At 37.9% G+C, this 72,089-nt stretch overlaps 3 protein-coding genes across 4 annotated transcripts; 1 reads left to right on the forward strand and 2 right to left on the reverse strand.

Annotated features, from left to right (window-relative positions):
* Positions 1–322: 322 nt before the first annotated feature.
* On the reverse strand, positions 323–25,771 carry tmem63c (transmembrane protein 63C). Its single transcript, XM_060879140.1, has 23 exons — positions 25,714–25,771; positions 17,667–17,934; positions 15,245–15,324; positions 13,431–13,518; positions 12,989–13,026; positions 12,329–12,471; positions 10,963–11,014; positions 10,742–10,850; positions 9,984–10,057; positions 9,777–9,857; positions 9,458–9,578; positions 9,076–9,209; positions 8,788–8,910; positions 6,811–6,964; positions 6,619–6,725; positions 5,603–5,689; positions 5,443–5,508; positions 5,169–5,331; positions 3,711–3,816; positions 2,809–2,976; positions 2,481–2,596; positions 2,219–2,293; positions 323–1,994 (listed from the first exon to the last, which is right to left on the reverse strand). The coding sequence occupies exons 2-23, from the start codon at positions 17,886–17,888 to the stop codon at positions 1,770–1,772; spliced, it is 2,532 nt and encodes an 843-aa protein (XP_060735123.1). The 5' UTR covers positions 17,889–17,934; positions 25,714–25,771; the 3' UTR covers positions 323–1,769.
* Positions 25,772–26,411: 640 nt separating this feature from the next.
* On the forward strand, positions 26,412–29,056 carry zdhhc22 (zinc finger DHHC-type palmitoyltransferase 22). The gene is made up of 3 exons (XM_060879623.1): positions 26,412–26,483; positions 27,219–27,776; positions 27,869–29,056. The coding sequence occupies exons 2-3, from the start codon at positions 27,221–27,223 to the stop codon at positions 28,153–28,155; spliced, it is 843 nt and encodes a 280-aa protein (XP_060735606.1). The 5' UTR covers positions 26,412–26,483; positions 27,219–27,220; the 3' UTR covers positions 28,156–29,056.
* Positions 29,057–35,584: 6,528 nt separating this feature from the next.
* pgfb (placental growth factor b) lies at positions 35,585–52,191 on the reverse strand. 2 transcript variants are annotated; one of them, XM_060880307.1, is made up of 7 exons: positions 51,679–52,191; positions 42,118–42,154; positions 38,757–38,953; positions 37,653–37,732; positions 37,447–37,476; positions 37,301–37,386; positions 35,585–37,169 (listed from the first exon to the last, which is right to left on the reverse strand). In XM_060880307.1, the coding sequence occupies exons 1-6, from the start codon at positions 51,742–51,744 to the stop codon at positions 37,314–37,316; spliced, it is 483 nt and encodes a 160-aa protein (XP_060736290.1). In that variant the 5' UTR covers positions 51,745–52,191; the 3' UTR covers positions 35,585–37,169; positions 37,301–37,313. The 2 variants fall into 2 exon arrangements, with proteins under 2 accessions (XP_060736290.1, XP_060736289.1); XM_060880306.1 differs by having other exon boundaries at positions 37,301–37,363; positions 51,679–52,182.
* Between the last annotated feature and the right edge of the window lie 19,898 nt (positions 52,192–72,089).

Here is a 72,089-nt window from a genome sequence, read left to right on the forward strand (position 1 = left end):
ATTAGAGAACTGAATGTGGATGTGAAGATGGATGTTGTGCTTTATGAGAGAATTTACAATTTTCTTCTTAAGTGCTAAGGCGATCATTGTGTATGCAACTGTGTAACTGAAGCACATACTGGACTTTTTGGCACTTTGTAATCTTCTTCTCTGTTGTCACCAGTCCATGCAGCATATCACAGGCCATGCTGGATTGTCAGACATTTACAAAAAGTTTTTTTTCTTCATATCTCTCTTCAAGGCACAAAAAGAGAGCACAAATCAAACATTCGTTTGCATTCAGTTTGGTAAGAAAGCCCTCCCACCCCTTACCCAACCAGTCATACAGTATAACCACTAACGGCCATAGTACAAAACTTACAAAGAGAATTTAAGTGTTATAGTAGGTGAGGCAACACTTCACCTGACTGAGAGTGCTGCAAACTGAACAAATCATGAGATTTTATGATGACATGCAGTGTTTAAGACCCAGGGCAATGATATGTGAATGCAATATTAATATCAATGTCTGTCTAATAATGTTTTTTTTTTTACTCTTTGATAAGTTAAAGTTCATGTCTAATTAAGTTTTTTTGTTAATAATAAGGGTTTTTAAAAAGGGATTTTTACTTTGCTTTGCTTGTTGTTCCTGGTGGTCCAATGGCAGGCGCCCATACTCTCACCACAATGGCCTGGGTTTGATTCCAACCCAGCTACTGAGAGATTTACTCCCAGTGCCAATCCCAAGCCTGGAGAAAATGGCCGGGTTGCATCAGGAAGGACATCTGGTGTAAAACTTATGCCAAAATCACATATGCGGATCAGATGATCCACTGTGGGGACCCCAAACAAGGAGCAGCCGAATGACAACCACTTCGATTTGCTTATCCTGTTATTTATACTCCTTTATCTTCCAACTGATTCTCTGAGTTTCTCTTGTCCGAGCTAAATAAATGAATTTGCTCTGCAAGGATAATTGGACTACAAACATGAGTATGCAGTGAACAAAACAATAGCTGTAGCAATCAGGGTAAAGATTGATGGAAATGACTTCTACACTCTTGATGGAGTACAATATAAAAAGGCTAAACAATAAATGCTTAAAGAACCCTCAAAATGTCACAGTTAATAATAATAATAATAATAATAATAATAATAATAATAATAATAATAATAATAATCACAATGAATAATAATCCTTCAATGAATAGTGATACTGTACATCTTTAGATAAAACCCTAATAGTAAGTAAAAACAGCCTCATATTATCATTTCAAGATTAGTAATAAGCAGCTAGCAACAAGTACAAATATATTCCTTCCCATGTCCAATTTCACTGACATCCTGCATTGGGTCAGGTTTTTGGAGCCACATCGAACAAGCAGAGAAAAACACTAAACTGTGGACATGACCTTAGAAATCAGCAGAGCCAAGGAAAAGCTCCTCCAAAGCACAGGGTCCAGTTTTCTATACTTCCGTCAGCAATGGTGCCAGACGCCATTAGCCTCAAATAAGGCCCAAGAAAAACAGGAGAGAACAGAAGAAGACAGACGAATATAGAGCAAGAAAGACTGTGAGAGACAGACTGTGTGTGTGAGAGAGAGAGAGGAAGAGAGAGAGAGAGAAAGCGAGAGAGAGAAAGAGAGAGATTGAGTGGCCACACACTGTGTCAGATCCACTCCTTAAATGGGCTTTGGAGGGAAAAAAAAATGCAGCATTGTGCCTCAGTACCAGCCTCGAGTTAAGGTGATGCAGGGGGCTTTTATTTTGCTGGTAAAGGTGAGTAGGTGTCACTGGTAGTCCACTGGACTGTCCATCAGAGAGCTAGAGCAGACACGTCCTGGTGTGTCTTCAATCTCTGTCTCCACTGTCTCCTCTGCATCTTTCCCAACCGCCCCCTCTTCCTCATGCACCGAGGCCTGACAGTTTCCCATGGTACCATAGCTCTGGTGGGCAGGAGAGGGCATGGGTGTCAGACCCAGCTCTGGTTCCAGTAACACTGATGCTATGAAGAGCTGAGCAAAGAGGATGAGAGGAACAGACTTGATGTTACAGTTTTCAGGATACTGAACATTTTAAACTTCTGTATCAGAATGATTTTGTTAGAATGAGTAAATCCTACACGGGTGGACACAAAATATAATGACTGCTTTATTAACTGGTCATTAATTGTTCTTTAGCTAGAATCAATGGTTTGCAGATAATGATTAAAGAAAGCAATGAAATGAAATGAATATACATTTGCAGTAGTTGTGGTGGATGCAGTGCTTCTCTCTATATCAGTGTAGACTCCTTCTGTGGTTGCGTCAGACATCTGAAAGATGAGTAATATATGCATTTCATGCAGCATGTAACCCAGAAAGTACTCATAGCTAAAAGACATTTATCTTTTACATCATAAGTTAATAACATTTCATCATAAGTTGTCACATGGAGATGTATTTATACTCTAAAATAATAAAAAGAATATATATCTATAATTGCACTAATCCATGGCTCACCTGATAGCTTGTTGTTCTGTCCGTCTGTAGTTTTTTCAGACAGATTCCGAAGACGGTAAAAATGATACATAAAAGTACAGAGATGAAGGTGAACAGAGTGATGGGTCGCATTGGACCTGAAAACACAAGATATACAACGAGGCTATTACAGAATTTACAGTTCCTCCTTTGTCATCAGATTCATTTTACCTGCAGAATGACAAACAACCTAGGAAAATATTATACAACACCACATATCTATAAAACAATGTCAGGGACATGCCACTTAATTATTAATGATTATTAGAAGGGACACTTATGAACTGTGCTTTCTTTATTGGCCTCTTACCAAGTCGTAGCACAGAGAAGAAGAGGAGCCAGAACATACAGAGTATCGGTGCCACAAGCACCTGCTTGATAGCAGCCGAATGGATGTGCTGACTCAGCTTGGTAGGGATGTAGGCGTAGTAGATGTTGTAGCGGTCAACCATGTGCTTCAGAATCAGATACAACAGTCCTAAAGGGGGAAGATCCCTCCTATTATTGATTCAGCAAGATTTATTTTACTGCACCACAGGAAGCATCAGACATAAAGATAATAGCTGCATGGATAAAGAAATCCCTTCATGAATATGATATTTCTCAGGTGTGCAGCTACAACCAAATCCCAGATGTAAAAATCAGATGCCAAATAACCTCAGTATTATAGGGGGAAAAGGCTGATTTTGGACAGCGGCGTAGTAAATAAACAGTCATAATGTGTGCTGGTGACAGAACAGGTGTGGAGTGGGCGTCTGGCTCTCGGCTAGACGGCTCGGAGAGCCTGGAAGACTAGAGTGGTGTTCACACCTCGCAGATCCCTCGCGTTACACCGAGATACTGTCAGTGATATGGCTCAGACGCCCACGCAGCACACACTCTGCTGAGGAGGAGAACCAGAGGACAGAAGTGGAGCGAGGCATCATGAACACACATATACAGCCAAAGCAGGAAATGGACCACAGTAGAAGGAAGAGGACTGAAGAAAAAAGACTGCAAGAGAAAGAGGGGATCAAAAAAATGTGGAAGGAAAGAAAAGCGGAACAAGAATGTCTTCAGAAAGCAGATGAAAAATAAAAGTAAAATAGGCAATGGAATGGAAAAGCTTTATAAGGAGGGTACCTGAAAAGTGGGATATGCCAAATAAGAACAATACAGCTACAAAAATCTCAGTATAAAGTGTACACTAGAAAACCTACACCGCACACTCACCAAAGGGTACGATGATGGGGCAGGTAATGCTATAGGTCATACTAACAGAGAATATGCACATGGTCCAGGCATACTCTAACCCAAACTGGAACTCATAAGCCTGACTCTGCAAGAGGACAAGAGGTTAAATGTTAAATAAATGTTGTAGAGTTCATTTCCTGTTGCTTATTTGTCATGCTGTTTTTGGTTTAAATCTATAGCATGTGGAATTAAATCTGTCTTAAATAAACTTTACTAAAGCTATATAGCTAAAAAAAACATACCACAACTACAGGTATACAGTAGCTCATAGAACAAACTGTGCCTGGGTATGCCTACTATACAGTATGTGACGCATATTTCTTTTAAAAACCACTACTGGTCATCCTTACAGCTATCAAAAACCTCAAGACGTATTACAAATAAAATAAATGACAAATAAAGCTCTTATTATATAAGACCAAGTCAGAACAAGTGACAATGTGGAGAAATAGCAATATGCCCTTTGATTACTAATAGTTTTTAATGAAAAGGCTATGGCGCGAGCCACCAGAATAGTAATAGTGCAAATGCCAGGATAACTTCCTGTCTTAGGCTGCATCTTCTATGCTGCATCTCCCTGTTTAATGTGTTGAAGTGACAGAGGTGTCCCACATGACAAGCAGTATTAAAAAGGTTATTTGTATTGTCTTTGTTTTTTAAAAACGGTCTTGTATTGTTAAACATAAAAATTCGAAAATATGTCTGAGAATGTATAAAAAAAATTGTGCTGACAGTTTAAACTAGTCCTGCAGGAAAACCGTGCACTTGGCAACACTACTGAGATTATTCACATCTAGTTTTGGTAGACATGAAAAAATCACATGCAAATCTGGCCGACACTAAGTTCCCAAACACATCAAACTAAGTACATAATCTGTCATAGATCCCATTTCTCCACCCTAGTTTGTATAACCCTCCTATAAATGCTTATGTATGAAATAGAGATGGGCTTAATGCGTTGCCAAATAGTGCTTAAATTACAAATTTATGCTTGTATGAAGGTTTCACACATAACACCTGAGGTTGTTCCCATACAAAACTTTTAGAAGAAAAAGCCTTTATTTTGTCACATATACATTACAACACAGTGAAATTCTTTCTTCACATATCCCCTCCTTTTTTTGGAGGTTGGGGTCAAAGCACAGGGTCAGTCATGATACAGCTTTGCTCAAGTGGTAGCTTGGCAGTGCTGGAGCTTGAACCCTGATCTACCGATGAACAACCCAGAGCCTTAACCACTTGAGCCACCGCTAAAAACAAGAGCAAAGGCTCAAACCTTCAGTGCCGTAGTGTCTACTAAGTAAACTTGTTTCAGTCGATGTCAAAAACACAATAATTCTCAGAATCAGCATCTTCCCTGACAGAGAGCATTACGTATCCTTACATGAGAATATTAAGTTCATCTGGGGTTGCTCTTACTTAGTTGCTCTTACTTACACGTTTAACATGGATGCGTTCTGCTTTGGATTTTGCAAAACAAAGACGCAGCGAGTAAACCAGTAAAGAGGGAATCCGCAGCAGCTCCATCGCTGTTCCAATCAGACTCGATGTGATGATGTAATTCACAAAAAACGCTCCGTTATCAGGCAAGAACACACATCTAAGAAATGATCCAAAATAAACAAATGGAGAAGTATGTACTCTAGTTTAAATCCTCGTAATTAAACAGTTAGATCAGACTTCAATGGAAAGCAGCTTTACAGTAACTCACTGGAACTTTACATCCTTCTGATCCAGGAAGTGAGTGTCAAAGAGCCATCTGAAGAAAAAATCCAAACTAGAGAGCAGATACAAATGGGTTATAACAATATATTTGTAAATATAGATATATTTTTGGTTATACAGTATGTCATCACTAATAATTAATATACCTGGACAGACCAAGAGAAGGCAGAATGATAACCATAAAGACCAGCAGTAGAAAGCACTTGTGCATGGTGATCTGATTCTCACTGGACCTGGAAAACGACAGATGTGATGATTTTGACTTATTTATTCTATTCACTAGCCATGTACAGTAGTTGCAATGAAGATGTCCTGCAATGAAAATAACGTGCACCGAATGGATTGATTGTGTAAATTTCACTCTTTATATTGCTCCCTTACTCAGGAAGGCTACTTTCTGGAAGAGAAGGAGGAGGACGATGAGGAGGATGTCCTGAGTCGGGAAAACTGTGCAGTTTTGATTTCCTACAGGAAACCATTTTTAGTACGTTCAACAAATTTAGTTTTGTTGTCCACCCTGACTAAACCCTGTCTTATAGTATAACCAAGTCTAAAGTCATTATTGGGTGTAAAAATGCACTTGAAGGATTCCTCATTTCATCGTCCAGTGCTGATGTAGATAAACCATATTGACTGAAATGTTTTATAGTATCCAGATCCAGAGAGGCCACAACTGCGCATTCTTTATTCTCTTATTGTCATCACTATGACAACAAGACTGAAGAGGTTAGCTAAGAGTGTGTCTGATTGACAGACACAGAGCTGGTGAGGAGGATGTGTGTGTATGTGTGTGTTGGGAGGTTGGGTGGGGGTTGCTCTGCTGTTATGTAATATGTTTGTGCACCACATTGAATATGTCACTGCAGTATTAAAACCCAGTGTACAGACATGCACTGGCACACAATAACAGCTACTCATCTAATGTGTTAATTGGTAATCCTAAAAGAGGGAAGTAGCATGCATTTAGCAGTAGTAAGTAGTAAGTAGTGGCTTGGGCTTTGTGGTTTTGTTTCTGTTTGATGTGCTACATGGTGCTGCATGGTTTTAGTCATCCTGACTCAGTTGTAATTATTGTATTTTGGAGCTAAGTCTGAACGCTTGTTAGTAGTGTTTTTAATGCTAGTGAACGCTAACAGTGAGGAGGAAAGAAGCTTTTCCATACCTGGTCCAGTGATGCTCAAAGAAGGCGGAGTAATACACAAGAAAGGGGAGCAGAACAGAGAAAGCCCATAGGAGCAAAGTTGGGAAGAACTGGGTGATAACTGGATTCTGTAGAAAAGAGCAGAGTTTAAAACCCCTTAGTGGCTGAGAAAAATCAGCTTTACAGGACAAAAGGGATGTGGTAAACACTGACCTGGAGGCTTTCAACAGGCTGAGTGACATTGAACTTGTCCATAGTGTTGACAATAATGGCCGGAGTGGTGAGGAAGAACAAGAGGAGGAAGAGCAGGATATTAAGCAAGACACATCGTAGCCACCAGCGAGAGCCACTCACTGACAGGTTCTCCCTGCAGAAACACAATGCAGACTTACTACAGCTGAATATTAATAGCACACTAAGCTAATTCTCTAACAGAAAAACAGACAAACGGACATAATCTAAAGGAAAGGATTTATGAGTAATGTTTTCTATTCTACTGTAGTGTCTAGTTAGCAAAGGCCCTTATAGCAAAAAGACTAGAAAATGCTTCCAGGGTAATTTTTATATTTACAGAACCAGCATTAGAAAACACTTACAATTCTATTTTTTTTAAATTATGTTGGCTTTGTAGAAGCCAACATTCTGTTTTCCTAGTTAAGCTTAGACAAAAAAGAGTAACTATCAAGAGTAACTCCTCCTAGGGCTTTCAAGCCACATGCACCAAATTTGGATATGTTGTAGACCCTGGTCTGAAGTTTTATGCTTTTTACTTTTCTAAGCGATCTGAGTACCGGTACTTCCAGTACCGGGTCTCAAAAATGGCCTTTTTTCCCCATAGACTCCCATTATACATTTTGGAGGTTTATAACTCGGCAAGCTTTCAAACTATCTACACCAAACTCGGCCAGCTCCTTTAGGGTGATACTCTGAACAAAGTTTTAATTTGGTGTACCGACTGGCCTTTCGGTTGTCCCGCAGTCCCGCCCCCAAAATATGCAAAATCAAAAAACTTTTTACAACATGGACATGTGACATACCAAAACACTCAGAACAATGAGGGAAACTTCCTCGTGGGTATTCTGATGATGTCACATGACGTCACATGATGTCACGGTCACGTGAAAACAAAAAATATTAGCACAACATGGACAAGTGGCATATCAAAACACTCAGGCCAAGGAGGGGAATTGCGTCACAGGATTTTGGATGATGTCACATGCTCATCTCCACTTGCCTACAAATGTTTTGGCACCCTAGCGCTCCATTAGATTTCACAAGTTTTATGTCCACTTGCCTCCAAAAGTAACACTGACCCTTATGTCCACTTGCCTCCAAAAAGCACCGCCTTTGCGAATACTTGCCTCGTCAAAGCCAACATCAAAGTTTGTCACGACAAACTTTACAAATCTAGTTTTTTTAATTATGTCTCTACCTGGAGGATTACTCTGATGATGCAGCAATTTCACTTAGCACAGAACAGGAATCAGAAAGACATCAGCAATATGAAGAATCTCTGTATTAATGCTTTGATATAAGTTAGAAACCACTCACACACAAACACTCAATATTCACAGACTTATTATATAAGAAGGACTGGAGCTGCCAGACAAACAGGCAGATCTGCATGAGGGGAGAATAAATGAATTCAATTAGATCTCTATAATCAAAATAATTGGGCTGGAATAATGTCTGTTTGGAAGAAAAGAAGCAAAGGTCTTATTATAACAGATCTCTTTGTCTACAGGAACTGGAACTGTTTCACTATATGAAAAATATCCACACATTCATCAACATCTTTTATTTCAAATCCTGCTATGCTGCATATTAAATGTATTGTGATCTTAGGAAATAATGTTACAGAACAAATTAATTGGAGCATCTATGTTGAAGTTCGTACACTCAAGAGAGCAAAATTAAGAAATAACACAACAACAACAACAACACAAAAAAACATGGACCAATGAACATTTTAAGGAACCCATTACAAAAATCACATGTTTCTGTTGGCAATCTCATGTTTTGTAGCCTGCGTGTTTTAGAGTAGCCTATGTGTTTTGGAGTCTAATACAGAAACACACTTGTTTGATATTTAAGTTCACACCAGCTAGCATCTTCCACCAATTTCAATAACTGCACCTTAAATTAAAAAGAAAAGAGCTGCCATGGACAATGTATTATCTGTATACATACCAAATGATGTCATTGGGGGCAGGGGCATAGCGGACATCCCACTGGTGCGAGTGCACGACTGTAGTGATGCTGGACTGCTGCGGTTTCCGACGGCAACGGGCCCTCCTGTAGTCTTTCACAATGCTACACAAATTCAACAGCAAAATTTTATGTCCTATGAGAGCTTTTTTTTCTGTACGGTATATCGGTGGGAATTTTAAAGCAACTCTCTTATGTTACTGAAGAGCAAGGGACACAAATATTGCTATACTATGACCAATCAGTAATGAAAATGCATTTATTGCTTACACTGCAGTCATCCTCTCATCTCTGAAAGTTACAAAGGCAATGCCCAATTTCTTCATGGTAATGCGATGCTTTTCAGCATTAAACTCATCTGTTAGCTTCTCTTCTAATTCACTATAATACTGCTCTGCATCGATCTGCAGAAGAGAAGAGAAGAGAAGAGAAGAGAAGAGAAGAGAAGAGAAGAGAAGAGAAGAGAAGAGAAGAGAAGAGAAGAGAAGAGAAGAGAAGAGAAGAGAAGAGAAGAGAACTTAGTGTGCAGTGGTCCCCAGTGGCCAACCTGAGGAGGTGCCATACCAGAGTAATGAAATTTGTCTGCAGTTTGCCATCATTATTATATTGTTTACTGTCATAAACACAATGCATGTTCTAATCACTACATTACCTGTTCAAAGCCACAAAAATCACAGCAGAAGATCTGTGCACAAGGATGTGTCTTTATCATTATCCTGCCTTCCTTCTGTGACTTGGTAGTGAAATACATCCTCCCTTTCATTGCTTTCCTCCTGCAAGAGAAGCAGACAAATAAGAATTTGAAAAGGAAAATAATTTTTGCGCCGAACACGACGAGTCGAAAGTCAATAGCATTCAAGTGGACTTTCATCAACTTCAAGTGTGTAAAACCTGATTTACAACACATTTAATAAAAAAGGGAATGTGAAATGATTTGCTGTTTGTGGAATGGGAATAAGGAAATTAAATACCTCTCAGAGTCCAGCTTCATTAGCTTTTGGACATCGAAACAAAAGCAGATGTCTGTGACTGTACAACTCGGATATGCTTCGCTGTTTGGGTTATAGAAAAGAAATCCAATATACTTAACCCTAATGATTTTCTTTTAATTAAGAATGCAAAAACATATGAAAGACTGGAGCTAGTAGGATAATAGTGTGACTCTTATCATTACTCACTGGAGATGTTTGGTAATCAGGCCGGGGTCAGAAATCTCTCTGGGAATGTTAGTGATCATTAAAGTTCTAGCCACCTGCAAGAACAACAAGTGAAAAGAAACAGACCTCTATATTCAGACCACTTTATTATCACACCTGTCCACCTGCTCATTCATGCAATTACCCAATTGGCAGCACGAACCATAATAATCACACAGATACAGCTTCGATCTTCATTTGATCTTCACATTGACCTTTGGTGTTGCGTTATTCTGGTACCAGGTGGGCTGCTTTGAGTATATCAGAAACTGATAATCTTCTGGGATTATCATGCACAAGAGAGTTTACATAAAATGATGTAAAACACAAAAAACATCCAGTGAGTGGTGACTTGTTGATGTGAGAAAAATGATCAGATTGGGTTAAGATAAAAATCAAGACTATTGTAACTCAAACAAGGGGAAATACAGTAATGGTTCAGTAGATCGGTTTATTTGTTCAAATCCCACAACTGCCAAGCTGCTATCCCTTTGTCTTTGGACAAAACCCTTAAACCTCAACTGCTTGGTTACTTATAAGATAAGAGATTTCTTAGTAGTAAATACAAACTTCTGGTAAATGCTGTAAATGTAAATGCAGAAATGCGGTGGGCAGAAATGTATGTCAGAATGCACAACACTTTTTTCTTGAACCTTGGCTACAACAGCAGAAGACCATATTAGGTTTTAAACACATGCACACACACACACACACACATACACACACAGGACCATACAAACCTTCTCATCCTCTTTGTATTCCAGCTGTGAGGAGTGGTGGACCATACAGAGTACAGTAATTACAAAGTACAGTAGTGCAAAGATGCTGTGTATCCACAGAAAACTGTTCCTGTGGTAGAGAGGGAAGATTAGTTATAACCAGTAACATGTATGCTCTGGTAAATTTTTCACATAATATGACAGTAATTCATGTGTTTATATAAAGACAGATGATAACTTACTGTGCTGCTACGTTAGCCACGGTTGTCCGACCAAAATTCTTAGGGCTGTTTTCTGAAAGAGCAAAGTACGTAATCACAAAAAAAGAATGTACACTATCCTTAAGTCTTAAATATAATGATATCTTCCCATTTAGAATAAAATGTCTCAGTTGAAAGCATCATGTAATGTGTACTGACACCATAAATATTTTACTATTTGGTTTTAACTGCACTATTTTATCTGGTCTTGAGCATTGTCTGGACCCAGGTCTAAAAAAAGCTTGTCTATGTGTAATTTACATGCAGATTTACTTTTACATTTATTTACTTGGCAGACACTTTAATGCAAAGAACATGAAGCAATCCAAGCTTTGAGGTTTGAGGCTTGGCTTCCTGATCTCTCATTCTTCCAATCAGTAGTTCAGACCCTTAACCACTAAGTAATCACAGTCCAGACTTATTGTATATGACTAAATTTTGAAATCTTTTCAGTCCAAAGGCAGTTTAGATGCCATCGGAAGGTCAGCATTTTACCCGCTCTAAGATGACGAACATTTAGATGTAAAATTGTTTAACTTTTTAAATTTCTGACTGCAATGGATCTAAATTTAAAAAAAAAAAAAAAAAAAAAAAAGAGGAGATGTTAGGTCATATCCAAACTCTGTGAAACGGTTTACATTATCAGCTCCTCTCTAAATTGCGACCTCAGATTCTAGTGTTATATTTTACTCTCCATTTACTTTTAACAAATCTGTGCTAAATGTATTCTAGTGCATTCTGATGATGGAAAGTTTGGCTATGGGATTGTGGGTGTGTGTGAATATGGGAGGCTGCTTTTCACAATGCTTTTCTTGGGGTGAGGACAGTCAAGGCCTTTCCCATGACATCCCATGTTTTCCTTGGCTTCTCTAACCCCCAGTTGCCACTCAAACCGTCTACAAACACTATGGGGTGGTCCTGACATGCCCTTTGGGCTCATCCACTAATGTCTGGGTATAAGCAAAACCTCCTAAAGCTTGCAGTACAACCCTGTGGGACTATTCAAAGAAACGCAATAGTAGGTTATGTTATGTAAGTCTTGTCTTTATATTTATATAACTGAAATGCATGCATGCTGTTTTTACGCGTGTATTAAATAATTTCATGGATGTACAATATATACTGTAAGTATGATGTCTGTTACATGTGCTGATAAAAGCAGTACAAATTTTCTCCACTGTGAAAGCATTGTATTGATTGTAGAAAGCTCTTTTATCGCAGTGTCTTGACATAAATATTGTGGACAGTAACGGTGTTATGTCTGCTGTCATGGGGTCTTTATGGTGTTGGGGTAAGAGTAAAACAAAAATTAAAACAGTAAGAGTGTTTCTAGGTGAGCTGACATTACCCAGGAGGCTCCCAGAGAGGTTGACAGGCAGGATAACACTCAGCGAGAGCAGACACACTACAGCCATGAGAAGGATGACATGGCGTTGAAATGCCAAGTATGTAACTGCATCAATGCCACACTTACTACGGATCTCATCGTCCCTGCAAGGGGGCAAAGAGAAGCCAACACCATTACAAGCAACAAATTTGAGAAAATCTCATTAAATACACTTCAAATTTATATGACTACACTTATAGCTTGTGCTTGTGTGTGTGTGTAGGTGGGTGGGAGTTTATTTTAATTGCATAAACCAAACAAGACACATGATTACATAAGGTAATAATAGATGTAAAGACATGCGTGTGCATGCAAGCACACATCCTGAGCCTCGCCCCACACACAGTATGGCCTCCCAGTCTCCTGCTGACAGGACCACCTTCTCGAAGCTCTAGATGTTTCTAATGCAGCTAAATATGGTGCTAGTGTGCCAACCTGACCACACAAATGACATCCTGGAAACCATGGGAACGGAGGAAGTGGCGGCTTTAAGGAGCACACCAAGCTCTGAGAGTGAGTGGCAGACCGTAGGCCTGCGTTTGTTTTTCCTGCTTAATGAGATATAACGCAAGCGAGCTGAACGCTGAGTGAAGTCATCACCAGCAGGCAGTGCACACTTACTTCATGTGGTAGAGAGATGTGAGCCAGGAGCAGAAGCCCTATAAAGACAAGGAAGAGAAGACAACGAGTGCATAAAAAGGTCTAGGACAAATAAAATGAGCATGTCTGACTAGCTCTGCATCTGTCAGAACCATTTGTGTTATAAGAGAACACAGAAAGAACTAAATAAAAACACCTAATGTTGACGAGTTTGCGATAATTAATCCAGGGGGCAGAATGTCCTCAGATATGGAAAAGGTGAGTCATAGTCATAAGGTGACAGATGTGTCACAGGCAAACACAAACAGCTTTAAAGTGTACTGTTATAGCAGTGGGCTATTCCACTACACTTCATTAAATACAAGCATGCTGTTAGGGATTTATTTTTATCTAGTTTATTAAAAAGAAATGGTTTAAAGTATGGTATGGAAGTGTGTGTGTCTGTGTGTGTCCATCCTCTCACCATGTCTTTGGTCTCAGAGTCTGAGGGACTGGTTTCAGATGGAGACTTCTCTTTCTCACTTTGTTCTCCATAGAAAAGTGATGTTAGACTAGAAAAACACAAAGGTATTGTCTCAAAATTTCAACAAATTGACATTTTTTGTTTTTATTTTATGTCATTTAAAGTAGAAGTGCAGTTTCATACATGAAACAGTACTATGAATGAACAGAGCATGGAAACTTTGACAAAACAAAGCTTTAATCATTAAACAAAGGGTTGTGGGGAGACGTTATAGTAAATTTACTGAGTAGAGGCATGATGATTAACCCAGCAGAGTCATGACAGAATCTAGGTAGCATAATCTCTGATACATAATCTCAGTGTATGCGAATGTATTCACTATTTTGTGAATATATAGTGAATGTTTATGTTTCCATAATCTCACATACTTTAATTGATTGAAACTCTAACATTGTCTTAGATATGCTCATGACCTGAAAATAGAATTTTTGGTAATGACATTTTTTTATGACCAAATAGTGTTTGCGTAATTACTGAGAGACTTTGTGGTACTGAAATAAAATATAAAGCCTTTTAAGATTTTCGGTTTAACAATAATTCAAATTAGTCCACAAACCAAAGAATATCCAGTCACCAGCTGTTCAGAAATTGCCATTAAGAACAGCTAGAAGACCTTTAACACAACTCATGCATACAGTAGGCAGAAGATGAACTGTAGACCTACGAGCTGCACCAACCAATTAAACTGGCCCACAACTCTGCACTACTTGTATTAGCACAACACTCACTGTCACACTAGTGTCAGTGCTGTGCTGAGAATTATTTTCTCATATCATTATCATCAAACTGTATGCTGAGGTCTCAGGTCCAGAGTGAACATTTCACTACACAGGGAAAGTGTAGTGATTTACTAGACTCCCCATTCCGATTACATAAACCATCTCCATGCAGTTTAAGCCTCTAATGTTGCCAGGTATTTCTAGAGTAGAATCGTTTAAGTTGGGATTTCTGGGCTGAGTGCACACCCCTGTCTTTACATAAAAAGCACTTGCAAGAAAAAATGTGGGATAGAAAATACAGACTGAAGGAGTGGGACATGCTTTTGTCCTGTCAAATGTAATGCAATGTAAAACAAAAGTAAGAGACAATTCAAAAACTCTAGTCCATTTGCTGCCTTGCTCTGTCCATTGTGCTCTGCACAATGGACCAGAGTAACCTGTATAGCAGGTTTAACTCGTTTAGTGGATGACATATATGAAAAGATAATATCTAAGATAATAAGATAATAAACTATCTGGGATAAAAGCAAATTTAATTGTAACTACTGTATGTAGACCTCTCTAGAAAGAGAGAAATGCTTGCAGTCTCAGTGGTAAGATGCACACTGACCACAAGATGGTGCTAGTGTCTCACCCATACTCACCAAAACAAAAGACGCACTGTGAGGGCCACAGGCATGCTATATTACTGTAAGCTTTTTTAAGGCTTTACATGTTTTTAAATCATGTAACATGTAGATCCTATAAAAATTAGTTAGGGATGCAGAGTCTGTCTTCAAAATGTTATTCTTACATAATAACATATTTTTTTTTCAGGACAACAGGATGCAACAGTGAGGTCAAATCTCATATTTTGCTGAGTGATTTACCTACTAAATGTTTTTCACTGGACATACCGGTTTGTCCGTCTACCTGCTTAGATGTGTATAAATCTGTAGGACAGCTGGCCAGACTGTGTTCCTCTGTAGATCATTATGAAAACACATGTCTTTTGTAGAGGATGTCACAGAGTGTTGTCAGTGGAGGTCGATGTACCTATCATTCTCCATCAGCAGAGCCAGACGCCCGTAATCCCACGCAGCCTTCCTCACGCAGGAGAACACAAGCAAGAGGAACTACAACAAACAGCATGAAAAGATCAGACAGGTCCGGTTTATACTGTTACCATGTGTTATATGTGCATGTGAAAAAAAAATCTGAACCACATCCTCAATTCAGTTCAATATTATAGCTCATTATTATTTATATAATATATTATTTATATTATTATTAGCACTAGAGAATCATGATCATAAAACAAACACAGTAACACATACTGTATAATACAATAACAGTACACTAATAATCCTGTACTAATACCTGTATTTTTATGTACTTAATAAACTAATGATGAGTTAAGGCAACTAATGAATAACTAACCTTAACTACGACATGAGTCTTATGAGTTCATGTGTGAATAATGACTGCCTTAAATTTGTTAATTAATGTAGTATGTAATTAATACACAGAGGTAAAATAAGCCAAACAAACAAATAGGAAACAATATAAATCAAATGTTTATCATATCAAATTGTTAACCTTAGAAGGAGCAGAGGTAAAGGAGCGGAGCCACGGCCTCGATTTAATATTAATTAATATGTAATATTATTAACATGTAATACTAGTATTACAATGTGATTGAAAGAATAATAGGCCGAGAGAAAACGTGCAAAACGCGTTTCATCTCAACATGCAAAACGTGTTGAGAAGAAACGACTGGTTTGTTATTAGAGTGTCATATACTCCTTATAGAGCATGTTTAGTTTGCCTCTACATGATGAATTAACAATCATGTAGTAACATACTTAAAGTAGACTCATGTCAAAGTTAAAATGAGCTCTTCATGATTCTATATGATTAGTACATTCCGTAGTTCATATTTAGGTAAACATTTATTCAGTGTAGTAGATTAAATTTAGTGCAGGATTTCTCATGTACTGTTACTGTAAAGTGTAACACAAAAACTAATACCACATTTGCGGATTTCAGTAAATGTAAATCCAGCATTACAAATCCATACATAGTTATATAAAAACTGTTAATATGACTATACTGTCTGAGTAAGAGTAGTAAGAGGTCATACAGGTCTGTACCCAGCTTTTTTGACAATAATACCTTACAGTACATATTGTGCATATACGATTGTGCTGATTCTATAGTCAAATGATGTCTAATAAATCTGAAATGTACTTATTCGTGTTTCACATCATACATATATTTATTTATATTTCACAATATTCAACTTTTCTTTACTTTACTTTACTAACTGTAAGCTCTGAGTCTATTATAACATTTAGTTACTGCTTCAAGTTTCTCTCTTTGCACAAACACTTCATTTATAAAAACAAACTGGCAATTGTAAACTTATATATAAATGCACATTGTTTGAAGAAGATTTTATAAAGTGTTTCTTGTATAAAGGCCTGTGCTCTAGGCAGAAATTAGCCATTTCTTCAGGAAGAAAGAGAGGAGGTCGTGGTTGTCAAGGAAACTGACAGGGAGTAAGGTCAGTATGCACTGTTCATGTAATGACTCCAACAGCAATGCACTCAATGACTAGACAACAAGAACACAGCTACATACCTCACTCTTCTGTAACCAAGCCTGCAATTTAAAGCTGCCTAAAATATTTCCAGTGACACTGACCAGATATGTTCTGCCTTCATTTGGAATCAATCTGCTTTGTTAGAAAAATAACAGATGGTGTTATAGCTGGAATAATTCAGGATTATTTTAGATATATAGTAAACTACTTTTGCAATAATGGCTAAGGTTTGTATAAATTGCTTTAAATTGTTAAGAATGATAAAAGATGTCTACTTTAGGCCTACTACATTAGTGTTGCCTATATACGCAGTAAAAAGAACATGGAGATATGGTATAGTAAAGAGCCTAACTATATAAAGCATCATACTAACTGCATGAGACAGTAATGTAACAGATCTTGGTTAGGGAATGGAAATACACTGATAAATGTATTAATGTATAATAACATTGTATTATGTTCCATTATTATCCACACACTGAAGGCCTGATTTTCCCAATCCATTCCTCTAAGCAGTTTATTTTTGGTTCTGTTCCAGTTCCTCAGTGCGTATAATGTATACTCATGTGTGTATGTTCTTCAGGGTCTTCCCCAGCCTCTCTAGGGCTGATATTAAGAATTTTTAGAAAGGGTTCTCTCTCTTCTACAGAGACTTTTGATCTCTAATCAGGTAACAGCCTTTTGTAGATTTCTGCATAGAATCTGATGAACTGATTAATAATTTGATGATTTAATGATTTTTTAAAAAAAAAAAAAACACACACAAAACAAAACAAAACAAAACTTAAAAACACTAGGCATATGTATGTCTCTGAAACCAATATGGCACATGTTGATTGTTTCTACACTGGATCAGTGAGAGAAATACTATACCAGCCAAAGGACGAGGTTGATAGCGAGGACAGTGGGCACTCCACCAAAGGGCAGCCCCTGAAGCACACTGCTGCGAGAATGTGAGAGGTAACATCTCTCTGAAGTGCTATTCTGTTCAGTCACAGATCCTAGCAAATGCAGGAGATCCTGATCCACTGACGCCGTGGACCACGGCTCAAACACAGGATTTGCTGTTCCCAAGGAGTTGGAATACGCCGCCATGGCAATGGCATGTGTCTCAGTAAGCCTGCAGACTGTCAGAGCATCACTAGGGAAGGAAATCCAGACCAGACTGAAGTCAATGGAATGATTCTGATGTGCACAATAATTCTCAAAACAGCTGACCAATGAAAGCTAGGGATTAAGCCATTAATGGCTTTATTAAACAAACAAACAAACAAACAAATAAATAAATATGAGTGTTTTAAACAAAAAAAGGGTAAAGTTGTTCAATGAATGCTAATGAAAACATTGATATTCCTGACAAAACATGACCACTTCTGATAAAAAAATACATATTCCATTTTCCATGATTCACAATATTCTGTTTTTGAAATTATATTAATTTTATGTTATTGAATTCACCATATAGATATTATACTATACTATATTATATGTCTAGAAACACTGCAAATAAAAATAAATGACATGGTTTACAAGTCTTCACAGAAAACAAACAAACAAAGAAAACATCCCCAATATTTCACATAAATCATTCATTCTTTTATGTTAAATGGCACTTATTATACACGGGGTCACCGGGACCCTGGAGTCTATCCCAGAGGACTTGGCAGAAAAGGTTCCAACCTATTACAGGGCTCAATCTTGTACACACTACAGAGAATTTAAAGATGCCAATCAGCCTACAACACATGTCTTTTAACAGGGGAAGAAACGGAGTACCCAGATGAAGCCCATGGGAAGAACATACAAACTCACGGGGCAAAGTATTATTTTTCTGACACATTGGGTGGAGGTGAGATGCAAAACAACAGGAGGTACGATGCAAAACGAATGCTAAACACTGAACCACCATGTCCCCTTCAAATTATGCCTACATCATTTATATACTATACAACTATTTCATAATGTCAAACAGACATAAGCATATACTGTAATGTTTTGCTCCCCTAAGGTAGTATTTGTATGAGATTATTTCACCTGCAGAGATGATTAAAGTACAAACCTTTTAAGCATGAGTAATAATATCTGCAGCAAACAAGAGGCAGCTAAATAACACCTAAGCCTTGAGCCATGCACTATTCAGGGATGCTTAAGGTGAACATTTGTACTAACCTCAGAAAAAAGGTGAGAGAGAGGAAGCAAGAAAGAGAGAGAGAGAGAGAGAGAGAGAGAGAGAGAGAGAGAGAGAGAGAGAGTGGGAGAGAGACTTGGGGAGGAGGTGTTGGGCGTGTTGGGATCACATGCACATACACATTATAACACACAGGATTCTCTTAGTCACTGCAATGATGCTGTCATTTGTGTTTGAAATGTCAGTCAGATGGCTCTTATGGGACATCCATGGTAACACAAATCAAGCAGCTTTTATAAACACATTCATCAGCTCACTCATGCCACCAAACAAGGCGACATGAGATAATTATAGACAGCTCACAAATTCAGGGAAAAGAAAGTGGCTCTTTTATGTCGGATGAAGCACTTTTCTGGCATGTTTTGGGTCCACTTGTCCGCTTAGAGGGAAGAATCAATGCAAATCAATGCAAAGCACTTTTGACTGATCACATTTGTGCTCAGATGGGACACTTCTTTCCTGATTGGAGTGCTCTCTTTCTAGATGATAAAACAGATAGAACCACAGCATAAGGGCTCACTGGATAGTTGATACTATGAAAATTATGTAAATCATATTGTATGGCCACTATATCTCAACCCAGCTGAACAGCTGAGGGATAATTAGGACTGATGTGTTAGACAGCGCTCTCTATCACCATCGTCAAAACACCATGCGGTGTCCCAGCATATCACTAAAACACTATGTTATCATTTTCCTTTAATTTACCCCTTGTATGTATGTTCAATAGCTGTGTGAAAGCCCTTGAAAGAATTGACAACAGAGCCCCGACTCTAAAACTTTAGGCTTTGGGTGAAATGATACATGAAGGGAATTAAGAAAATGAGATGATGGGAAAAAAAATCTCAGAATTTGGGCTATAAGGTCACAGAGCGCAAAAATTTACAACATAAATACGATTACAATCAGATTTGTGTCCTGTTAAAATCTACAAGCTAGACAACCAACACAAATCTGCCACAGACAACCATGAGTCAGCAATTCTGTGAGTAGACTCTACCCTTTTCCCTAACACACACACACACACACACACACGCGCATACACACACACACACACACACACACACACACACACACACACACACACACACACACACACACACACACACAAATAACCATATTGTACCAGTTGTGTTAATTATCTGCATAGCTTTGTTAAGTAATAGGCTCTTATTAGTTAACATTTTATTTAATAAGTAATAATTTGCTATTTGTACAACAGCACTAGTGAACATATTACACATATGTATGTGCTTGTTAACATCAGACTGAACTAACTGAAACAGGAAACTAGGGAAGTCTTCATTTTGACTTGGATACAGAACAGAACAAAGTATAATGCTCCAGGGCTGTGATGAGGAGCTGTACAGGCTTAGTGATGTTTGCACCTGGGGTTCTGAGGAGAAACAAGAAAAACAAATGGAATTTTAAATAAATTAAAGAACAGCAGCTGAGCTCGAGCCCCAAGCAGAGATCATTTCACAGCTGTTCACTTGTGGAACAACATTGCTGTTCTCAAATGAGACCAGACGAAATACATTGTTTTAAATATTTGATCGGTTGCTTTACTAGTTAAATAGGGACACATATCCTGTCAGCTACAGTAAATACACACTGTATGCTGGAGCAGTCAGAGAAATAGATAAAAAAGCAACTAGAAAAGACTACATGGACTTGTAAGGTTGGGTGTCTAAATTAAAACTTGTTCTTTTCCTTGGAGGTTTGTGTATTGTTTTGTCCTCAATGAATTTGTGAGGGTCAGAAAGGGCTGTCAAGTTGCGTAGAGTTCACAGTGTTATTTGTGACTAATTGTTGATGCTTTATTTTTTTTGTTAGGTTTGTGCAAACCTGTAATATAGATTTTTTGTGACTGCCCAGAAAAGTGGGTTACATTTGTTTCTAATACAAACAATTATATTAAATATACAAACAATTTTATATATAATTATGAGGGTTTTGCATTTAAGCAACGTGATATGCAGAACTAGTGACATGATTAAAATGCAAAGTAAACATATCGTAGCTTTGAATATACAGTATATTAAAATGGCCGTAAGTGTCAGAGTCTCTTTCCTAATGCAACATAAGCAGCAGGTTAAAAAGATGTGGCAGCTGCCGCATGGTCGCTAACAACCAGAGAGACTGTAAGCTGTCTTATGACTTATGATAAATGAGAACTGGCTGGACGCTGAGAACTGTCATTGACTAAATTAGAGGAACAAAAATGAAAAGGATTCACTTTCAGCTTGCTTTGCTTTGCAACATTGCCGGTGAAGCGCCAAAATATTTACTGAAAGAATCCGAAAAATGACCATTACACCATTAGGCTAATTAGCAAGATGACTGGATTGAAATCCTTCACTACTAGTTTCTATGATCTTCGGAGTTGCTACAGTTATGAAAAGAACCACATTAAAAAGCAGTGATTATCTGTAAGCTCAACAGGCTTCTGCTGTCATTTGCAAAAATAACGAGTTTACAGCTTAGTGCACATTTAGCTCGCACGCTTGATTGTTAGCCACAAACCTTTTCTATTTAAATGATATCAACATGTTAAGGGGAAAAAGCAGACTGAGTAAACCCAATAAGTCAGTGTTTATTTTTTACAGGTGTTCATGTTCACAGCTTCTTTGTGATCTTCTAGTGTTAGTAATGTAAGCCTATTGCCTATTAAGTTAAGATATTTGCTTTAAAAATCATGCAGATCCCTCGTGGTCCATGGGTGCCAAGTACTGTAAATGCTTATGATGTTACTAAGAGACATTTCAGGATGGATAAACTTAGAAACAAATTCACCCATTGCCTTAAAAATGTGACTAAACTCATCCTAAAGAGTTTTCTTTCAAATCACCAGTTTTATTTTTTGAAAAGTTCTAATCTTGAGTTCACTATCTAAAACTTAAAAATTTAGTGGGGTTCTCATACAGTGCTGAACTAAAGTAAGCCTTTTTTCAGTTTTATAAAATTCACTATAATTATCACAACTAAGCCACACTGACACTATGTGCTACTAACATGCAATAACTGGGTTAACAAAAAGAAAGTGTCCTTACATGAAATGTGGTTTCCTCTCATAGTATGTCTGACATTTTCCCAGTTAGAGTATCAGGTTTTTGGGCTAAGTGAAAATAGAGCACTCTCAGAAGCCACTGGTAGGTCTGATTAGATGTTTGATGACATGGCAACTGAAACATGATGCGATATTTATAAAGTGGCTTCAGAAATTATACAGTTACTCTGTCCAGGAATTCAGTGTTGTGCCTCAGAATAATTGAACCCTTCCCCTCAGACAGTCTCTACAGTCACTGAATCTAAGGCAGCCTTGAACGGCTGAGAAGCTAACAGAATAAGACAAGTCTAATTTAGTTAGACTGGATGTGACGGACTGTAAACATTGTCTGTCAACAGTGATCAGAGTGATTGTGCTGCCAGACGTGATTGTGCTTTCCTACACCAGTCAGGTGGAATGGCGATACACTGCACATTCTATAAAGAACTAAAAATACAAATCAAATATAAATGAGTGGCAGTAAATATTCTTTTTTCACTTTTACATGTAACTTTCACAGTGTCCACCAAAACTATAACCTAATCAGAGTAAAATAACCGTATCAAGCTAAAACCTTGCTGCAGAGGAGTTAGTTCAGCTTTAACGATGAATTAGTACACAATCACTCTGATCACAGCTGAAAGAAGTTTATATTAATGTGCTTGTTCTAGTTCTTTCTTAATGCTTCTATAGCAAAAGCTTCTTCACGTGTGGATATTCTACATAAACTACCACTAATCGTAAACACATTTTTTTAAGTGATATTTAACAAAGAAAGAAAAACCTGATATTGTGAAGCTTTCTGTAAGGAGATGTTTATTTCAATTAATTAAAGTCTCAGGAGTCAGCACCTTTAAATTTGTCAGAATGTTTTACCCCATAAGAGAGTCTTCATGATTGAGGATGTTTTTTGCCTTATTAATATCAAAAAAGAAAAAAAGGTAAGATGAGGAAATGTCTGTATTTACCTTATAATGTAAGTAACAGGAACTAACGTGACATGATAGCACTGGCAAACTGCTGGAGAATTAAAAGACATTGGAAGTTGTTTTTATTGTAAAATAATAAACTACACCATCATTGATTATTTCTCCATAACATCAAACTCTGCCATGGATTATTCTTAACATACAGTAAATATAAATAAATTAAACATAACAAAAAGCAGCATCACCACATTCCACGTCCACGCACTCACTTTATTCTGCAGTTAAAGCATGGTTAAATTCGCCAAAACCACATTTTATCTTATTAGGAATCCTATCCATGAACAAATAATAGATATTAGTCTAAGCACTGTCACATATTCACAATACTTGAGACTGCAACAATGCAACACAACATCATATTGCCAAAAGCCACCAATCTGTCACGCACATGGCTATGTGTTTTCCCCTTAATAAACTTGTCAGTCTAAAACTGAGGTCATTGTGTTAGTGCCAATGTTTTACAAGCAAGAAGCCTATGTTCTGAATGAACAATCTACATTAAGGGTTTGCCAAGATGAATGACTTAACTGAGGAAGGAACACACAAATCTCCAAAGGAGAGCATCAAGGCACCTGTAACCAAGAAGCATTGCCAGCTGTTTATACACTTCTAAATGGGTAATGCTGTGCTGTGGGACTTGAGAGTCCCAGCCGAATCATGGGAAATCATGAGTGTGTTCAGACCACTAGCCACTGCCTTTCCACCCTCACACACACCTTCTGTGGCTGAGAAATCAGCAGCAGCTGTGGGTTTACTGCAGAGGGATGTATCACTTTTCAATCTCAGCCAAATGCACCATTAAATATTCATCTGTTGCATAGTGCTGCCCAAAACACAATATTTAGCCTTTGACTAAGTGCAGTAACACCATTTTCAAGTTAAAACTATAAAACCTAAAAAACTTCAAAACTCATTGTAGAAAACAACAGCAGAAAGGATCCATTGACTTGCCAAAAGTATGGAATGGTGGTTACAGCTGCAGTCAAAAACAGAAGGAATTTACTAACTAACTAACTAACTAACTAACTAGAATTTTGATATTACTGTACATACCACACCCTTCAGCAAAATATAAACAATGGAAGAGAAACTTAACACAGTTACATTGTGTGTTTGCTCCTTTTTCGACCCTTGCTAAAGTTACAGAATCTATTTGTTGTTTTCACAATAAGTTTATTGTGTGAGAAAGAGAAAGACGCTTCATTATTCATTTCTTGTGGAAGTGTGAGGCTGTTCCTGTTACTGGTTGTGCTGTTGGCTGTGGGCTCAAATAGTCAATGGGTGGCTTTTTTGGCTTGTGTTATCTGGAAATGATTTATGAAAATACATATACAAATATCTATTGATCTGTCTATATGATCTATAGTTGAGCTGTACAGCTGCATCACTATGCACAACACGCCATAATACATTCCCTAAATCATAAGTAACCCCTGAAAATGCAGATGTGTGCTGTTCATGCCAAAGGCAGCCTAAACCAATATCAAGCTTTTGCTTTATTCTTGAGACACAGCGATAAAAAGATTTTAAGGCCCACATTAGCATTTCACTAGTCTTCACAAGAAAAGCATTATACTGAGCTAAAGAGCTACTGTACATTCTAAGCATAGCAGGTGTCCATTCTGATGCTTTATTCATGACAGTTTAATTATGAACCACTACGAACATGACCACATAAGACGAATGACATTTTAAGCAGTATTCAAGCCTTTTTACAGACACCATGATAACACATGGCAATAAATGTCAAGGTGGGATACATTATGCATGCACAATCTACATATAGCACAATCAATTGTTTCTAGGCTGAAGGAATTTGCCCTTGTCTTTGATAAAGACTGCAAATGTCACCCATTCACGATTTTCATTGATGTTCAAACTAAACAGCAACTCTGGCATTTGAAAAGAGGCTTGGAAACCCCCCAGGAATGACTTTCTACAGCGTTCCAGAACAGTTTTTGAAATAGAGGAAGTGTGTTATTGGTTAGTAAGTTATCACATATCAGGAAGATGCCTCCAGAGAGGAGGACAAACAAATATTATGAAAGATTTATTACGCAGGTTGTAGGAGGAGGTTATGTGTTAAAAGATAGGTGGTGTGTGGTGTGTACAGTCCTCACCACAGGCCTACACAACAGAGAAGACGGATGGTGTATTCACTCTGTTAATCATAACACTCCAGGGCAAATTCTCTGGTGAAGTGTTAGCTGACAAACCACAAGTTCTCTAAGGACATTCAACTTTTTACTCACGTACTACACACCTTCCAGAGCTTAGTCTCTCTGCACATCCAGCTTACACCGCATCAGAGCCTTACAACCCAGACTCAATCAAGATCTAGAAATCTCTTTCGATGTAAATAAACCAGCGGATATAAAGGGAAAAAAACCTTCAGTGAATTAATGAGTGAATTGATTTTCACTGAGCCTCCCTTCTTACTATATACAGCCTAGGTACACAGCGATAAACGCCTTGAAGCTTACTACGTATAGCACAGAAGTGATGCAGCTGCTAGACAAATACAAGTAAGGAATAAATCAATACGCCCACTTTTAAAGCCGTTCAACTTCATCATAATAAATAAATACGCTTCCGCTTTTACAGTCGTTTGAAATCGTATTAAAACACACTTCAATTGGTTCTATATGATTTACAGAGAAGTTACACAATTGTATAAACAATAGCATGGCTCACCATCTCAGTGTGTCATGTAGTGCAGGCGATGTCCGGTTAGACGCTTCTGGCTGCCTGCATCAGCACCAAGAAACAAGGGGAGCGCCCATCGGCCTAGGGAGCGTCTGCAAAGTTACACCACTTTTACAAACTGAGAGACCTGCGTGTTTTCCCCCCTTAATAAGTTGTTTGGCGTCGTTAGCCGATTCTCTTCATAAGGAACATTTTAATTTTTGACTTTACTTCATTTCCACTCCTTGAGACAAATATCCGATGAATTAACGTTATCGGTAAAAACGGAACACGGGGATGCCCTTAAAATTCAGTCACGTCTGTTTTGGACTAGTAGACTACTGCAGTCCATGAAAACAAATAGCCTACCACCTACTTGTAGTGTTTACAAATGTGTATTATGTTTATTCAAACATATAGACTGTATTTAAACCTATAATTATCACACTTTTTTTGGTGTGAACCATGGATAGTAGCTTGAAGCTCCAGATAGCAGATGGGGTTAATAGTTTTTGCCTGCTATCATCCCCTCGGTGTTTTCCTCCAGATAGGGTTGCCACGCCAACAGGAGGTGCTACACTATCTGCACACAACGGAAATGTAGTATGGCAGGGCAGATGTACACATATCGCCTTGGCAACCTGTACCAATCAAACCCCCCCCCCCCCCCCCACGCGCCTCCCCCCATTAGAATGAGTTATTTCCCTGTTTAATGCGCGCGTGAGACATGAGCTCCGGGGACTGAAAAATCAGCTCAACGGATCTAATCATCAGACACGGTAAAAGCTAATATGGACCAGAAATGGTTCCCGTTAATGATCTTACATAAGACGCAATGTAGATAACGGCATGGCGTGTGTGTCGTGCTGTTGGAGCTATTAAAACGAATGGGATTGATGTAGCCTATAGATTTCAGAGTTTTGATGTGCTGCATGAAGTGCAGTTTAGATCCATTTTTACTTGAATAACCCTTTTTTCTTAGCTGCGACAGAAAGGTTGCCATATATTCTGAACGACACGATTTCGGGAATTTTACAGGAGGAAAAAAGAAAATAAACAAAATGGACTCGTTATTAAGATAGCAACGTTTATTAATGCCTTATGGTGAAATCCAAGTTGTACACATTATCATAAATAAAAGTGCCAAACTGTACAATGGTATATGATAAGGTCAAATTATACACCATAAATTATTATATACATACCCCCATGGTACCACCCCATAGACAAGCAAAGCATTTATTTGTGCAACAGAGTGCGATTCTTAAATATAAATATGACGTAGAAGTTACAATTTGACAAGAGACGTGTTAGCAATGGTAGTAGCATGATATGTAATCCTGTGAATATGTTTACCAGAACATGGACAAAATACAGATTTTGGATTAGGATGTTCTTGAATAAATTATAGAAATGCTTCATTATACATTCTAATAAAGATCTCATGAAATAAAAATGTCTCAGCCTTATTTAACTGCTTGTAAGCAATATTCTGTTATCTCATCTAATCACAGGTATGATTGTCAAGATGCTGAAACTGCGGATGCTCAATGCTATTGCACCAGCCTACTTCTACACTGCCACGGCTGTCACCTTTGTTCTTCATTTCTTCCTTTTCCTTCCCACTATCTTCCAAACCCAAAATATATTGCTAAGTCCCGTCATGCTGCTGCACATTAGTATTTTACTATTTTTCATGCTCAATGCACTTGGCAATTACTCAATGACTATACAGTTTCCAGCAGAGAGTGCCAATGAGAACGTTATTCCGGTCTGTTCTCCAGACTGCCCAGACAGAGTGGATGCTCACTACCTCCTTAATGGGCGTCACTTCTGCAAGCTGTGTAAGAAAGTCATTCTTAAACGGGACCACCACTGTTTCTTCACGGGAAACTGCATAGGGAACAGGAACATGCGCTACTTTATCATGTTCAGTATCTACACATCCTGTACCTGCCTGTACTCGTTAGTGCTTGGGGTGGCCTATCTCACAGTAGAGTATGCCATCTCCTTCGAAAACCCTTTGACCTTTCTCACACTTTTGCCCCTCTCCACAGGTTACTTCTTCCTCGGTAAGCTGTTTTTATTCATCTTACAATGTGGAGAGGTCTAGTCCTCAAGCATTACCTGCAGCATTTGTAATTTTGCCCCTCTTCTCATGTAGGTACCATCTCAGGCCTTCAGTTCTTTCTGGTCATCATGCTCTATGTATGGTTAGGTATTGGTTTGGTGAGCGCTGGTTTCTGCTGCCAGCAAATCTTGCTTGTGGCCCGTGGACAAACCTGGTGCCAGCTACAGAAGGGGCAGCTAGTGGAGACCCGGGGAACATGGCGATCCAATCTGAGTGATGTATTTGGTTCCCGCTGGGTTCTGGGCCTCTTTCTACCAGTACAGACTGTGGAGACCACTCCAGGAAACTGGCATAGTTATCAAGATCACAAGCATGACTGACCATACAGTATTTGCATTGTTATGAAGACTTAATATAAAATCTCCTGTTGCAAGGTGAAGAGATCATTCCATTGTTGTAGTGATTCAGTGGCATTTCTTACTTAGAATGAATACATCTACTGATGTTCTTCAGTGTTATTCAAATGAAATGGTGATTTTTGTAAATCAGTTTTTAAAAAGTAGACATTGGTTTTGATTAGGAATGCTCCATATGATAAACTGGAAATAATAGGGGAATTATACCTAATCCTACAAGCAACTATCATAACCAGCAACTGAAGCAGCACTCATGTAGGACAAACAGATAAACTAAAGACTAAACTAAACAGATGACCCTATCTACCGCTTTCATTATGCCTTTTAAGTACATAGAAAGCTACCGTAAACTTTGAGTATTAAAGTAAGCAAAGCAATTGTTTTAGACTTTTAGATACATATTTGAATTAATATACTATGTGCACCTCACACACCACTTAGGAGTGTTAACAACATTAAACATGCTATACCTGCCATTTCACCTGTAACTGTGCCTTTTATAAATGACTGGGTGTTGACTGGGTGAATAGTTGATAATGTTGATAATGGACACTTAGGATAGAGGTTTGTTTTAAACACTCTGTTTATGTTTCTACACGTTTAACAAATGCGAGTCATTTGTACTTCCCACAACCTGCTATAATCCTCGATAGAATTATGGACTGAATGCGTTCCAGCCATCCATTTACAGCGTAATTGGATCAGGACTTTGTGAAAGATTTAATTTACAGTCATTATGTTTTCAGAAACTGGAGAACTGTTTCTGAACCTTTATTTTATTTATTTATTGTAAAGCACATCTTGTCTGCACAGAGAAATGAACATGAATAGTACAGAACTATAGGCGTGAGGAGTCTGGACCTGCTAATGAGCCATGAAAGTCTAATGTTAGCAACAGAATAATAATAATAATATTAATATTAATAATAATAATAATAATAATTTTTCCCTTTACCAGTTGCTTCCATTGTACTTAAAATTTATTTATTTATTTATTTATTTATTTATTTATTTTATTCTACTATTCCTTTTACTGACTTTACTGATGTACTGCTTATTTAATTTTGGAATTTCAACCCAATTATCTCAATGTTTAAAGCTATAATATTTACTATCAAGTTGGTCATTTGTGTATTCATAATCCATGAAAATGTTAGTTGCTATGTTATAAATTTAATTTGTTTTTATTTTTCAAAATTTAGCAACAAATTCAAGGGCTATAGACAGTAATCAGTACTTCTGCTGTAAATTTTTTATCCAAACAAAACACCTGAAATTTATTGATGTTTTTAAAGCACATTATTTCCATCAATAAAATTAACTTACGAGTTCAATTGCTTCTTACTCCAATACTACAGTATTGCCAGAAATTTGAGACATCGGCTTGTCATTATCATTTCCCAACAAACAGACTGATGTTTAGACGTCTCAATATATTTCTATTTACTACCTCACTTATGTCACTCATTTGAATTCCTAGAAGATTTGGCAGTTAGCAGAGACAGGGTGGATGAGGTCAATCTTAGAGTTCCTGAAGGAATAGCATTGAAAGTTAGACAGAACAGAGGCAGAAGTGACCACTATGATTTAGACAACCTTCTCTCCTTACAGAGAGCTAATGTATACCACTCAGTGGTGCTTCAGAGACCTGTCACAGTTTGTTGTTATATGCAAAATTTAAAACACGTGCTTGAGGAGCTAGGCTTGCCAGATTACCAACATATGTTACTATACCTTCCTACTTTAAAAGGACACATTTTCAAGTTGAAATGTGAAACAAAAAAGTTTTCAACAGTGAAACAAAAAAGCTCTAAATAAAAACAAACACTCACACCTGAAATGAGACTGGAACCAAGACTGATATGTTGCAACAGACACTTTTACCACTGTACCACACATAGTTTAGCTGCCTTAATATACTCTAGGTAGAATTACCACCAACGGTAATTTCAGTTAGTTTTAACATAAACCAATTACTGTACACTGTGAAATCTCAATGTAACTGGTTTATGTTAAAACTACCAAGCATCATTCTGTCTAGTTATTGCAGTTATTACATTTTTTAAATGTAATTTTTTTTTCAGTTTTGTTATGAAACATGACATTTTTATATGAACTCTATGTAACTCTTTTTTTTTTAAATCTGACTTTTTTTTTTTAAATCTGACCTTGAATTGACTTCAAATTCATTTAATTAATTTAATTTGCCACAAACACAACTATACACAGTACATGTAATGCTGTTTATGACTGTCCTTGATATAAAAACAGCAAATATACTAAGTGGAATAAAGTAAAAATAGAATAAAGTAAGGAATACACAAACAACACAATGTAACTCCAAGTCAATCACACTTCTGTGAAATAAACGGAGTCTACAACAGACACAAGTGGCTAACGTAGTGCAGCTTATCCAGGATGGCACATCAATGCGAGCTGTGGCAAGAAGGTTTGCTGTGTCTGTCAGAGTAGTGTCCAGAGCATGGAGGCGCTACCAGGAGACAGGCCAGTACATCAGGAGACGTGGAGGAGGCCGTAGGAGGGCAACAACCCAGCAGCAGGACCGCCACCTCCGTCTTTGTGCAAGAAGGAACAGGAGGAGCACTGACAGAGCCCTGCAAAATTACCTCCAGCGGGCCACAAACGTTCATGTGTCTGCTCAAACGGTCAGAAACAGACTCCATGAAGGTGGAATGAGGGCCCGACGTCCACACCGGGCAGTGGCGCCCCAGAAAAGTTTAATAGGGGTGGCCAGAGGTGGCTACAGCAAATCTTGGGGTGGCACCAAAAAATAAATAAAAATCAGCGTAGTGCAGCGTAGTTATACTTGTTTAGTTTTGTTTCTGGTTAATGTAACAATATGACATTAAAGCTGTAGTCCATAACTTTTCTGGTTAAAATTTATCCAAAATCAATTCTTTCATTCTTTCTTATGACTATCTATGACCATTTCTATCTATCTATCTATCTATCTATCTATCTATCTATCTATCTATCTATCTATCTATCTATCTATCTATCTATCTATCTATCTATGACCATTTCTATCTATCGATCTAAATGCTCATTAATTCAACGCCCTCTTTTTATGAGCTATTTAGTTATGTGGTGCATTTGATATGAAGTCCACTTGATTTGAAGTCCACTTGATATGTAGTGCACTTGAATGAATGTATCAAATGCTCTTTAATTAAACCTTTTTTTTACCCCTTTTCCACCAAAAAGAACTGAGTGCTGTTCAGAGCTAGATAGATAAAATTGGTCAAAGATAGATACCGGTAGATAGAAATGGTCATAGATAGATAGATAGAAATGGTTAGATAGATAGAAATTGTCTAAATCTATCTATCTATCTATCTATCTATCTATCTATCTATCTATCTATCTATCTATGACAATTTATTTATTTATTTATTTATTTATTTATTTTTCACTTCATAAACTATTGTGAATTTTCATTATGCATTCAAATTCAAATTCATACTAGGGGTGGCCACAGGGGTGGCCAGAATTTTGGGGGCACCCCTGACACCAGGCAGGATGTTTGGTATTTGCCAGAGAACACCAAGATTATCAAATTCGCCACTGGCGCCCTGTGCTCTTCACAGATGAAAGCAGGTTCACATTGAGCACGTGACAGACGTGACAGAGTCTGGAGAACGTTCTGCTGCCTGCAACATCCTCCAGCATAACCGGTTTGGCAGAGGGTCAGTAATGGCGTGGGGTGGCATTTTTTTGGAGGTCCACTCAGCCCTCCATGTGCTCGCCAGAGGTAGCCTGACTGCCATTAGGTACCGAGATGAGATCCTCAGACCCCTTGTGAGACCATACTGTATGCCGGTGCGGTTGGCTCTGGGTTCCTCCTAATGCAAGACAATGCTAGACCTCATGTGGCTGAAGTGTGTCAGCAGTTCCTGCAAATTGATGCTACTGTATGGACTGGCCCGCCCGTTCCCCACACCTGAATCCAATTGAGCACATCTGGGACATCATGTCTCGCCCCATCCATTTCATTCATTCAGATCTAGGATGTGTTGCTTAAGTGTTCCCTTTATTTTTTTGAGCAGTGTATACAGTATATAGAGGTATTAACTGAATATGGTGCAGTGATGCATGAGAATATGGACATGTCATATATGTGTATATATGCCTGTTTTAGTGGGTCTGGTGGCAATCCTGAAAAGTCCAGAAAGGGTCCAGGCTCTAGGTATTCACCTGGTTGAGGGTCCGGATGGCCTGTGGGAAGAAGCTCCTCCTTTTTTCAGTGAATGCTGTTTAATTTAGAAGCTGTTAATGACCATTATCTTACTGACTAAACCCTTTTCCAATGCCCATTGATGTGTACTCAGGGACAGTTGTTCTGCATCTCTCCTATTTTACAAGACGACTGTTGCCTCCTAAGTATCATAACAAGACTTTGTAATGGTGTTCAATAAGAGTGAAGAAATTAGCAAATCACTGGCTACAGTATGAAACTACACCATAAAGCTTTAGCTTCTCTCTCCTAGACAGCTAGACAGCTTGTGAGAGATGAGGCAGCAGGTTCTTTTTATGAAGACAACGCTGGCAGGCTTTACCAAGGCTATAGACTATTGAGGATTCCACAATGTCACGTAGAAATATTTATACACTCTGCCTCTGTTAACAGCCGACTCAGAACAATAGCAGGGCACTTGGGAGTTAACAAAACTATATTTTTACTCTGACTCCCAGGAGGTAATGACTGCAGGGAGGAAAGAATTACCACCTTGAGCTACTTGGAGTGACTGGTAATAACATATGGCCTTGTTAAACCACTTCTGTGTTCCCAGCTTTACAGTTTGTTGCAGTGTCTGGAAGAACACATCAGCCTGGTGAGGGCAGTGTTGGAGTATAGATTGCATTATGCGGATAGTCCTATCACAATTATTATATAATCTTAACACAATTACTTGACCTTAGCATGTAATTATTATTATTATTTGGGCTGATTGCAAATAATTGTGAAGATTGTAATATACTGATGCATTAACCAATCATTTTAATATATGCATAATTATAGTATGTATTCAATAAATACAGCTTTCAATTCCAGTTGTTCAGTTGATTTACAAATAATTAATTACTTTTTCATAGAACAAGACAAAAAAATAAATAAAAGAAAATCACGATTTAGCTAATATAGTAAATCCAGATCCCATAAAGGTATGTTCTATGGCTTGAGAATGGCCAAGTACATGGTGCTTGAGAATGTACAGAGCTACTGCTATTATAAGCCCATCCATCTGCTTAAACATCCTGTTGAAACTTGAAGAAGAAAAACATTAGGCCAGTGCATCAGGCTGAGGACCTGTGGAGAGACCTTACTCTGAGAACACACATTACCTGTTACCAAGCATCCCAGAGCACTGAACACACAGCTTCTCTTCTTCATGAGCTTAGTATTCTACACAATTTGAGAGGAAAAAACATCAGACATCTGCTGGTCTATGTGCTTAGACTGAGGAGATTACAGCCCGGCACAGCTAATGTAGTGATAGGGAAGACAGAACTAAACTGTTATCGTCCTGATTCTTTATTGATATAAGAATATATAAGAACACAGATGTTATTAAATAAATACAAAAGGGCAGTTTTATTTCAATTTCATTGTCAATCACACTGTAAGGTATTATTTATTCATATATGGAAAACATTACATAGTCATTATTTTAAAGGTCCAGAATACAATAGAAATAATTTTATCTTTCTAAAAAAAATTTAAGAAAGAATTTTCATTTCTAAAATATTTGATGCATCTTGATTGACAAAGAACATTACATTACACTATAATGACACATCTTTTTAATAATTTAAGATGAACTAATCTATGTGAAATAACACCGGTCATTTTTAAGGCAATGCTGGAAATTTTATAGGAATAAATTCAAAGCAACGAAACTCATTTTAAATGAAATTATATATTTTCCCAAAAGGTTTCTATAAAAATGTCATGACTAATATTTATGACATAAATCTGATGCCTAAAATGCACTACTGTCATGTTTAAGTGGTCCTAAATTCCCAGACAGATTTAAGATACTGTATTGTAGAGAAGAAAATGGATTTGCATAATGGATGCATAAATAGATATGAGAAACTCCCAAAGGCTATGATTTAATAATGCATTGCTGGATGTTTTTTGTATTAAATGGTGTTTTTATGAAACATCTTAATAAGCAGGTGAATAGAGTAGACTGGGAAATACAGAACATTAGAATGTCATGTCTTGTTAATGTTCTGCATTATTCTGCTACTGCAATAAGTGAATTACAAATGTGTTGGTTTTACTTAATCTGTTCTTACTGAATTTAGAAAAAGATATGTCCAAAATCTTAAATGTGTAGTGACTGTTTACTTAATCTACTGTGATCATAAAATATAAGCGTATGGTGATGATGAATTTGGAGAAGATTCTTTGTCATTGAAATTTTATTCACTGCTGCCTTGAATATTTGTTATAAATAAATAAAAATGAAATGGCATTAAAATTGAAGTAATGAACTACTTCAATTTATGTTCTCTCAAATGGCTTAAATAATAATTGAAAAAGTGATAATGGCTTTAAAAAAAAAAAAGAAACAGCCTAGGATTAAAAAATCTCTAGGATTTAAGGATTTCAGAAATGTATGATGTATTGGGTCAATAAAGTCACCAGAATCATTTGTTCCTCGGAGGGCAGACCGTTGAGCCACCTAGAAATTTTTATGCACTTTTTTTCTGATTCTTGAGAGGTATTCTTGTGCCCAGTAGTAATCAAGAAAAGAAACACCCCTGACTGCTGCCATAAAGTAGTGTACATGGTGCAGAACAATATTTGGAAAGTTGGAAACATGGGCATTAACAGCCAGGATGCCAGAACATTGTCCAGTGCATCATACTGCCTCCATGGGTCGCCTGCTTCCAATAGTGCAGCATGGCTCCATCTCTTCCCCAGATAAGTGAGACACACACACACACACACACACAATGTAAAAGAAAGTGTAATTCAGCAGACCAGACCACCTTCTTCTATTGTTCCATGGTCCAGTTCTGATGCTTACCTTTCTATCAGAGCCAGCATTCACGCTACTGTACATATACTGTGGATCAGACTAGACTTTGGTTCAACGATTGTCCTTCTTTGACCTTCCACAATATTCCCATGTAAAAGTTGCTCATATATTTTATGCTTGCCCATTTTTTTTGTTGCCACACAACATCTTTGAGAACTTAATGTTCATAATATACAGTATATCTGACGGGGGTGTGATCTATTCATTTCAGTGGATTAACTTCACAGTTCAAATCCAATACAAACTAAAACAAACTGCTTATAACATTGCTATAATAAAGGAGCAACACCTTAGATAATGTATCTCTTTAATAACAGTGGCATGGTAGTAATACATTATCAATATCATATATAAATATGTACAATATACATGAAACTGAAAATAACTTTAAAACTCTTGACCCATGATGGTAATAAAAATGAAAACAATTGCTCTAATGTTCATACTCAGCAACACAATGAAATGCTGCCAGATTTATTGCAATACACTCCTATATTTTTTGATGTGCTAATAAAATCTGAAAAATTTAAGAATTTACACAATACTAATTTGATAAAAGGCTCTTAGTCACTGTTAAGCTGATATTGTCAGTCACATTTGCATTAAAAGGCCAAGTAGTATTAGCAGCAGGTGGTTATTTTTTTTTAATTTGTTTATTATTACTATTTTTATTTTTTTTGATTGAGTCTCATCATGTTGCTGACCTGAACCCATCCTTTTTTGGAACCATTTTACTAGACAAAAATAATCTACTTTTTATTTCCAACTTTAATTTATGTTGATGTACACTCGTCGCTTGTTTTGCAAAATCATAGACACTCTTAAATTCATTGACTCATCCATGAACTGTCATTATTTAAATCATATGTATGCTACAGCAGGTTTGTTTGTTTGGAAAATAATAACCAGTAGAGACACCAGTAGAGGTCACTACTTCAATGTTATTTAACGTAAGAAGTCACTTCGAGCTCTAAAGCTGTCCACGTGCACCCATCCTCATGTAGACTTATTCATGCTCGAGAATTCATTCTGCGAAGTGAATGTTTGTAAGAAAAACTCAGAGATGTAGGACTGGAGCTCTGACAGCTAGAATGCCAAACCAACAGACAGTCTGCTAATGATACAAACATAGAGGAGTCCTGAGGGACAGGGAGAGAAAACTCTTTACAGGGACTGATATTTGTGAAAAGGGAATTATATTAGCAAGTAGGGAGGAGATTCTTAGTCTTTGTCCCAGCTTTCAATTCTTGTATAACTTATTAGCTTTTAGTTATTCTTTTGTAATTACATTTACTCTGAGAATCCATTAATACAAGAAGAAAGAAGCTTAATGCTTATGTTGATGAAGGACACATCAGAAGGGATGATTGTTTGTTTTCTGGCAAAACCATCTGTCTTTGGTTATTACATCTTTTGATCTTTAAAAAAAATCCCAATTTGTACTCATGCCAAAATTCAGCAGAATATTTAGGCAAAAACAGCCAAACATGATCTCTCTTATGGCTTGCAAGCAATAAATAAAATATTTGATGTGTCAGAGATAGTGTGCATAATAATAATAATAATAATAATAATAATAATAATAATAATAATAATAATACATTTTTGATGTTATATAGCCAGTGTTCTGAGGGCTCAGGTTCTAGCTCAGACACTAGGTCTTGGCCCACCACTGTTATGGTCCTTATGAGAGGTGTGAGACGCATGTCTTGGAGTATCACCTCACAAAAGGCACTTCCTGTAGATAAAATGTCCCCGGTGATCTCCCCATCACTATGATGCATCTTGGATCTGTTGGTTGAGGTGACGCAGGATGCTTTAAGAGGCTGGCAGTACACTGAAGGGGCAGTACGGGATGGGCAGAGAGCAGGAAGCCACTGTGTTTACCTTCGAGGAGGCTGGCACCTGCGAGACATGATGTTTTTACATTTTAGTATGCAGCTCAGCATCAGGGAACACAACACTCTGAAAAAGCTTTATTAGATCTGTTTCTAGGAGAAGAACAGATTTGTAAGAAGATAAAATAAATTGTGTACCCATCGCAGTCTTTTACTCGCTGTTTCTCCTTTCTTTTTCTCCCCCTTCCTCTTGGCTTCCACCTACAATGAAAAAAAGATCAACTCTAATTTTGAAATAAATCATTAATCGTTACTTTATAATAAACTGTTGCTAAGAAAGTTACCTGTCATGTTTTGGTGTGCGCTTTCTTAGTCTGATCATCACACCGCATGGGAACAGAGACACAATGAGTTATTAGTGTAAGGTTTTCAAGTTTATTCCAGTCTTGCTGTACTGTTAAATTAATAAACACATCACTCCTCAGAGCTCTGACTGGATGAACACACAAATGATTAAAGCAGAAGAAACCAGGGTGAGTTTTGTACTTACCTACATTCACAGCTTTTATGCTCCACAAAAGTCATCTCCACGTACTCCTGTGCCTGCTCTGCTGGCTTCAGCTTTAATAACTGCATACAAACATAACCGTTACTTTGCTTCTTATATTGCAAAACCTCTGACTGGCTAACTACAGAGGAGCTCAAATGTAGTTCACAGTAACACTGTTTTTTGTTCACAACAACAAAAAAAACGGCATCTACGCAAGAGAAAATACATCGGATATAGTCAAAAATATCTAGTATCTGGATATAAGATCACAATATACCAAATGTAATACATGATTTCTAAATCTAAAACCTTAATCCTCAAGTTTAATAGAGTTGTTCTATTGATATTTTGATCCTATTGACATTTATTTCTATAAGGAAGTTCCATTATCCTCCCATATATGCTTGAAATGAGTAAAAAAAAAAAATCTAGAAATAAGTTTAATAATAATCTTATATTTTGGTTTAATGTAATCTTAATAATAATAAATTGTATTGAAATCATTAACATCAGCTAAAATTATGTAACTACAACTAAGTGTGTTAGAACAGGGTTTTAAAAATAAAATCCAGCACACTGCTTCTCAAGAATATGTAGTTGTTGACTAATACACAGCATCTGTACTCTGAATGTTTCTAAGTAACTTCACATCCCTGTCTGTGACTACACATAAAAAACTGCTAATTACTACCAACACTCCTATTTTGAACAAAGTAAAACTTGTCATGTGCAGTTGTCCAGACCGTGATCTACTTTGATCTGCGCTGTGTGTTTTAAAATGCAGACATGGTAGACTTCTGCCTGCAATTATTGCACAATCAGCACAGCTTTTCATTTCATAGACATTGTTTCCTAAGAATGCTTTTATTCATCTGTTTAGGGCTAATTAGGATTATTTTCTACTAGCTGGGGCACCTGACCCGAAAAGTTAGTTGGATACACTGGATGGTGTTAAATCATTTGTTTTACTCCAGGAGCTTTACATGCAGAAGTAAATGTGCTGAATAAAAGAGACGCTCTGTTTCTGTATTTACTCAGTTGTTGTCACTGTTAGTGAAGACTGGCAGAGATAGTGCACTTCACTATTATTGCTCTAGTACATACTTGTATAGTGACGTTAGAAGTTAACGTGGGGTGGCACTCAAGGTTTTCGTCTCCGCAGCAACCAGCACAACGGACCAATGGCACACAGGAAGGGCTGTATATGTGCTCCACCTCCCCAGGATACTCCTGCACTACATCCACCAGTGTCTCAATGGTGTGGCAGAAGCTCCTTCCCCACACCTCTTGAAACAGGATTACTGCACCCAGGGCAAACAAAAAGGGGAAAGGACAGGCATTATAGGCCAAAGTCTTACACAGATTTGTCTTTTCCTTCTACTAAAACACAATCATATACAATAACACTATGAAATAAGCCAGTGAGTGAACTCCATGGTACGTAGCCACTGAGTTAAATAAGCTGTGTGTTACCCCTTTAACCTATCATCTTATTATTGAAGTATTATTCCATATGGATATTCAATTGCTCAGTGAAGCTGATTATACCAGTGAGGGTTTAATTGTAAGGATATGAGCAATGCTTTTGACACTATTCTCCTCTCTAACACAGGTGCTTGTGGAGTTTCTTATACCTGCAGTCAGCCAGTGGCACATGACAGGATTAGCAGATCATTGTAAGCTCTAGTCACAACCTATCATTGCAAAGAAAGATGTTTTACATTTATTGTAAATACTGGGTCACGCATTACTACACATCTATTGATAGACCTTGACATATATGTACAGGCGCATAGGGAGTTATTTCAAATATTTCACTTAAAGTCCAATAATTCCTTTAAATCTGTGCATCCAAAATGTACACAGATACTATTAAGGAATATTTTGTGAGGATGATTACAAGTTGGTATTTCTAGGTCTGAATGTAGAGATATTTCACTGCTCCCACAGCCGTACTTCATTTCTGCATCGGCATCTGCTTCTCATTATCATAAGAGTAACAGGATAGGACGAGTGGGAGAGATTTAAGATAAAATTTCAAAGCTGCTAATCGATCTGCCACTCCCTACGCAGTCCATCCAGTAATGAAAACAGACAGCACGGGGGGCTTCGGTAGCTTTAGGTTGTCTAGCAGTCCGTTAAGAAAGAAAACATTGTGTATGGAGGAACTTCTGGGGTTAAAGCGTGTGATTCAGTCATTCGATAAAAAACATCAAGCATCACGAGATCACGAGAAGCAAAATAAATGAGCTAATAAAAAATAGTCGAGAGATTGGAATGACTGCCCCAGGGATATTCCACGGTTTACTACGAGGATGAACACACATGCATTCAAATTAATGCCTTTGGGTCAAAGATTTCTGCAAAAACTAAATCCAGCCAACAGTTGCTTCAGTTCCTGACCAGAACATTTTATTTCTTGCCTGAAAGACTTAAGCAATGATTTTCAACACACAAATGTCTTATTTTTATAAACATTTTTAACACTTAAGATTTATTGGTAGATTACTAACATAGTAGTAATGTAGTTTAGTTTAGTCTATTTTAATGTTCAAAAATGAATGTGTGGTATTTGTTTTACTGTTTTTCAGACCTTTTAATGTACACTCAATGACCAAACAGTATTTTCCTCACTTCAAGCAATGCCTTTAAAGTTCTCCCACAATTCCTACCACCCAGGTTTATGTATAGGCACAATTCATTTCACCCCACATGAACTACAAAACAAAAGTAATGTCTATTATTAATAATGACTCAAAAGGTTATAATAATAAAAAAAGAAAAAGCTGAAAACAAAAACCCTTTGTTTACATCGGTGTGTCTGTCATAGATAAAGACTACAAAGTTAAAGTCACTAATTTTACACATCACCATAGCAGCATCCCTAATACTGATATCTAAACTAGCCCACAAACTCTAGCTAACTACCTCATATGCAGCATAGAGAATGAAACTATATTATATGGCCAAAAGTATGTGGAAACCTAACCATCACACTCATATGTACAGTAGGTCTTCCCCAAACTTTTGCCACAATATCTAAACCACAAATTTATCTAAAATGTCTTTTGTAATGCTGTAGCATTACGATTTCTGTTCAATGGAACTAAGAGGCACAAACCTGTTCCAACATGACAATGCCCCTGTGCACAAAGTAAGGTCCATAATGAATTCAGGTGTCCTGCAGAGTGCCCTAACCTCAACCCCAGTGTCCACCTTTGGGCTGAACTTGAACACCCAGACCTCCTCACCTGACATCAGATCCCAACCTCGCTAATTCACTTGTGGCTGAATGTACAAAGCTCAACAGCCACATTGCAAATTTTAGTGGAAAGCCTTCCCAGAAGAGTGGAGGGTTTTATATCCCAATAAATCTGCCATGTAATTTGCCAGCACTTTTTTTTGTTATGGTCAGAAACTTTATATTGTGTATTGCTTCTGGTCACATCCAGCGCATGTATTTTGATTACCTCTGTGTTTGTGCTCTAAATATTTTAAATATATTGTTATCTTATTTGTATATTTTATTCCCCAATCTGTCAAACATGTCAGGAGCAAGCCAGATAGTGTTAGCACACAAGCTAAACTGCAGTGTAACACACAGCCATGATCCGTGAGTCACTAGCTTGCTATTATGACTTTTCTAGCTAAACAGTCACACAACTACGTAAGTACAGTAACAATGCATATTCCACTATAAGGCTTGTATTAAGTCTCATTCATTATATTCTCCCCATATTAGGGAATAAATAATACCATAAATATTCAGCAAGAAATTGGTTTTTCTCTTATAGTATTATCCTGACTCTCACTTTGACTGCTGTTTGTTTGCTCTTTCAAGCTTTACTGTTTCTCTCCCCTGAAAGTCAGTCAGCTCTTGTTTGTCAGTATGTGGCTGTGTAATGACATTTGGTGTTGTATGTGTATTTCTCATCAATTCTAATTTGACAGCCCTGACACCTCACTGGCTGTGAATTAATATGACTCTCAGCAGCTTAATTTAAGCACAAATGAAAGAAAAGCTGTTCCATATTTAGCAATCAAGCTCTGTACGTTTGAGTGTACTGACCTGATGTTTGTACTGTATCTTTGAATCCTTTCCTGTTTTATGCACAATTGTGTACTTTTTTTAAATAATTATGCTCAGACTTGTATTCTTGTTTCCATATTTCCATTAACATATCAACATAAGGTCTATGAGCAATTCTACAAGTTATACCAATGTTCTTTTCAAAATATTAACAAGAATTCTGTCCCACTCTAACCAGCTTAACATTTACACCAGTGTTCATGTAAATATCATTATCAACACACCATTTTGTGCTTTTCCAGTATCAGGAACATCAAACCTCTCTCTCACTTATGTACTATATGCTTTGTACAGTATTATAACAGCAGAGTACTGTAGGAATTTTGTACTGCCTAATTGATATAGATAAGAGGTTGGTTATGTTGATGTTCTTACCTTTAGAGGTACTGTTTGTAGTGCCTGAGTGTGAACACTGCAAAAGATAAAAGAAAGTACCAGATGAGATAATCAGATTAAAGACATTTATCATATATTCAATATGATTATATCTCTTACCACTGATACAGTGATGTAGGTAAATATGTAAAATGGCACAGTCTCTAAGTATACACTTATGTGTATGTACACATGAGGGTTATATAGTGATTAAATGAATAAATTATCCCTTCAGGGATCAATCGTAAATAAAGCTAGATAATCAGATAAATGGATAAATCATTTGATAGAGCTTTAAATGTAACATTAGCATAAATGATAAAACCTTAGCACACACTGGTGGTAAAAGACAGATCTTGGATCCCATTTCAATCCAAAATCACCACAATGTAGCCAGATTTACTAAATTCCCTTTTGTGTCTGTTTAAGTTCTGTTAAATTCTGCAGCATGTGATTCATCTATTTATTTTCTTGTTCGACTATCACCATTTTGTGGATACTCCACATTAAGCCTTGGTTAAACATGACATTTTCTGTGGGACATAAGAACTCCATGACCACATTAACTCTTTAGAAGCTCCAAAAATCCTTCTACATGAAAAATGCTCATTATCATTAACAAACTGCCTTATTGTTTCCTTATAAAATAACACCATAAAGAATATGTACCTCAGTTTAAAGGGAATAAAAACAAACACTATGTTAAATTGTGTTTTTTTCTGGATTGAGATCCTGAGCAGCACTTTGGTTAACTAGAGAAGCAAGCTGATATTATATCATGATTCATTGGTCTGTGAAATTCCTCTGCTGTGGGTCAGGATAAGGAGGCTCAGTGCTCAACAAATTAGCAGGTCAGTGACCTACATTGCCAACCTCCACCTTACACCAGTGTGTTTAGTTCAAAAAAATGTCAGACATGAAGCAAACTTGTGAAGAAAGAGAAATTACACTACAGCACTGGCTAAGGGTTGGGGCACGTTAAAAAATAAATAAATAAAATTAAAAAAGGCAACACATTTACAATCACATTGTCTCTATGATCATACAAAAGGCTGTTTTGTAAACATGTAAGTGCGAAACGTATCATGATCCAAACCAACCTAAAAAAAAAAAGGGCGGGGGGATGACAAGGGGGTTAGTAGTATTTCAGGCAGACTATGTGTTAAGACTTCACCTCACCACAATGGTTCTCTTTGGCAGCGGTCTTGGATGCCTTTCATGGAAAGAATGCTTGAGGTAGCTATGGTGGGGGAGGACTGGCTTTAGGGAAACCTGGCATAATCTACATCAGCCAAAATGAGGCACACACTCAACATCCTCATGTTCCTGGTGCCAGAGAGTGAGTTGCCTCTATAAAATTTTGCAGATTGTTGTGGATATGTGGAAGACTGCACGTATCAACTGCTTGTCTGTGTTCATTTGAACAATACAGAAACGCTGTATCATGATCAATTGGCCTGGATTTGGCCAATGTCCAGCTTTTGCCCATCAGTAATAATTACAAAGACAAGCTCTGCAAAAATCTTAATACAAACCACTTGAAGCACTTCTGTAAAAATTCTTCTGTCTCTTGTATAATGTCAGTGGTATTTCAATGAAACTGACATACAATTGCAAGCATCAGTGTGACGCCCTAGATTTCAGTGAGATTTAAGTTCCACCAGGCTTGACATTTATGTAATTCTCTTTCACATGTTTCACAAGTAAGACAGCAGATATAAATGAGAGAGGTCTAAAGTCATGAGGCAGCTGAGGGAGATGTTTTCTAATCGCATAGTCTGTGGGATCCTGGGCAGGAAGCTTTGAGAGAAAAAAAATAAAGCAAACACAACGATAACTAAATATTTCTGCAGACTTCTGGCTCCTTCTAAAATGTTTATTGTGACAACAATTGGAGATTTTACCATTTTGAAATGGGAAAGTAATACAGGTAAGTAGGTAGTACTACAGATGGAAAAATGCAGTACAACTTGCTGATAATGCACATTTTCCAGAGAAACAGGGGAAATATAATATCCACAATTGATATATAATAGATCATTGCTTTATGTTACTCTCAAAATGGACCAGAAGTACAACATTACTTCTGAGACACATCCTCTGAGAGATTTGGGGCCCTGACAGGTAGAGGATGGTCAGTAAATCTATTAATCCTTTATAATGATATTTCTTTATATGCACACATTACCACCATTTTGCAATAGAACTTCAGGATCTTGTCGGTCTTCATTGAACCACTTCCATAAGTGTTCCTCAAACACCCTTTAAAAGCACTCAACTGGTATAGATCTGTCAAATTAAAGTCTGCTGAAGGAGTGAAATGAACGTCTGTATTTCGAGTAAATGTGATAAGTACTACAGTGCCTTCTGTCTTAAAAAGCTGATGCTTTCCAGCTGCTCAACATGTTGAGGTCAAATTAAAGAAAAGGTGATCCAGATTTAGGCGAAAAAAGGCTGCTTTTTACTGATTGATGAGTGTGCTGTCGTGTACTCGATCCTCTTCTCTGTATCACTCACACTCAATTTGACCATTGTACAAACCAGCATAAGGAAATTCACCAGTGTTAAATGACACTGAGTTTGACTCTCCAGATGTTAATTCAAGAGCAGTAATCAGGCAAGGCATCATACAACAACATATGTAAAGACAACACATTGGCCCTACATATATGGGCCAGTCCAGAGTAATTGTGCTCCCTATTACAGTAAATGCTGCCGTGGGTGTGTAAAAGGGAATAAATTGCCTCCAGATGAGAGATTAAAGGCCACTGAGCAGATGACAGTCCCTTGAGTGCCACCAAAGGAAGGAGAGGTCTATGTTTCCAGATTGTGATTGCACTCTGTCCCCTGGGCCAGGAGAAGGCCTGCACAGGAAGAAGCAGATCTCCTGTCACCACTACAACTGTATTTACAAATGTCTAGTCCAATTGCGTGTGAACAAGACTGTGGAGCTGGATTCTGAAGCATTGAAAGGCTGAAAAGGGTCAAAACCACATATTTTCAGGAAAAGTGCTAGAGAATTGCTTATAGTGTTTATTGACAAGATTTATATAACACAACCATGCCCAGGGGAGATACCTCTGTTTCCAGCATGCATTTATGTGTATTATGTTTGATTGTGCCAAGAAAAAAATCCATTGGCAGTGCATTTAAACTGAAGTGGTCATATGTAGATAATATCAATAGCAAAACAGATGATGTTTACAGTTCAGGTCCCAAATGTTAACCTCAAAACCACGGTAATACAATACATTGTGTTAAACAGTATGACAGTAACAGCACTGCTATGTGTATGTATATGCAGGATTAGATTTCAGTATTATTACCTGAAAACACAGGTGTTTACATTACCAGCTGCTTTATCAGTGGTTCTTACATAAATAGCACCTTCATGGCAGAACTGAAGCAGAGGAAGCCGATACACACAGCAACAGCTGGCCAGACTCAAGTATTACGTGCTGATAGGGAGGAAACACCTGTAGTGAATCCCATCTTCAAATTGCATGCTGAAGCACAGAAGCTACCGCAGACCCTGCTCTCTATCCAGCTCTTATTACCTTTAATAACACTGTGCTTTTACAAGTATACTGCATACTCTTCCTCACTGCTGAGCCAAGAGTGTATAGAGAGCTGAAAACACCAACATGGGTCAATGTCATCATTGCTCCAGCTGTTTAAATGAGACAGAAGGAGATGACCTGGACAGGAAACCGACATTAAAAGGGCAACGGTTCAATACACCCTCCCTCTCAGCATTCTGCCCCCCATCCTGCACAGGAAAGGTGAAAGATAAGAATACATAGAACGGAAAGCAGGGGGGAAACAGAGATGAACTGTATAGGACACAACAGAGGGTACAAACAAGGAAGGAACAGAGGAATATCACATCATATGACACTTAAGAGAGAATATGTGGCATCTGGGGCATAAAAGTCCAGGCAGAAAATAGCACAAAGGAAAATACATAAATACCTTATGAAAGGATGTAAACCTGCATGCTAGAACAATGCAGTTGATCACATAGTCAGGTGATTGTGGTATTTCATGGCAGTTTCCTGACAGGTGCCTCCTTTTAGAACAAAACCATGCACTCATGAGCAGAAACTAACCTGCATGAGAAGCCTGTGTCAGAAAACTTCCAACACAAATTTCTTTAATCCATATGAATGACAAATATTTGGAATACAAAGCCATGAATCATGTTTGCAATAAAACAAATTGCCAGAATAAACACCATGAACAAAAACTCAAAGAGCAAAATAGACTTGTCTTTTCACTAATAGCCATTTCCATAATGCCTCAAACATAATTATATAAATGAAGTTTAATAAATGTAATTTATTCACTTTTACTGCACAATGTTTAGGAAGATAAAGATCTCCATTTGTGTGGGATCAAACAAGTTCAAAAACAATGAAGATACAGTCTCGCTGTAGAAATGCAATGGGCATGCAGGTAGGTCTACAAAAGGTAACAAAAAGAAATGAAGATAAATCATGTGAGTGATACAGCAGCCGAATTCAAGTAAAAAAAAAAAAAGAAATGTTTTAGGGGAAAAAATAAACAAGACTGTTCAAGTGGGTGCAGCCTTTTTTAAATTAACCAGTCAAATTCAAACTCATATTTAAAAGTAATTATCATATACCTCTATTACTGAGGTGATTGTGATTAACCCCTGGTTAACATAATCTTACTTTCATCCAACTGCTAAAGCCATGTTCTGCAAAGAGTTAACAATGCATGCATGGGATCTCATTGTTAAAAGGTACTGATTAAGAGATGTATACATCTTCAGCCATACATGAACACCATAAAGGCTATCAATGAGTGGAGAAAATAAGATAGCTTTACCTGGTGTTACCTAGAACACAACATCCATTCAAAACAGGTAAAAGGACAAGAACAAACCTCCCATGGAGGCAGCAAGACCCCTACAGCAACACAGGAGATGCTGGAATATCTAGCAAGCACTGTCCACTCACTGTATGTGACAACAATCTATTCTGTTCTTCACGTACCTAGTCTATGGGGTAGGCTGTCTAGACGGAAGCCTTTTCTCATGAAAAAATATCCAGCTGTTTAAATAATTCCAAGGCATACAGCAAAATGTGTTATGTGCTGGTGTCATTATAGGCAAAGTTTTACCCCAAAAACATTGTAGCATGGTGGTGGCAGCATATTGGTTCAAAGAAAAAAAAATTCACCTCTAAGCATGATAATGACCCAAAGCACAAAATCAACAATGGAATGGCTTGAGAAGAAGATCAGCGATGTGGAATGATCCTGTCAAGTCTTGGAAAAAAAGTGGAATAAAACTGGCAAAACAACATGTACTAAGCTGGTGGATTCTTACCGCAAAAGAGTGCAAATTAAAGCAAAATGTACTTTAACAGTGTTACTTTAAGGGTGTGCTCACTGCAACCAGTTTTCCTCCTCCAAGCCCTGTTCTTAAAAAAGTTTCTATCTGTTTTTCATTTGAATTTTGTTTCTTACTATATCACTTTTAATGTGGACAAAGATCTGACATGATTTGATTTAACAGTGATGTGTAGACTTTTTCTATCCTCTGTAACTCTTTATGCTGGTTAAGTGATATGTAGTATTAGATGCTTGTCTCCATACATTTTCTCTGGACTTATATTATACACATCATTAGGGAAATTAAGGATACACCGCTCACACTCTTTCTATTTTTAATATATCACCAATAGCAGAGCTTTTTAGTATTAACTGAAACCTGATGCTGATCTGATGACACTGTTTCAGTAGTAGAATTGCTATAGTGATGGCAGCTTTAACACTTTGTTCAAGTGCATGATATGTGTTGTTTCAATCATTAATTATCAAATATGTTAACATCAATTGGTCACATCTGAGCCCATATCAACAAGTAGACTTTCATGACAGTATCAGCCCTGATACCAATATTTCCCATTTTATAATGCATTGTAATAAGCTTTTTAATATGTCCTGTCCTAATATGTCCAAGATAAGTGACTCTAAATTTCTCATAGATATAAATGAGTGTGTGGAGCTCTAATGGACTTATGCCCTATCTGCACCTCATTTCTGCAAAATGGCCAGTATTCTGGGTCTGGCTCTGAATCCACTGCAAGCCTGAACAAAATATGCAACACACCGCTGAAATATATACAAATTAATTTAACTACTGCAAAGCTTACCATTAAACAGTTATTAAAGATGAATTAATAAACAAGGTAAACATGTCAGACAGCACTGTGAAAGTACTCAGCAAGCTCCCAAGTGAATGAACGTGGACTTTCTTTGGCGCTTAATATGTATGTATCAGGCTGGCATTATGGGAACATTTGTAGATGTGAGCATAGCATCATAGTCAGATGCAGCTGCTTAATTTTTAAGGTTTATGTTACTTTGTGGTGGAGAAAGACTGAAGAACCTGCTCACAGGCAAATCTAAAATCAGAGTCCTCCATTTAAAGGAGGAGTGCAGGACAAGACATCTATTATTGGTTTTCCCAACTGCATGGCCAATATTTACTTTCCATTCTGTTGAGTTTTTTCTGTTGGAGTGGCCAAGAAGTAAAGACAGACAGAGAAGTGGAGGCAGTTAGTGAGGAACAGAATTCTCAGGATAAACTGAATGAGAAGGAATATGACTACATTTACATTTACATCATTTGGCAGATGCCCATGTCCAAAGCGACTTACATTACCTCATTTTTTAATACAGCTGAGCAATTGAGGGTTAAGGGCCTTGCTCAGGGGCCCAACGCCTTAACCACTAGGCTACCACATGCTCCAAAAGATTAAATTCTAAACATTTCTAAGCTTTAGTCTGTTGAGCTCAAAAGCATTAAAGGTGACCACATTAAATTTCAAGACAAGGAGAGAACTGCATAAGGGTCTATAAGTGTGCAGCTTTTGCTGAGATAAACAAAACCCTACAACACAAGGCTTCCCTTTCAGAAAATGTTCCAAGAATAATCCATCTAGAGAATGTTATAAGAATATGTCATATTGGGTCTCCACCAACAGGTCTATGGTTTGAAAGTTGTTGTCCACTTGTTTTATTTGGTGTAATGTTTATTAATTTTGTGCATAATACTATATGAAAAAAAAATTCTAGGCAGAAATATTCATACATTTTTAGATGTGCTCTTCTATGATGCACAACAGCACCACCTATGTAAGATGGGCAGCAGGATTACTCACTCACTCTCACTCATTCTTCTTATATAATAAGATAATCTCTTATCCGAACTACCTCAGAGGTCACGGGGAGCCTGTGCCTATCTCAGGCGTCATCGGGCATCAAGGCAAGATACACCCTGGACAGCGTGCCAACCCATCGCAGGGCACACACACTGTCATTCACTCACGCAATCACACACTACGGACAATTTTCCAGAGATGCCAATCAACCTACCATGCATGTCTTTGAACCGGGGGAGGAAACCGGAGTACCCAGAGGAAACCCCCGAGGCACGGGGAGAACATGCAAACTCCACACACACAAGGCGGAGGCGGGAATCGAACCCCCAACCCTGGAGGTGTGAGGCGAACGTGCTAACCACTAAGCCACCGTGCCACCCACAGCAGGATCATTTACCCTCAATAAATTATCTGGTGAAACGTAACCAGTTGCATACTGTACTTAGAGACTTGGTCTGGGGTCATAGATTTTAATGATCTGATATTAATAAATTGATATTAGTAAAAACAAGTGGTGGAACAAAATTATGGTTTTAACATGGGATATAACAGATAGCAAAGTAAATAAAACAACTTACTATATTTAACTATTTTGCTAAAACATTTCGCTTACCAGGAATATAAGAAAGATGAAAGATCTCTGAAAGCTGGCTGTTTGATGCATGACAGGTACAGCTACTCTGTTAAGTACGAGTGACTTCTGTTCTGAAACCTCAGACGAGGATTTTACTCATATTTTCACTGAGCTTTCGTGAGCTGATTATCAAGTTCCATAAACGTAATAGTGAGTCCTTACTTACTCAAGTGATATCAGTCATTACTGGCCTGCATCGTACAAATCCCTTTGAATTACAGAAAACTGGAGTTTTGCCACATCTCAGTGACAGAGGAGGGGAGTGTGAGAGCAGAGAAAATGGAACAAATGAAAGGGCTGTAAGAGAGACGTGAAGCATGTCGAGGGAAATGAAGCAAAAGAAAGAAAAGAATAACTAAGAGTTTGAGAGGGAAGGGGGAAGGGAGGGAGCAAGCAAGTGAGTGAGGGAGAGAGAAAGAGAGAGAGAGAGAGAGAGAGAGAGAGAGCTTGGGAAGGTTCCAGTCTTTTGTGTGAACTCTTCAGTTAAAGCATTCAGGGAAGGATTCGTTAATGAGCAGCAGTGAATGAACTTGAAAAACTTCTGCCATGTGTTAAACGTTCACTCCCACTACAAGAGTGCTTGACTGAAAGTCTGTTCAAAGTCAGAAACAACCGATCTTTGGAAACATCTTAGATCTCAAATCACAAAGGACAGTAAAAGTGTTGGCACGAGCACTAAACACACACGCACACACTTTGAAAGATAAAAGGAACTCGGCTGTATTTTGGGGGGATGTCTGAGATGTGCTGGTGAAAATTTATTAGCTGTTAATACTGAGCGAAGGAACATGCAGGTGGAGCTTGTTCTGTCCTACTAGACGTCCGACAGATGAGACGTGCATGATGTCCTTTCAAACACAGTGACCTTAATCCGTACAGGTACAGCTTGTTTTCTAAATCAGCTTGAAGCATCATGTTGATTAACAAAAGTGACACTAAATGAAGTGGGGACACAGACATAGTGTTAAAACGTGATAACATTTTGATATCTTCTGAAGTTTTTTGACTTCTGCAGTAAAAAGCTGTTAGGCTGTTATTAGATCTAGTTTTTTTTTATCTTGAAAGGAATATGTACCTTGTCTGAGCTGATGGACTCTCAGGTGGAGAGAAAGAGAGATTCATGCCCAAGTTCAGCTTAGCAGGTTCACAGAGTATGAACTTTATTTGGACAAAACATTTCTATTTTTTCTACAATTAAACTAACGTGGCATAGTTATATAAAAGGGTGAAGAGCTGCACTCCACTTAATTAAGTGAACGTCATTGTGAATCTCCAGGATGACGCAATCACCGCGCGCACGCTTTGGGAGGCTCGTTGGACACAAAGTCTGATGGACACAAACACACGAGGGTCAAACTGGGTGATGCAGTCGGTCACGTTCACTACATGACTCGACACTTTCGACGTGGAACCAATTCAAAAAGAGATCAGGTTATAATCTACAGAGACAATGAAACACCCAACAGACCACGCCGGCTTTGCTGAGTGGGATGTTTTACTTCTGCGCTTAGGCAGGTTAATAAAAGGTTACTAGGGTTTGTTTGGAAAGCTGCACTGACGCGTTTCTGGATATTTGCCTTTACCACCAAAGTGCGCACTTTACCGGCGAACCATTTAGTCGCACAAAAGAAGTCTGAAAAAATGTGCCGGAAATGGACGTAAACTTGCACTTGCAGCGAACCTGTGTGTGTGTGTGTGTGTGTGTGTGTGTGTGTGTGTGTGTGTGTGTGTTACCTGCGCAGGGGGCAGCGTCAGGAGCGCAGCCGCTACGACCTGCACCAGCGACGCCAAGACGCTCATGTTGGGATATTTCAGTGCCAAAGACCTGAGTCCACTCGCTTCAGTGACAGAAATCCACTTCCGACAAAACTACGCAAAAGTTCAAAAAAGTCAGAAATATAATCCCACGAAAAGAAGAAGAAACAACTTGAGTGTTTCGTTATCAGCCGCTGAGTAAAGATGCGCGCAACCGTCCCTTCCTTAGGGATCAGATAAACATCTAAAACTTCAAACGTTTCTCAGCACAGCCGTATCAGATCTTTGAATGGCTCCTAAACGGAAACATCTCAGAGACACTGAAGACACGATGAAAACTAGGTACTACGTTTGTGACTTAATGTCAGCGTGTAGGTGCTTTTAATTCGTGCGCTTTAAAGCGTCCTTGTGCTGATCACCCTGCGCGTTTCCTCTACATGCGCACACATTCGGGCTACTAATTGGCCCTCAGCACATTTCAACAAGTTGCTTGTTTAAATCTCCTCCTCCAGCGCCTTTCACACTCGCCCCATCCCCACCCTCTTTCTCCTTCTCCTCGTCTCTCTCCCTTTTTCTCTACCTTGCTCTCTTATGCCGTTTACCGTTAGACGTTAAACTCATCATGTGCTGCTATGTACACAATAAAGTAGAAAAAGCACCAAATCCATTGCATCTGTATGAAAACAAGTTTTCTGCATTCTCAGGAAGATTTTTTTAATGCAATCTTTAATGGACCTCTCTCTCCTTTCAATATCTCTATACAATCTCTATTCAGTCTATTCACTCATTCATTACCTTTCATTACCTTTTATTGGTGTTATTAATATATAGTAAAAAAAAAAAAGGTCATGTTAATATTTGTCCATTTACTGCTGACGTACGTGGTCAAAAGCCCCGGAATTCATTTTTTATTTTGAGTAAAACAGCAGGGGTGGACAGCAAGACCAGAAAAAGAACAGTCTCAGAATAGGCATCCTGAGAAACAAACCACACAACTCTCTGGGTAAACTGGATTATAATTTCAGCAATAAATGCATTACTGTGTTTAAATTATAGTTAGACACCAAAGAGGTAAATTAACTAATTCATGAAGATGTTTAATGCTGTGTCTTTTGGGGAAGATTCCTCCTCCTTCCTGTAGCTTTCATTCTTCCAATTCCTCACACAACATTTGTCCTCTATATAGTGGTGTGGTGTTTGCAGTAATGTAGGAATGCACAAGTTAGAGATCCTTGAGCAGTTTCACTGCATTCTTTGCCTTGTGTTGAATGACAGGGCTGCAGTGAGCTATTGTAGAGAGCACACTTAGGCAGACAGTGTGAACAAACAGACAGTTTTCCGCTCCTTTAAAATATCTCTAACATACATTGTACTAGGTTAAAGGAAAGGATTCACTAGCAGGTTGCGGGGTGCTGTAATTTCTATTATATTATGGATAATCCATATTTAATTCAATTGTGTGTAACCCTGTAAGGACAGTACCATTTAATTTGTCATAATGCGGCAAAATCTCAAATTTGATCTCAAATCAGATTACACCACAGTTCAGCTGCAAGGTTTATATTAAAGTGTTTGTGCTAATACATTCTTTCTAAATAAGAAGTTACAACATCCAATATAACAGGACAGACAGATTAAAAAGACATAACTGATTAAAAAATAGACAAGATGATAACTGATTAACTGATTAAAAAAAGACATAACGATTAAAAAAGACATCAAGAGAGAACAGAAAAGTTGGTAAGGAAACAACTTTTTGGCTATTAAAGCTGGATAAAAGTGTACAACTGTAGCATAAATATTATATTGTATACCAAAACATAGCAAAAACCTGAAACCTTAATAATAAGTGATAACAGGAACTATATTGTTTTGCGAATGTTCCTTTATGTTCCTAATCTTAAATGTAGCTAGATAAAAAAGTTTGATCTGTCCATCTTTATAAAATAAAAACTTGCTGTGGTATTAGAGGAATGCACTTGGACTTATTATCAATTTATCAATCTCTTGTTAATTTCCAGATACTGGAAGCTTTCTAAATGTCTGTTTCTGTTCTAATCATTTACTGTATATAATTATAGTCAAGATTTCTTTCGTCAGTTTGCCATTGTGTTGTAAATAATTTCATGTAAGGATTCACGATCCAGTAAACTACCAAAATCAACCCATTTTCTTTTAATAATTAAATATATTGATGTTAATGTACAGAATATAACTTTGTTTTTTAACAAAACATTTAAGCTCCACTTGACTTTCTCATACTGCTCCTTTAAACTCCTGCACTATAATTGCACTAATAATTACCAGTATCTGGATATGGAAAAAAGTAAATGTCCTTAAATGTTTATTTGTAGTTTTTATGTTTTAATTCGGGATGAAAAATTAAACCAAAGCAGAAATTTTGCAGATTACAGGTTTGTTCAGACTCGCTCCTGACAGGGAGGCGACTCCTAGAATAAGGAAAAGCTTAAACTAATAATGGCCATCGCAAACACAACAAGGGTTTAGCTTATGTTTGTTTAGGGCCTAGACATGCTACATGAAGCACGTCTACATGATCTAAGCTTTGCTGCAGTGATGTGTGCTTGCTTCATTCAGCCTGGTCAGATTGTGTATAAATTTAAAAAGTGTTTAACTCAGTCAAGCCAATCCACCTACTAGAGTGAATCTTTACACTCGAGCTGAATCTCTTCTCTGCTCACAGCTGCAAGGAACAACATCAGGATGCTTACGTAGACATGGTGCATACCACTTTAGCTGCAGTTTAAATGTTTTCCTTTGGGTCCTCTCATCCGCTCTCAAACATCACATGTCAGTATATCCATTTGCAGAGAAGGGCTCGGTACTCCTCATGAGTGCTCATTGGAGCCTTAACAATGGGTCTTTCTTTCCAGAAATTTTTAGGTAGCCTGGAAAATGTAATTTAAATTATTGAAAATTGCAAATCACTAGTGCACAAAACAATAATTAGTTTTCTTGCATGTTATATAGTATGCGTGTATGTGCAGTATGTATCTATGCATAAACAAGCATTTATATATGTTTAAGATGTGTTCAGATGATTTGACTGGTCTTAGCATATTTAATAAATGAACTAGACCTCAATATTATACAGAGGAAAGTCTAAACAGTTTGAAACGCTTATTGTTTATAGAATATTTTATAAAAGGGAATTCTTGGATTATTTCACTTTTTGTAACTTGTAAAGCTGCAGAACAGCTTTAAAGAAAAAAAGGCCATTAAGAAATGGTTAATGAAATATTTACAACAGATACAGCTCTCATGGCTGAGCCCGGAGATCTCAGGCCTGGATTTTCATCATGCTGAAAATGGGTGAAAACTTCCTTTTTATTTCAGGCTTTCATGGTTTTGTGTTATTTGTGAAAGGTGGAGGATAATAAAAAAAGATAAATAGCACCTATAAAGAATAGGACTATAAACCAATAAAAAGTACCATGAAAGGTACAGAAGTTTTCTACAAGGATAACCAGTAACTAGAAGTCAGGGTTTGGGGTTTGATATCCACCTCCACCATGTGTATGTGGGGTTTACAGGCCCTGCCTCTAATAATAATAATAATAATAATAATAATAATAATAATAATAATAATAATAACAACAACAACAACCTATAACAGAAATTTTTGGTTTATATAATGTTTCTAAAAATAGTGGATTAATATTAATAATACATGGTTTGTTCATATTAACTAAAAGTGTTAATATGATGATGGGGAACCTTCATAATAAGAGCTAAACTTCAATTATGTAATGATTAGATACCACATATGAATTCATACAAAAAGTCACTCTAAGGTGCTTTGAGGCAGTGACTGATGTGGGACACCTGAAAAGCTTCTATATAGTATATGACATCACCCTATATCCTGCCCTCCACGTGTCTTTACTCAGTCTCCACCTGTTGCTTTGGGTGTAAACATTAGTGTCTGACTGAGGGAAGTGGTGCAGTCTGCAGTGAAATCCCCCGGAGGATGTCTGAGACACTGCACCACTGTGTCATTTTCAATTGACTTGCTCTGTGTCACTTCCTATTTACGCCTGAGATGACAGTCTTCATCACATCTTTAAGTCCAACAGGTGTTGTGCAGTTTCCTCTGACATTCTGCTCTATTGTGCGGGTACTTTGTTTACGAGGAAGTCGTGCACAATGCATACGTCCAGTCACACGTACTGTTATCGTCAGAAACTTGTGTCACATGGCATAGAGAGTTGAATCGGATGGTTGCTGTTTGTCAAGTTGACGCCTGTTCTCTAAAATGATTCTCTTACTCTGTTACCAAGATTTCCAGATTTGTTCTTCTAACTGATTTATAAAGTCAGAGCATTGACCCTGATTCAATTATCTGAGCAAAGAAAAGAGCCTCTGACAACACACAAAGTGAAAACGAACAGAGAAAAGCTGGATGTTTATATTAGACTGCATTTCATTATTGCCTGCTAGAGATAGGTCAAAAGTGCGAGGCTGCCTGGTCACTAATACAAGGTCAATAATACAAGGTATGGAAAAGATTGTTATTCTTGTGTAGAGGAGCATTGTGTGTGAGCATGTCCATTGGGATTTTGTGAATAAATGAGGCATGGAAGAGCATGTGTTTGTCCATGTGGTCCCTGCACTGAAAAAAAATTTGAAAAAAAGAGTCAGGAAAAATAATGGTTTGGGTCTGCGTGACCTGAAATGTTTATGTTTGTAAGATTTATATAAAAGTGTAACTAATGGAAGTATAACACTGCTGGACAACTTTAGAGAAACACAATACATGAATAAATGCATGACTGTTTACAAAGATGCTTACCCTTCTCTCCAACAGAATTCTTCAGAAGATTTTTATTAATTAATATTTTATCAGCAGTTCAATTGTTTGTTTAGACAGCTCTGCATTAACAAGGAAAATGAGCTTTTGTTTACTTTTTTAAAAAAAAGAATATGCTTCCTCAAAGGGTAAAGACATTTTTTTCATGCACACACACACACACACACACACACACACACACACACACACACACACACACACACACACACACACACACAGAGATACACACTTTACAATACCCTGTCAATGTAAATGTAAATGTAAATTGCCCTGTTTGAAAGTGTACTATAATATGTCAGTAGTTCGAACCATTGAACTGTTTTACCTTGCTATCTGCCTGTTGTTGAAATGGTGTCTGTTGTATTGACTCCCTGTCTATGGTTTTGTTTCATTTGCTACACCTATCAGAAGCTCACACACACACAAAGATGCCCAGAGTATGCATGCCCTCCTCAGCACCTCCTCATGTCCTCCTCATGTCCTCTCTGCAACACATGAACTCTGGCTCCAGGATCTCAGTGAGGTTACTTAGGAACTGGTGCACCTGCTCAGTCAACCATGCACCTTGTCCACTCTAACTGTGCCTGCTCCATCAGCTCTTTCACTGCTAGCACCAGCACAAGCCCCACTTTGTGAGCTGCAAGTAGTTGCCCCCAGAACACTTCTCCAGTGAGTCTGGACAATGCAGAGCCTTCCAGATGCAGTGTGCCATGTTGTTCGAACTCCAGCCATAATCCTTTCCCTTTGAGCACTCCAAGGTGGCCGATGTCATCTTGTTGTTGTCTGGCAAGGCCAGGCTGTGGACCACCGTGGAGTGAGAGCGTAAGTCAGCCATCTGCTCCTTGTATGATGCGCTCTCGGAAGAACTTCGACACCACCACACCTTAGCAAAATGCAGCCTGGTCTTTGTTTGAAACTCCAGGGGAGTCGATTGGTTGCTAAGTTTGTGGTAGCACAGCGGGTGAAACCCCAAGGTGTATACATTGTCCTCTGGCTGTTTGTGGAGGTTAAAGACCAGTGCTCCACCCGTGAACTGCCACCCAGACTCGACGACTTGATCACCCAGGAAACCAGAATCGATCGCTGGATTTAAGAGCGCTGCTCCAAGAGAACATCTCAATGCACCTGGCAGTCCAGCTCTCAACCATCAGCATTACTGTACGTTGTCCCCATTTCCAACAGCTCTGGTTGACGATCCTCCTGCTAAGAAGGAGAGACGTCGTGCCTATGGACAATGTCTCTACTATGGGGAGGTGGGACACATGGCTTACTCCTGCCTAGCATAATGCATGGCTTGTCGCCAGCATCAAGCCAGTCATTTTATGGACTTTGATGCAGACTCCTAATTTCTGGGTGATGAACTAGCCTGCCAACTTGACATTGAAACCCAGCTGTTGCTTTAGTCCTCTAGGTCCAGGCCCTGGATGGCCATGTCTGGCACCAGGTGTCCCACCTGATGATGCCACTTCTAATTAAGGTCACTGAACTTCACCAGGAGTAGCTTTCTCTCTTGGTCATCCTGTCTCCCCATGCTCTGTTTATGTTCGGTATCTCCTGGCTTTTCTGGAATTCCCTGCATTGCCCTGTTTGCCTGTGTGTCCTAAAATGTTGAACTGTTTTAACTTGCTATCTGCCTGTTGTGTAATTGGTGTATGTATTATTGTTAAAAAATTATAATTAAAACTTTGGTTTTCCGTCCCTGTCCTTTGCTACACCTATTAAATACTATAAATTTGAACTCTCGTCTACGTGCTGCATTTGGATCTTAATCTGGAACTCCCTGACATGTCTATTGTTGTGAGTATGATGTGTTGTTTAGGCTGTAACTAAGGTGTGTCTGCTAACGATACTTTATATTTTAATCCTAAACTCTTCAATAATAAAAATTCAAACAATAATAATTATCACACAATTTTTTTAAGCTATAATTTTTCTTAAATGAAGCTTTATTTCTCTGAGACTTAAACTGTTTTTTTTGGGAACAAAATAAAATATAGCCATTTGTTGGATAGAAAGCATGTGAGCATCCAATTACAAGTCTTTACTGTAGGATGTTAAGGGCAAATGCAAGGTGAAATCCATCCGCTTTACTAATGTTTCCATGAACTGCAGCCAAGTGAAACGATTTCTTGAGGTTTATTTATGTGTGTAGAAAGACGACTTCTCAAATAGTACTGAGAAGCCGCTGGTTTTTGTTGTAGAACATGCGCCAGACCGAGGGGTGAGGGTTTTTATGTGTGTGTGTGTGTGTGTGTGTGTGTGGACTGAACAAAACAGGAATGGCCGATGTTTTTGGAACGGTAGTGCAATGAGATGATGAGATTTGCCATCTAACCACAGCGGATGTGTCTACTGGAGGAGGCTCTTGCTCCAGGGCTACTGTGCACTTGTTCAAGCACTGGTTTTGATTACGTCTGATATAGTCTATTTGTTATTATACTTTGTCCTTGAGTGACCACTCTGTCTCTCTTTCTTTGTGTCTATCAGGGGAAACGCTGATCCAGAAGAACCACATGGCAGCAGGTTCTGATGCTATAAGCATTGGAATTTAATTAAACACAATAAACATGGCTCATTAGAAAATCCATATGTGGTGATTGCACACATGCTCTAAAGTAAATAAACAGTCATTTGATCCTAGTAGTAAATATAGATGCAGAAAAAACTAATGGGTCTCAGTAGCTATTCTACTGAGCAAGAGATATTTTTGTGAATTTTTATGTAAACTGGTTGGGAAAAGTTATGACTGCTGGCCCTGGCCCTCATCCTCACCATGTCCACTTGTTGCATTTCATATGAGTTAGGAAGGAAGCCATGGGAAATGACCATGAAGTTCAAACTGAATAGAATAAAACAAAACAAAACAAAACAAAGCTCAACTCTGAGATTTACCAGGCTGATAAGCAAAAACTAAAACGAATGACTGAGCCCAAAAGAGCCTTGTCAAAAAACTTTATCATTACAAAGTGCCTTGCAAATATGTAAATACAAACAACGTGCACAATACAAGCACAATTTTGCCCCTTCAACTGCTGTTGTAAAAAAACATTGTAAATAATAATAGAAAAAACAAAAACAAATCACAGTTAATTCCACTTTAATTCCAGTTTCATTGGGGTAAAAACCTATGCATGGTGCTTACATATGATTCATTAATGCATTATGGACAGAAATGTAATTAGCAAACAAACAGGGCTTCCTTTTATCTGTGCTGTTGAAATGCCAAGAAGTCAGCTGACTGAGCATTTCCAGGTTCCAGATTTATTATGAATCTCAACACGTGTCTTATAAAGAAAGGTCATGTGCCAAGGAATCAGTAATAATAAGGAATCACAATGCAGAGCTTCATAATTAAACAGATTCTGTTTGATCACAGTACAACTTAATATGCAACATAGAGCAATGATTAATATGTGTTTAATCAGATCATTTAGACGTGTGTAAGAGAAGGACAGAGAGTAATAATGGACTGATCATGAACTGGCTGATTAATGAAGACTGACAATAAGCAATATTAAACAAATATCTCTAGTTTTGCAATAAAAATGGACAATAGAGAATGCTGAAGAATTCAAAAGAACTTGAACTTTTAACCACAAGCGGGTAAACCTCAGTTAAATTCTTTTGCAATTTATGTTGTATGTAATCCTCGGTTGGATTGATATACAGCGTGTATTCTGTGAGGGTGGACTTTCTAAAAGATTGGGCCAAAATAAGAGAACTAGAATTTTAATGCAAGTATGACTGATTTTTTTTCTGACTCTTTGGCTTTGATTTCCTGAATTCTATCTGATCGGGCATTATTCAGGTGCAGTTTCCCTGGCTCCACTTCAGTCACTGGAGTAAAGGCGTAAATAATTTTAAAGATGGTGCAACTGCACTCCTCACTGCATTATGATATAATCAAACACCCTGTACATTCATCAGGCTAACAGACTGGAGTGAGGGAGCGAAAGGTTGGCATTCATTTTGTAAACGGGCTCCCTGGAGTATACAGAACATTTAATTCAGACTTTCAGCTTTGAAATGTTAGTAAATGAGCCTGTATCCACCCAAACCACACCACCTCCGCTTTAGCCAGAAATGACTGAACAGTAAATAAAATAACAAATAGTTACTAGGAACAATCACACAATCTTAACGAAGAGAAACAGCACCACCTAATTAAGGAAGTAGTAGGTAGATACGGAAGACACAAGGCAATCAGATCCCAATCTGAAATGAGAGGTCCATGGGATCCCAGCATAATCTTCATGATCTGGGTATTTTCCCATACCAGATGAGAAGCAGATGTATCTCTTACTCAACCCTCCTCCTTTTTCTCCTCACTTTGTCAAGTGTCAGCATGGTTTGGCGTCACTGTGCGTCCATCCCTCCTCTTTGCCGTCCTTTACCCTTTCTTGTCCACACATATTCTTTTCTTTTCCAGTTTCCCCCTCCCTTGTCTCACTATATGTCTATCTTGGTCTCCCAGTTCCTCTGCATCCTCCCCATTCCCTAGGGACAGCTGAAGGAACACAAGCACCATGGGAAGGCTGGTGGTCCCCAGACCCTGATCACATGACTTCGGCACCCCTCTTTCTGTGAGATGTGTACAAGCTTGACATGTAGGTAGAGCTGTGAACTCTGTGGACTCTGTCCAACAGCTCCTGTCGTTTCTCATGAAGAAATAAGGGGAAAAAAAGCAGTTCTATTATAGTGTCCTGGTCCTGTAGATTCCCACCAAAATGAATAAGCCCAGATTGCCTCTAGGTTAAATAAAATTCCCTGTGCCTAACCCTGACCAATACTTTTCTGTGTTGATTTTGGAGATAGACAATTATTGGGGACTATATAGAGACATTATAACTTTTAACATTAAAAAAACTCACTGGTGTCTTATGCCACCCTACTGAAAATCCATGTCTCTGTGTGTCTAATTGTGTTAGTGGTCTTCCTTAGAATCTCAGCACTGCTGTCCATGCTTAGCATAAACAGATTTGTTTCACAGTGCACTCTCTCTGAGTGGGTCAGAGGGCTGCCGGACAAGCTGTCTGTAAACATGAGGTTGGCAGAGGGAACAGGAACTCCCTATGGAGGGCATTTACATCATTGGTGGGATGAGATACAGTATCAGGACTAACAGATTTAGTAAGGATGTTAAGTGTTTTTGATGCTATTTGGTTTTTTTTTTTTGGATAATTTAAAAAAACTTTCCCTTGTGAAAACATATTAATATGTAGTAATAGTAAAGACATTATGCATATTATACGACCTAAGCAAGAATAAGCTTAAATCACCTCGGGGGGAAAGCACATTTTCCATGGCTGCCTGCGGTTAGATAAACAGTAGTATCATTTAAAAAAAATGTTACTCAGATCCTTTAATACTTGAAACTCCTGGTACCTCTCTAGTGGTATATGGGAACAACACAAATACAGTTTCTGATGAACCCTTTATTTTATAGATGTGCATTTCTGGCTACTGTCCAAGCTGCTATATTATCCTGGAGACTACACTCTGTACTTAGCAGTTGTAGGAAAACATCTGGCTAACATCTGTGTCATAGGTGATGAGAAAGAGGAACATAGTCCCAAGAGATATACAGTACCAGGCCAGGTGCACCTTGCATTTTTACTGAAAAATGGAAGTGGGGGCGGAAAGGACAATGATTCATTCACAAAAGTCACTAATTTAACCTTCTACCAACTTTCCCCTTACATCCTTAATCTCTCTAAATTCTGTCTTCCCCCGTATGTCTATTTGCATTTGTTGTCAAAATAGTGTTTTAATAGTGACTCGTGTGTTAGTCATAACCATGATACCACATTACTCCTTGATGAAGAGAGTTAAATTACCCTGGATAAAGACTGCACTGTTTTGACAATCCTTCTATTATCAGTCAATGTAATGACTCAGGTGAAAGCACTTATCATGCAAGCATTGACTTGCTCGAAGAAATAGTCCTGTAATTCTTTACTCTTAAACCAGTGTCCATGTCCAACATGGCATCACATTTACAAATGTACAAACAGTTTCATGCAATATAGTCACGCAAATATATGTGAAGGTTAAACATTTCATTTTAACTTGAGTTTAAAGGTTACTTACAAAATACACGGTACCTTGTACATTTTCCTACTACTTTATTGATATGAAGTCAATCTAATACATACAGTATGATTCCCTCTGTTCTATTCTAATTAACTTGAAAAATGATTAAAAGAGAACGTTTATTTGAGATACACTATGTTTGTAAAAATTCATATGCCACATATGCCAAATAACTGTGCATGTAGACATTTTGTGTTCCACAAAGTCTACTTGTGGTCATATGATATCACTAAAATCCATTTCTCCATCATCACCTAAATCTATCCATCACCACTTCCAAATAGCTTGACTGTGATACAGCTATTAGGAGAAATGTTTGACACTGAAAGGATATATTGGCTAGTCCAGGCAACAAGCTTATTGAAGAACAGGTGCTTTGTCATTTTGGAGCTTGTTGAAAAAGTGTAAGGCTCTGATACCACCAAACACTTCGAGTATTAACGCCAAGCAAGACAATAAATCAACAATATATGCACATAAGTTGACCATCAAATGGTGTTTGGCTATTCAATGTTTCACTTTTTCACCAAGATAAACAAGCTTAAAAATCTAGCTGTTGAGCCAGAATGAGCCAGATAAGAACTATTGGCATCTACACATGTTTGTTTGAGCTTTAACATTGAGAAAAATAAAGAAAAGTGGCATTGATCCACGTCTTAATATGAAACTAAGCGGAATTTACGTCAAACACCAAAATATATATAAGTCACCTGGAACAGCAGTGCAGTTTTATCATTCAACATCTTATCCAGCTGAACTGCAGAATTAAATAGTATACATGCAGTGTTGTAGATTTGTATGATACCCTCAAAGAGTTCATTAAAACACTTGTGTACCAGAATTGTTAAATGTCGCTCATTTGTTCTATTAAGGGGCTTGAAAAAACATTCCTGACGTTATCTAACAATCTATAACACACTCTCTAATCCAGGTCTACAGCCTCCAGCACTTCAGCATTTGTTACAGTTTAAAGTGCAATAAGTTCAGCTGGTCTTTCAGATTCGATTAAAAAGAAACGCTGTTTCAGGGCAAACAGGGGCCCTCACCTGGACCTGTGCTTTTTATCACTGCAGATGGCCCTGATGCTGGATAGACAGATGTTGATGAGGGTAAGAGGATGATACAATGGCAAATAAGACAGCTTGGTCATAATATCCTCATTCACAAAGAGGAACAATCCGTGGCATCAAGGCATCAGGAAGCTAAGCATCTGCTTCCTATGATGGTTCAGAGACACAAAGACTCTCCTCCCCTTTTCAGCACATCTTGTAACATCCCCAGCTTCTCATACAACATTTCTGAGCCAGCATTGGGACCATAGAGTGTCGTGACTGCCTCCACTTCCAGTGTAGAAATAACCAAATTGGCTTGATCAACAGGATGTCCCACTCAATACATTAGCGCGTGTCTTTGCTCTGCTGTTTTCTGTGAGGAATAAACAATGTGGAGGGGGAGGGATATGAACAAGCAGACACTAAAGGAAATGCCTCCTTAACTAGAGAAGCAACTGCACTTATGTTTGCAGGCTGTCGCTCTTCTTGTTCTCCTTCTCCCCCCACCAGCGGCATTCACCTCATCACTGACATTCTCATCTCACACTCGCTTTTCGCTCGCTGCTTGTTGACTTCCTGAATCCAGCTTGGTCTTTTCCAACTTTGTGTAATGCCAAAGCCAAGTTACTCTCCATGTGAAAGATACTAAACATTTGTGAAAATGCTTTTTCTTCTTTCTCAGTTGTTCAGTTTACTTTACAGATTATTTCTTCTATGCCATAAAAGTTGCCTTTGTCCTTTGCCTTGAATGCTCACTTTTTCATTTTCTTATTTTAACCTTTTTTTTATATTTTATCAGGAATTGTGCTCTATTTTTTAGTGACGTTTAATAATTAAGCAGGCTGTACTCCAGATAACAGTCAGACTTCTGCTTTTATACAAACCAGGCTTTTTCACTTACTTAAATGCTTTTACAAAGATGTTATGTTTGCTTTCATATAAAACATTCCAAACGTTATAAATGCACAAATTTATTATATTACAGCTATATTATTTACATTGGCCAATATACATATGTATGTATTTATTTCTTGGAAATTTCAATTAAATTGCACACTATTATTTGAGCATAATACTAATCACATATCAGGTTGATAAATATCTGTAATTATGCTCTCAGATCATTTGCTTACATGATTACATGAGCAGTTTATAGCAATTATAACAAGCTATTTTACAGAAACAGCTGCAACCAATAAAACAACTTCTAATACCAAATTCTAACTACATATATGTGTTTTAATGTATAGGACAGTGTATGGAGCACTAAGAGACTGACTGGGATATTCACAGTGTGTCAAGCTGCATCTACTGTGGACATAAAGCCCAGAACTGCAGATGTACAATATTCCAGCTGGGAAATATCACTAATTGTTCCCAAAGGAATCAAGAGTCTAGTACAAAATATCTCGAGGAACTGTCTCACTTTGTCAGTGCTAAGTATGTGGATTCAAAGAAATTTCTATTCATCTAAATAATTTTTTCAGCTTCATGTAAACATTTTATTTTAAAACTGACATTTATGTCTTGTGTACAGTTAATTCTGGCATATACATGTACTGTACATATGTAGATGTATATACTGTACAGACATTATTTACAGATGGCTATGACTCAAGCTTTTGAGCACCACTTCACATATAACGCAAGTCCGTTCTGAAAAACAACTGTTTGTTTGCTTTGGCAGCCTCCTTTGTTTTTGGCATGTTAACCTGTTTTTAGTCAACTTAAGAAGAACATAAAGTTCAAGGAGATCTTAAACTGAGTTTTCCTTGGCTGTAGAGTCCAGCTGAAACCACTTGTGTGTTTGTGGTATAAAACCTCAACAAAGTATTATTATTTTTTTATTTTTTAGTTGATATAATAATATTAAAGCTTTTGATGGCTATACAAGCATTACATTCTATTTTGATGTTGAAAAGAAGGTAAGATTTGTTGCAATTCTCCAGCAACATTATGGCACCATTGAGTTGTTCCCAGTGAGGTATTATAATACAGGATGTTATTATAAACCACTACACTGCATGAGTCTAAAAAAATGTTTAATTTCCCTTTGCATTGTGAGAATGGGCAAACTAGTTGTCAGACACCACAGTCAGAGCAGAGTCATGACCACTAACAGCAAGTATTTCACTAGCGATGTTCAGTACTGACTCATCAAACCTTTACAGATGAGCGCAAAGGTCAAAAAACGTCAGTTTTAAAAAAAGTCTTCTCAGAGGAAACCATGTCAGAACATGACCTAAATATTAGCATTATTAGCAGAAACAACATTTGCATTCCTGTTAGCATGCTCCTGTTAGTATGCTAGTATGCTATTTATTTAAATGTATCCTATAAAGAGGATCCTACAATCAATTAAAGTTGAAAAAACACAGACCCAATGACACTACTAAAGAATGTGGGGTTTAAAATAATGTGACAGAAAGAAGAAAGAAATAATTAAGACAGCACGTGTAAGACTTACATCACTTAAAATAACTAGCATTTTAAGGCATGAGTTAGCAAACTCAGGCTGTAGAAACAGCAAGTTATGGTTTTGCTGAATACATCAAGCTTTAATAGACAAAAGGTAAAGGTTAAGATTTGTGTTAGTGAACTAGTGTAAGTTGGCTTATGTTAGACAATAAAATACCCCATGCTACATCCTCTAACCTCTAAAATAATATTGTGTGTCCCTCAGTGTTTAAACCAGACTTACACCCTTGTCTGAAAATAACAGAAAATGTGATGCATTCAATAACAATGTTTTTGTTATTTATTGTTTTTTTTAAATAGACAGGACACAGGTGTAAACCAATAAAACTGAGAAAGATGTGACTGACATCAATTTCAGCATGCAGTTGAAATCACCTCAACAAACATACACACATTTGCCTTTCCATCAGCAAGAACAGAAGCGGTAATAATGTGTGGAGATGTCAGGAGCTGATATGCTTATTCAGGTCTCATATTTCAAAGCTCTCTTCCCATCCACATGTTTGCTGATCATAAAACGGGTAAAAGGGAATGAACAATGCTGGACCATAATGAAAGCCACCTCCCCAAACTGCACAACTTTTTTGTCCTGCCTAACTCTTTGTTGAACTCTGCAACAGAAGAAATGAACCCACTCCTATTCAGAAGATTATAAATCTAGAATTTTCTTTCACATGATATAGTCTATTGTGTTTGGTTTCACACTGAAAATTATGACATCATTAGTATGTGTACATGCCTAGTTTTCTGTACCTTTGATCAGATCAGCACATTTACACCAACTGTCTACACATATTACTGTTTCTGAAATTCTCCCCTTAATTCTCAGACAAAAATATAAAAAGCACACAACAACAGGCTTGAATAAATGTAAGAATTTTACCATATTACCAGATTACCACCATTAACTTGAAGTGTGAAAGCAGAAATTAGCAGGGTCATCGTTCCCAAAAACATCACAATATAAAGATTATTATTAAATACCTATTAATTAGGTAGAGTAAGTATCACATAGCACACTCTCTTGTCTATTTATTAGCAGATAATCTTCACTTGGCGATGCTTTTGGGAAACTCATCCCAGTATATTTAGACTCAAACAAACCTTTCTATACCCGCCAAAAAGAGTTAGGTTCACTGCCAATAGGAAATTGCATTCTAGTCTGTTTCTCATGGATCCTATAAGAATATTTGAACTCCCATGATTTTATAAAGAGCAGTGGATTTCTTACACCACCAGTCAACTTTACAGGCTTTGGCAGCAACAGAAAATGTATTTATTACATTCAGTATTTAATATTGACTATATTGTTTTTGAAAGAAATGTTTAGCTCAGTCATAAGGTACATGAATGAAGAGTCATTGTCCTAATCCTCTACATTTTGTATGAGAAAAATGGTTTCCCATCACCACTGCTCACAAACAATAGTGTGGCATTCCTGGTTGAGTAACAGTGGTATAAAATCTGATATTCTTCATTGTTTGACTATTGTAGAGAAACAAAAAGATGAAAATAGGCTCTTGTCTTAGGTTAAAATTACAAAAGAAAAAAAAATCCTGTGGTATGGATTATTTTAAAAATGTAGAGTGAAGTGGAAATTTGGTAGCACAATATAGACTGGAGCATCCAGTTTACACTCCAAGTGCCATGTTTCAGATTTCAGAAATCCACAAATGTTTAGGTATAGCCTTAGTGCTCAGCCATGAATTTCTGAATGAAACAAGTTCAATCCTTAACGACCACCCTGTTCTCTGACAACCCACTGAGTGTAAGCAAACCCTGGTTTTGCTCTTTATGAAATTCCAGTCCACTTCACACAGTGACAAACTAATCCCTCAGGCTTAGGCAAACTTTCTCTACCCTCAAATTTCTCAAAGCACTCAATGTTAAGAAAGAGCTCTGTTTTAATTTATTCACTTTGATATGCTGTATGGTACATGTATATGAAATATCGTATGGTATATCATATTATATATGTAATATATAAGCTTAATTTATACTAATAAAGTTTACTAAGCTTCAGAGGGAAACATTACCTTCCTGTAGTCTAAACATGAATACATTTTGTAGCTTACTCTTTGTTTTATTTAAGAGACAGGTGATGAGCTATAATTATTGTTTTTCCTAAAGTAGTTAGCTATTTTAAAATATGTACTATATAACATACTATTTTGTACATTGCTGGCTACACAGTGCCTAATCCACCAACACTAACAGTGTCCTGCAGAGAGCATCAGTGACTCATAACAGCGATCATAATATAAACAACCACACATTTACCAAGCATTTGTTCATTTAAACAGGGCCTATCCCATAATCATGACTATAATCAGACTGAAATTACATCTTAATTAAAGTTATGCCCCACAAAGGTGTGTTTTAAGAGGTGGAATTTATACGCCCCTGTTTTATTCCAAATTCAGTCCAGTCTGTCCATTAAGAGCTCACAACTCAAATGATGTAAATGCAGTTGAAGATTTTTTGGACTCACAGGAGGTTTATGGTACCCTGAAGATTTAGCTACTACTGATGGATGTAGCAGGCTACCAGGTGTGGGGTGGATGTAAGCAAGAGAGGTTACTGAAGTGCAGAACGGGCTTATATAGGACACAGCAGCATGCATAACATTAAAAGGGCTTGAGGGTTGAGATAAATCATTTGTATTCAACATAAACAACCATAAACACTCAAAGTTTATTCTGTGTTACTGTTTAAGTTAAAATCAGAGAAAAACTCACTTTTTTTGTTTATTTCCATAAGAAATGAAAATTGATAAGCAAATGTCAACCAAAATAAAGTGGAAATTTGCTTCCCCCTGCTGTCACAAAATATTACAGTAAGTATTACTGTAATGTTTTGTAAATATCAACAGATAAGAAAGAAACTGGTGTCACGGCCTAGAGTTCATCTGTATGGAAATGAGATAGTGAGGAAGCATATCACCTTCTCAGCCTGTCACACTCAATATTTCTATCTGTTAATCCTGTATGTCTGGAGAATTCTGATGGGCCTCTATGTGCAGATGTAACCTCGCCCATTTCATATTCTCCCAGGTCTGCAGCTGTGAAGCACCTCCATACTGCAGACCTCTGACTGCTAGTCAGCTGTGCACAAAGCTGACTTCATCTCAGCCTACACTTCCAGTCTTGAATGATGCTGTTTCTTGATGCTATTGTTTGGAAATTTTCATATCATTGGCTTCCATGTCCTCTTGGTAACTTTGCAGATGAGGTTGAACTGCTCTGAATTTCCAGAGGATGACCTTTCCTGCCCTGTTTGATCCGTCTGCACTACATCAACTATATCAGCACTATATCCTGTCATCGTATATCCTTCAACCTTAATCACTCAGTCACCATCAACCCACAAATCAAGCAAGATCAATAACATCCTCTTTATGAAGAATTGACAGTATCCATCTTTCTTGTATTAGACATTTCTTTGTCATTTTGTCACAGCAGCATCTGCTGCTACCTTTAAGACCTTTTTTGTTGTTCTCCCCTAAATGCATGTTTCTTTGAAATGCTTAAATTGTTCACCTAACTTCCCTTTTTTACTTAACCCTCCTGCTTCCGCCACCCCCCCCCCCTTTTCCTTTTCACCCATGAACTCAAGACAAACTGTTCTCAGTATGTCAATGGCATTCAGGAATCTACTAGTCATCCATCTGTGGTAGATCAATCCATTACTGTATTCCCAGTGTGACTCTGAAATGCCACACATTTACAGTAATGCTGACTATGAAGTGGTGATGCTATTTGCCACAAATCAGCTGACAAGCTGCTTTCCCAACCCAATACCATAAGAAGTCTCCAGACGATCTCAAGTGACCTCACACTATGAGTGACAGCTATGATCAATGGATATCTATCAAGCTGTCTAAGTCCTTTAATTTTTATGGCTGCACAGCTTTCCTTAAAAAAACTATGCATAACCTACTGACAGCTCATCAATGTGGTAGCTGGGGCACCATATACTGTATATCAGCCATTTGGCAAATGTTTAGAGAAATAAAGTCTCATAAAGTCTTCATGCACAATTCCATAAAACTGGAATAGCTCATTTGAGTGCCATTTGAGTGTTCCATTTACATCCACAGTGTTTTGCAACTGGGGGCACGGTGGCTTAGTGGTTAGGACGTTTGCCTCACACCTCCAGGGGCGGGGTTCGATTCCCGCCTCCACCTTGTGTGTGTGGAGTTTGCATGTTCTCCCCGTGCCTCGGGGGTTTCCTCCGGGTACTCAGGTTTCCTCCCCCGGTCCAAAGACATGCATGGTAGGTTGATTGGCATCTCTGGAAAATTGTCCCTAGTGTGTGATTGGCGTGAGTGAATGAGAGTGTGTGTGTGCCCTGTGATGGGTTGGCACTCCGTCCAGGGTGTATCCTGCCTTGATGCCCGATGACGCCTGAGATAGGCACAGGCTCCCCGTGACCCGAGGAAGTTCGGATAAGCGGTAGAAGATGAATGAATGAATGTTTTGCAACTAGTGGTCAAAAATGGGAACCGCAACAGATGCCCACACGCCTCCTGCTCATTTAATCATACATTTTCATCAAACATTTCTCAAACATTTTCAGGATCAGTGGACAGGACAATTATGGTTGTCAGGGACATGGATTTAAAAAAAAAAAAACAACTCATGCATATTTACATGGTTACTCTTAAAAATTCACTAGATATTAGACATAGTAAAATGTGATACCCTATCAACTTTTTCAAGAGGCTATGTCTTAAATATGTTAAATATGTCTTAAGGTTATCCTGCCCTCCCAACATCGATGGCCAATTCAATAGTCAATTGTTATTTCCATTTCCATTTGAAAATTGTGGAATGTGCAGTTCTCGCTGAGCTTTCTTCATATCTTCAACTAAATGATCTTCTCCATGATAACCTCCTGTCTGGTTACAAGGCTATGCATTCTATGCAGACTGCTGTGCTTGCAATCATTGAAGATTTATAAGCAATGAAGTCTGCAACCTTTGGCACCATGAATCACCAGAGCCTCATTCCCACTCTTGCTGACTTGCAAATCGAGATCTCCTGCTTCTCATCATACTTACAGGATTAATCCTAGCACATAGCATTATGAGGTGTAGATAGAACATTCTTCTACTGTACCTGTCAAAAACCATCAAAACACTATCAGTCTATTCAACACACACAACTGTGTCTTGCTGTGATATCCCCAAAAGTGTTCTGGTGTGATTTGTTCTCTGACCTTGTTGATCCAATTCTATATCCTGCAGATTTTTTTCTGAACACAGAATTGAATCAACTGCTTCTACAATCCCAATTTATAGACCTGACTACTGTTTCTATTTTTCTTGCTAGTCTGCCTTCATAAGCCATATATCTTCAACGGAGGATTAAGAATTCTCTGTGGTATATAACTCCTAAAGCTCTCATCTAACACCACTACTGGAATCAAGTTCATAAATTTTGCTTGGGCTTGCCATGTATCAAAGGACTTTACAGCACCGAAGGTCAGGCCTTCAACTGCGGAGCACTTGGTATGTCCTCTATAAAGACTGAACATACTCTCAGACAGAGAAGCTTCAGTGTCCTGGCTTCTCAGTGGTGGAATATTATCAGTGATTCCCTATTCTGTTGTGTTTGCAGTTGGAAATTGGATGGAAATCGTTGCCACCTACACCACTGTTGCACTTGTACAAAAAAAACATTTCTGTCTTGACTTTCAGGTTATGTTAACATATTTCAGTATTTTTTAATAATCAAAAGGTTGTTCAATTGGAAACATTTATGCATATGACTGCTGCGGATGGAAAAATGCGCTTTGGGAAATAGGATCGTTATCAGGGACAGGAGCTACTGCTACTGTAGGAACAACAACATAAACAGTTGATACAATGTCAGTACAGAAATTTGATACAGTTTACAGTAAAACAATCAGCCTCTCACAAGGGAATGAAACCT

This window comes from Tachysurus vachellii, chromosome 10 (genome assembly GCF_030014155.1).
Source record: "Tachysurus vachellii isolate PV-2020 chromosome 10, HZAU_Pvac_v1, whole genome shotgun sequence".
In the NCBI taxonomy this organism is placed as follows: domain Eukaryota; kingdom Metazoa; phylum Chordata; class Actinopteri; order Siluriformes; family Bagridae; genus Tachysurus; species Tachysurus vachellii.

Excerpts from the sequence above, each read along its gene's own strand:
- tmem63c (XM_060879140.1), bottom strand. The coding sequence starts at position 17,888 with ATGGCGGCGTATTCCAACTCCTTGGGAACAGCAAATCCTGTGTTTGAG. Across the intron at positions 2,597-2,808 it reads CTTCTCTGTGCTACGACTTG|GTCCAATGCGACCCATCACT; the intron begins GTAAGAGGCCAA and ends TTGTGTTTTCAG. Across the intron at positions 1,995-2,218 it reads CCACCACAACTACTGCAAAT|CTCTTCATAGCATCAGTGTT; the intron begins GTATATTCATTT and ends CTCTTTGCTCAG.
- zdhhc22 (XM_060879623.1), top strand. The coding sequence starts at position 27,221 with ATGATTGTCAAGATGCTGAAACTGCGGATGCTCAATGCTATTGCACCA. Across the intron at positions 27,777-27,868 it reads CACAGGTTACTTCTTCCTCG|GTACCATCTCAGGCCTTCAG; the intron begins GTAAGCTGTTTT and ends CTTCTCATGTAG.
- pgfb (XM_060880306.1), bottom strand. The coding sequence starts at position 51,744 with ATGAGCGTCTTGGCGTCGCTGGTGCAGGTCGTAGCGGCTGCGCTCCTG. Across the intron at positions 42,155-51,678 it reads TGACGCTGCCCCCTGCGCAG|TGTTCACACTCAGGCACTAC; the intron begins GTAACACACACA and ends TATCTTTTGCAG. Across the intron at positions 37,364-37,446 it reads CGCACACCAAAACATGACAG|GTGGAAGCCAAGAGGAAGGG; the intron begins GTAACTTTCTTA and ends TTTTCATTGTAG.